Raw genomic sequence first — 72,089 nt, 5'->3', positions numbered from 1 at the left:
ATCATTCATAAATACATAAATACATGTAGGTCATTACAAGGGCATCCAATAAGGTAAATTACATTCTCTTAATTGCATGTAGTGTGATTAATCAGTTGCCAGGGATACTGCAGCCCAAATCCACAGATTTCATATTGTTGGTAAGAGGACAAGCTTTGCATGATTCACAGGCATGGCGTCCTGTTATCAGGGGTAGGACCCAAAGGACAGATTATGTATTCAATTTTGCTTTCCAAGTAGCACATGTTCACACTGTGTTTGGTGGCACTTTTGAGTGAGTGCACAATATGTATATGACGAATATAGTCACATACTGGTGAGATGATATACAGATAAAGGGACGATTGTTACTTATTGAGGAATCTATATTAATATATTGATATTATTACTCTTGTAGGTACTTACCTGGAGTGTGTCTACAAGGGGCAGGTTTCACCACATGCTAATCAATCCCCACCATCAGTCATGGACGAGGAGCGAGTTTATTTAAGAGATCTGTATCCCGAGGAAGGCCACATTGACCCAGTTGGGCATTTGTCTAAGGCTGAAACATGTTGACACTAGCAGTCAGGGTAATGGGAATGTTGTTTCTCCTATATGCCCAAATAATATATAATCATACCAAGGAGGGCCCCCAATTAAATTACGGGGTTACCCTATTAGACAGTTTGAATTATTCTTTCTGAAATAGGGATCCCTCTAAAACCTTTAAGAATATGCGCTCCACCAGGGTGTGTTAGCTGCCCTATGATGAAGCATTCCAGTATTCAGTGATTGAGGGCAATTTTATAAACCTATATGGTTTTCGAGAAAGGCCTTTCGTCGCCTTAGTCTGTTTTTAGTATTGTCCTTCTCGTGGTGTGAGTTGTGAGTTTAACAAATGAAGAGCTTCCTGGGCCAAGTTCTTTTGCAGAAGCTTCCAAGCCTGTCAAAGCATCTTTGTTTTAAATTTTTATTTTTTATTCCAGAGGGTGTGAAGAAGGTCTCCTTAACAATTGTCACCTGTAAACTCTGTGTAAAAGAGTTTTCAAGAAGGGCTAGGCATAGATACAGCTTTGGAACCACTGGGATGTGGCGCCATATAAAATCAATGCATCCTGCATGCCTAGCACATGCACAGAGCTGCACAAGAGACATCTGCTACAACTGGTACCTCAGTAGCACAAGAAGGCCAATCAGCACCTACTGTTATGCATAGTCAGAAGGCTCAGTTCAACTCAGCATATGCCAACAAAGTGCTTTATTGCCAGTTGTGAGACAGTGTATCATTTGTCTCTGGGTTTTACGATAGTGCCCATGACAAAATAGCACAATAGCACAAATGAGTATTTACCAGATAAGTAAATATATTTATATTTAAAGGATTTATAGTTATCTGGGTAATATTTACATTTTCTTTTTGAAAAGGCATGGGGTGTAAAAGCAGGTGCCTTTAAAACATATATATATATATATATATATATATTACCTACTGGCGGTCGCCAGTAGGTATATATAGTTAGGATTTTTTTCCTATGGGATTTTTGAAAATTCTATGTTGAATAACTTTGGCGTTTGAGGACGGAATTGGCTGAAATTTTCTGGAAAATGGAACATTTTGTTTCTGAGCAGCCCCTGAAAATTTGGGGGGGTTTCGTCAAGCGGGGGCCGAGAAAAAAGGGGGGTCCCAAAACGTGTTTTTAACATTGAGTTTTCCATAGGGCGGTTGGACTCACTTTTAGCTCGAACGGCTGAATGGATTTCCACGAAACTTGGCAAAATTGTAGGGACTGGTAGCCCGATGTGCCTTTGCTATGTCTCAAGATATATGCTCCAGTGGTTTTTACGAAAATTAACTTTGAAAAATATATATTGGGCTACATTGGGCTATATATATGTTGGAGCCCAAATGTAGCCCAATGTAGCCCAATGAAGCCCAATGAAGCCCAATGTAGCCCAAAGATGGCCGCCAGAGACAAAAAAAAACAAATGTAGCCCAAATATCAGCCAGATGTAGCCCAACTATAGCCCAGTGACAGAATGTCCCAGAGTGTTTTAAAGAACAACTAGAACGCTAACAGTCTTACTTATGACAAAAGTATGGCACACCTGAAGTCATCTTGATTGGAATAAAGTGGTAACACTTAATACATTTAATTTGAAAAGGAACAAAATAAGGGGTTTCATTTTGCCATAGAAATGTTATATATATATATATATATATAATATATATATATATATATATATATATTCACAGAAAAAACCATAGGTTATAGACCATATATAGTTAGGAATTAGCATTTACAAAACCTTGAAAATTCACTGAAAAAACCATAGGTTATAGACCATATATAGTTAGGAATTAGCATTTAGAAAACCTTATTTTACTCACACAAAACCATTGAAATTCCATATATAGTTAGTTGCACTAACTATATATCGCGCACCCGCAATCCACTGCTGATGATGTCACATATTACATCATTCATGACATGGTCAGTGACATCACTGATGACATCACTGATGACATCTCAAATGACATCACTGATGACATCACTGATGACGTCTCATTTGGCATCATTCTTGTGCTAATACGATAAACCTCTTCAGACTCTAATATAACCTTAGATACACTCAGTGTATACAGACACTCACACACTGCCACTCATCCATGGAGTTACTCACACACCCAGTCAGTCATGCAAAGAAACAATCTCACCTCCATTTCTTCAACTATACAGTTATACACACCTTACTTATTGAAACATATACTAACACATATTTACTCTCTTATACAATCCCTGATACAAGTTCACAATGATCGATACAACCACTCACTCAGTGGCTCTCATGCACAGTTATTTATATATGCCAACTCTCACATGTACTGTGTTTTACATATGTACTTACTATGACATGTAGCATTGAGATATCCATTCACTCATCAATACACTCATGCACACAGTCAACTGCCCATGTAGCTGTTTCCACATGCACTCTTGAACTCATACACCTAGTGAATAAACTACTCACACATCTATGCACAGAGTCACACACCTTCCAGCCACCCCCACACAAACTCAATCTCCCATAGAAATACTTGGGCAACCAATTAATAACACATATAGCCTCTCGTATAGCTAATGATCAACACATGCAGCAGTTTACATCACAACAGACATAATGATGCACAAATTAAGACAGTTTAGTCACTAACCCATGCATTCAGTGAGACACATTTAATCACTCACTCATACAGTCAGTCACGCACCTACTAAATCCTTCATTCAGACACTTATACATCCACTCATTCTTCAATATCTAAGACATATTTTAACTTTACAGAAACATACAGTCACTGGATGTTGTCATCAGTGATGTCATTTGAGATGTCATCAGTGATGTCATCAGTGATGTCACTGACCATGTCATGAATGATGTAATATGTGACATCATCAGCAGTGGATTGCGGGTGCGCGATATATAGTTAGTGCAACTAACTATATATGGAATTTCAATGGTTTTGTGTGAGTAAAATAAGGTTTTCTAAATGCTAATTCCTAACTATATATGGTCTATAACCTATGGTTTTTTCAGTGAATATATATATATATATATATATCGTATCCCAACGCTTCCCCACTTCGGAAGAATTATCACGGACACCTCGCATTTATTGCAGGTAATTTATTCAAATATTCGACTGCACCGCAACGCGTTTCACCTTTCGGCTTGATCACGCTAAAGAAGCATTACAGTTTACACATTTAAATATACGTCAGTGATAACATAAACAAAGGACTTAACCACAGTGAATGTAAAAAACAAATCTATGGAGGTTCCGCCATTTTGACCTAGTCAATATCGTCTTTCAGTGCACATAAGAAAGTACCAAGTTGCTCATTCCTGATATGCTTTTTGCAAAAAAGATTATTTCATTAAATTCGGCATTGTAATTCGAAAACAGCCTTAAAGTTACCCAAGTCGGACAAATATTACGTAATCAGAGGGGTGCCGCCCAAGTGGGCTATCCATCTCTAAAGCAGTGCATATACAAATTTATACAAATCAACAAAGGGGTTGTATGCACCAGTGGGCTGAATCCATACCACATTCTAATGCCTAAATGAAAGAAAAGGCAGGAAAGTCTCGCCCCAGTGGGCATGAGCACTCAGAGTTATTCCATGTTAAGAAGGTACAAATATTTACAAATCAAGGAAGGTCCAATTAGCGTAATTCACCATCACCAATAATGTGCCATCACCTAAAAATGAGAATAGAATGAAATAATCAAACATACACTAGAAATTCATAAAATTCATAAAATTCAAACGGCAGCAAAAATAAAACACATCATCTATATTTACACAGGTACATCGCAACCACATTTCCACGATCCTTAGTTGTGCTAATATGGCTACCTCAAGATATCTAGGTTCCCAATTTTTAATGCAAGTGAATTGACAACTCTTCGCTCGAGTTAAGACCCAGCGGGATGATGGTTTCCATGTCAATAATATATTTAGACTCAAGCTTCCGAAGTGCCAGCTTGCGATTGCCTCCACGAATATTATTAGGGACTTCACTTGGGCGTCACCCCTCTGATTACGTAATATTTGTCCGACTTGGGTAACTTTAAGGCTGTTTTCGAATTACAATGCCGAATTTAATGAAATAATCTTTTTTGCAAAAAGCATATCAGGAATGAGCAACTTGGTACTTTCTTATGTGCACTGAAAGACGATATTGACTAGGTCAAAATGGCGGAACCTCCATAGATTTGTTTTTTACATTCACTGTGGTTAAGTCCTTTGTTTATGTTATCACTGACGTATATTTAAATGTGTAAACTGTAATGCTTCTTTAGCGTGATCAAGCCGAAAGGTGAAACGCGTTGCGGTGCAGTCGAATATTTGAATAAATTACCTGCAATACATGCGAGGTGTCCGTGATAATTCTTCCGCAGTGGGGAAGCGTTGGGATACGATATTTACAGGGCAGCCGGTGCCCTGATCACGGACCGCCCTGTAAGACGGCTTCCTTCAGAACCGGAGTTTGCGTGCTCATATATATATATATATATATATACGGCCTGCGTCGTGGAGAGCAGCACCATCTTGCAAAGTTAAGAGGCTGAGGATTGAAACTGGGTTCAAACCGCTTTCAGCACAACTTGCCACATGTAAAGAACTTGTGCCAGCATTTGGGAGCCTACTAGAGGAAATACTGACTTTTTAATGTTTAAGCGTGCACAAACCCACTGTGGGTAAAATACTAACTCTCTTTTAAAGGACTACTAGTCCCAGCTTGCTCTATGCACGAAGCACAGCCCACTGAGGGCAAGGAGACAATAAAATCATATGCTTGATGTTTAAAAGGGAGCATTCGTGTATTTGCTTTGTCGTCACAGCAGCCCATGATTAAGAGGTAAAGAACCTTGAAACGCTTCGAGCCATTATTTCAATCCAGGAATGCTGACACGAGCTGAAGTTTTTAAACCCGAAGGGAGGCAGTTGCTGCATGCGTTCTCAAAGCTCAAGGGCATCGTTGGAATCAGTTAATGTCACGGCGGCCTGCGTCGTGGAGAGCAGCACCATCTTGCAAAGTTAAGAGGCTGAGGATTTAAACTGGGTTCAAACCGCTTTCAGCACAACTTGCCACATGTAAGGAACTTGTGCCAGCATTTGGGAGCCTACTATAGGAAATACTGACTTTTTAATGTTTAAGCGTGCACGAACCCACTGTGGGTAAAATAGTAACTCTCTTTTAGAGGACTACTAGTCCCAGCATGCTCTATGCACGAAGCACAGCCCACTGAGGGCATGGAGCCAATAAAATCATATGCTTGATGTTTAAAAGGGAGCATTCGTGTATTTGCTTTGTCGTCACAGCAGCCCATGATTAAGAGGTAAAGAACCTTGAAACGTGTCGGGCCATTATTTCAATCCAGGAATGCTGACACGAGCTGATGTTTTTAAACCCGAAGGGAGGCAGTTGCTGCGTGCGTTCTCAAAGCTCAAAGGCATCGTTGGAATCAATATATATATATATATATATATATATATATATATATATATATATATATATATATATATATATATATATATAAATCAAACAAATGGTGCCCCATTGAAGATGCCGCACACGGGGAAGCTTTCTCCATCTTTATTAAGGACCACAGGTAAGAGTACAGTGCACCTCACACTCCCAATGAGCCTGACGCGTTTCGAATGTGGCCATTCTAGTTCACAGGCATTATCGGTCCACAAGCAACAGCAGCGTTGTTTTAAATGTCTGCACGAAGTATAGGTCCCGCCCCAATGGGCGTCAACAGCAAGTGCTTCTGGTATTTGCAGTTTGTAAAATAACGATCTTTCACCAGTGTGCGCTGTTGGTTGTAGCAGATAAAAAGTATTACCCCAGTGGGTTTGAGATGGGGTGCAAGCGGAGACTCCCTGTCTTTACCATTCCTTAGTCGCGGTCTCCCCCGTTCCGAAATGCGTGACCTGGATGGGTCTTGCATGGATCCGCAGCAGCAGAGGGGCATCTTCGCGACCGGGCTGGCAGCCACTCATAACATCAAATAAAAGGTGCCCCATTGAAGATGCCGCACATGGGGAAGCTTTCTCCATCTTTATTAAGGACGACAGGTAAGAGTACGGTGCACCTCACACTCCCAATGAGCCTGACACGTTTCGAATGTGGCCATTCCTGTTCACAGGCAATATCGGTCCACAAGCAACAGCAGTATTGTTTTAAATGTCCGCATGAAGTATAAGTCCCGCCCCAATGGGCGTCAACAGCAAGTGCTTCTGGTATTTGCAGTTTGTAAAACAACGATCTTTCACCAGTGTGCGCTGTTGGTTGTAGCAGATAAAAAGTATTACCCCAGTGGGTTTGAGATGGGGTGCAAACAGAGACTCCCTGTCTTTACCAGTCCTTAGTTGCGGTCTCCCCCGTTCCAAAATGCGTGACCTCGGTGGGTCTTGCATGGATCCGCAGCAGCAGAGGGGCATCTTCGCGACCGGGCTGGCCGCTACTCATAACATCAAACAAAAGGTGCCCCATTGAAGGTGCCGCACACGGGGAAGCTTTCTCCATCTTTATTAAGGACCACAGGTAAGAGTACGGTGGCCCTCACACTCCCAATGAGCCTGACGCATTTCGAATGTGGCCATTCTTGTTCACAGGCATTATCGGTCCAAAAGCAACAGCAGCGTTGTTTTAAATGTCCGCACGAAGTATAAGTCCCACCCCAATGGGCGTAAACAGCAAGTGCTTCTGGTATTTGATAAAGGTAAAGAAGTATGACGGCACCCACTGGGGGAGAAATCATGCAGAACTACAAGTTCCTGTATGCTGGTGCAGCACACGCCCACAGGGCGGGACTTTGTTTATTATCAGGTGTTCTGCATGTTAAAAGCTGCTGCTTCTTTTCTCAGCCCGTGATCAAGGACACAATGATGTTTGAAACGCGTTGGGCTTTACGAGTGAGTTTGCAACGTGGAGACTATTACCTGGAAGTCCTCAATTAAAGGGATTAAACTCCACATGAGTGGCGTCTTTATTGAGGGCGACCTTTTTTGTGTGGAGATTTTAGCGGCTTGCTCAGCCGCGGAGATGCCCCGCTGCTGCCTGCACAGATCCTGCACTTTGAAATGCTCAGCGCTGATGGAATGTGGAGTCCGTATCGATGGACAATTTTACGGACCATGTCGCAGTTTGTCCATGTTCCTCTCTACCCACTGGGGATTTTAATGGAAATATTAAAAGAAGTATGACGGCACCCACTGGGGGAGAAATCATGCAGAACTACAAGTTCCAGTATGCTGGTGCAGCACACGCCCACAGGGCGGGACTTTGTTTATTATCAGGTGTTCTGCATGTTAAAAGCTGCTGCTTCTTTCCTCAGCCCGTGATCAAGGACACAACGATGTTTGAAATGCGTTGGGCTTTAGGAGTGAGTTTGCAACGTGGAGACTGTTACCTGGAAGTCCTCGATTAAAGGGATTAAATTCCACATGAGTGGGGTCTTCATTGAGGGCAACCTTTTGTGTGTGGATATATATATATTACCTACTGGCGGTCGCCAGTAGGTATATATAGTTAGGACCTAGTTTCCATAGGAAATCCGCAACATTCTATTGAGAAGAACTTTGGTGCCGGTTGATGAATCTTTGCGAATTTCTCAAAGAAGATGGCCCGCTCCGCTCCTTCCCTGAAAGTTTTGGGGGGATTCGTGAAGTGGGGGCTGAGAAAAAAGGGGGGTCCCAAAACGTGTTTTCCCCATGTTAATTTCCATAGGACGATTAGACACGGCTACAGCCCGAACGGCTGAACGGAATTACAAGAAATTTGGCAAAATGGTAGAGTCTGATTCGCAGATCACGCTTTTGATTAAATGGTGTAAATCCCTCCAGTAGTTGTTGAGAAAATCAAATGTGAAAAAATTTATATATCTGGGCGGAGCCTAACCACACATCTCATCGTGAGATCTGATTGGCTGTCAGCACTTCATCCAAGAAGTGTTGGCAGCCATCTTGGGACCAATATACATGATAGCACCTCATTAAAAAGCATTGCAGTTAATAGAAGGTTTTAGGACTTTAGTTACATTATAAATCATTTGTTGATGGTACCATACTCATTTTAGGAATTGTGGTGTGTTCTAAGGTGATTTTACCATGTGAAAAAGCCTTCTGCTGGGATATCATGAATCATGTTTGAAAGAAAACTTTTATCTCATGCTTTTCCCACAGTGGTTTGGAAGGGGATCTATAAGCTAAACTGAAAGCATATTTTCTGTAAATTCACATTATCTTTCTCAGTCATGTGAGAATGAAGTCTGACATTCTCAGTAAAACATGTTCAGGAAAGAGACTGTCAGTTGATTCCTTTGTGTTTCACTGCAGAACAACTAGAGCGTTAACAGTCCTACTTTTTACAAAGGTATGGCACACCTGATGCCATCTTGATTGGAATAAAGTGGTAACTCTTAAAACATTTAATTTAAAAAGGAACAAAATGAGGGGGTATATTTTGCAACAGAAAGTATGATTAGTGCTGCAGAAAGAAAAATTAGGGCACTTTTTGAGTGACTTCTCAAATCCTATTCTATTTCATTAAAACATTCAGACATGCAGTCTCCCAAGATGGCCACCAGAGACAAAAGAGCCCAAATGTAGCCCAAATATCACCCAGATGTAGCCCAAGTATAGCCCAATGACAGAATGTCCCAGAGTGTTCTAAAGAACAACTAGAGCGCTAACAGTCTTACTTATGACAAAAGTATGGCACACCAGAAGCCATCTTGATTGGAATGAAGTGGTAAGTCTGAAAACATTTAATTTAAAAAGGAACAAAATGAGGGGGTTCATTTTGCCATAGAAAGTATGATTAGTGATTCAGAAAGAAAAATTAGGGCACATTTTGAGTGACTTCTCAAATCCTCTTCTATTTCATTAAAAAAATTCTGACATGCAGACTGAAACATGCACTTTGAATACCAGAAGCCGACTTCCCTGGTGAGTAAAGCAGTAGCTTTACTACAGTGATCTAATGAGCAACTAGAGTGCTAACATTCAGAATTTATGGCAAATGTGTGACACATCTGAATGCCTTCTTGATGGAACCAAAGTAAACAAGCATTGAAAATGCAATAGATCTCGCCCTCGTTTAAGTTAAAGCCATTCAGTTTGTAATGAGGTGGCTTTTTAGCTTTGCTTTTATTAGTGTTTTTAAAACTTTCATGTAAATAACATGCATTTGTATGCATATATGTATAAGTATGCATGCATTTATATTTGTATTTATATAGATATGCAGATTATATATGTTTATATATGTATGTATATATATATTCACTGAAAAAACCATAGGTTATAGACCATATATAGTTAGGAATTAGCATTTAAAAAACCTTATTTTACTCACACAAAACCATTGAAATTCCATATATAGTTAGTTGCACTAACTATATATCGCGCACCCGTAATCCACTGCTGATGATGTCACATATTACATCATTCATGACATGGTCAGTGACATCACTGATGACATCACTGATGACAACATCCAGTGATTATGTGTTTCTGTAAAGTTTAAATATGTTTTACATATTGAAGAATGAGTGGATGTATAAGTGTCTCAATGAAGGTTTTAGTAGGTGCGTGATTGACTGTATGAGTGAGTGATTAAATGCGTCTTACTAAATGCACGGGTTAGTGACTAAACTGTCTGAAAGTGTGCATCAGCATGTCTGTTGTTGTGCAAGCTGCTGCATGTGTTGATCAGTAGCTATATAAGTAGCTATATGGGTTATTGATTGGTTGCACAAGTATTTGTATGGGAGACTGAGTGTGTGTATGACTGGCTGGGAGGTGTGTGACTCTGTGCAGATCAATGTGTACTTGTATCAGTGATTCTATAAGAGAGTAAGTATGTGTTAGTATATGTTTTAAAATGTAAGGTACTCTATGTTTAACTGTGTAGATTAGAAAATGGAACTGTGATTGATTCTTTACAGGACTGACTAGGTGTGTGAGTAACTCCATGGATGAGTGGCAGAGTGTGAGTGTCTGTATAGGTGTATGAGTGCATATGATAGTGTTGTAAAGATGAGTGATTGTATGTATGAATGATTGTATGGGTGAATGAGTGAATGTGTGTGTAGACGTAGGAATCAGTGAGTGGGTATGTAGTAACTAGTATTGGTGTGTCAATGGTTTCAAAAATTATACTCTGTATTTAACACTGGGTGTAACAGAGGTTATATTAAAGTGTGAGGAGATGCATTGTATTGTCACATTAATGATATCATCATTGATGTGACCATTGATGTCAAATGAGATATCATCAGTGATGTCATTTGAGATGTCATCAGTGATGTCATCAGTGATGTCACTGACCATGTCATGAATGATGTAATATGTGACATCATCAGCAGTGGATTACGGGTGCGCGATATATAGTTAGTGCAACTAACTATATATGGAATTTCAATGGTTTTGTGTGAGTAAAATAAGGTTTTTTAAATGCTAATTCCTAACTATATATGGTCTATAACCTATGGTTTTTTCAGTGAATTTTCAAGGTTTTGTAAATGCTAATTCCTAACTATATATGGTCTATAACCTATGGTTTTTTCTGTGAATTTCATTGGTTTTTTAACAGCTAATATCTGTAGCTGTAAAATGTATTCTTCTTTAAATCCAAAAATATATTTTATATGTTTATGAATAATTTTTTTTTTAAAATATTTTTTTTCTTCGTTCCCGCTTCGCGAATCGGGAAGCTTCCCGTTAGCTGACCTTGATGCCGCGAAATAGACCGCGAGCCGGTAAACGTTTCTTTACCGCAACTGCCGCGTTAGAAAACAACATCGTGACGCCTCCCGTCCGCATGACGTTTCGCGTTGTCGCGTGATACGTCATATGACGTGCTACGTTAGCGAACTCGTACGCTTACCGAGTCGCAAAGCACAGGTTTCTGGAAGCAAACCGGGAGGCCCTGCAAAGCGCGTAACGTAAACACAGCAGGTCATGTGACTTGGTAATAACACTTTTCATTGGTTCATTTCACTTTCGGTTTCCTAATGATGTAAGACTAGGTCATATGATCTAAAATGAACACTTTTCATTGGTTGAGAACTATTTTTTTTCCCAAATGGTGAAAATCCCTCCTTCTTTCCTCACTCTGACTTTCATCATTGTGAGAGAAAGACCCTTTGTTACCAGTGAGCAATGGCTTCTTTACTAGCTTCAGCTGGTGCTTCCCCACCACCTCCACCACATCCAAGGAAGAGTGGACCACCTGCTAAAGTTATAATTCAGCAAGAAGAGGAAGAAGAGGAACAGGACGACCTAGATAATCTCCCTATTATGGCCAGAAGATCTGTTGTACCGGAAGTAACGGGACCAGAGGGCAGGGAGATGGTGCCAAATATACAAACGAGATTTCGTGAAGTAAAACAAGTCTGCGTACATTGCAGTGGAATCATTTGCTACGCAGAAAGTAGCATCACTCTGATCAACAGAGCTATTAACAATCATGCTCATGTTTGTCCGAAACTCCCCAAACAATAAATTCTTTTTTTTGTTTTCTTCCTCCTGTTGAGCCCTTTACAATGAATCGTTTTCGTTGCCCCCTCCGAAAAAAAAACAAAAAAAATATAAAACTGTTCAGAAAAATTCAAAAAAAGTAAAAAAATGTTCAGAAAAATAATAAAAAAAATATAAAACAACAAAAACAATTTAAAAAAAAGTTCTTTTCAGAACTACGTCCCCGTTATAAAAAAATTGGTACAAAATTTGCAACTGTGCCAACCTCTATTTCTCTTAGTTCGCTTCCCAGTTCGCTCCCCGGTACGCGAACCGGAAGCGAACCAAAAAATTTTTTTTATAAAAAAGAACAGTAAGTATAAGGGAAGGAAACAGACAGTTATGTTAAAAGAAAGACAGCTATAGGGGAGTAAACTAGAGATACTATTACCCGTAATCCACTGCTGATGATGTCACATATTACATCATTCATGACATGCTCAGTGACATCATCAGCAGAGGATTGCGGGTAACAGTATCCCTAGTTTATTCCCTATAGCTGTGTTTCTTTTAACATAACTGTCTGTTTCCTTCCCTTATACTTACTGTTCTTTTAAAAAAAAATTTTTTAGATCTGTCAGAAACAGTGAAAGTAATGAAATATAAAAGACTACGTAGAATATGAGCACTGTATGCAACAACTTTGACACTGACAGAAGCCTCACCTTCTCCATGCCTCCTACACAGGTCTACATGTACATCATAAATGCAAACAGAACAGAATTAATTATACATGTTAAATGGTTTATTTTTGCTGTTCTCAGAATGTATCAAATTTCACTAAAACAGTGACTTGAAGGTATTCATCATATAACAGCGGGGAAAAAAAAACACAATCAAAATGATTGTGTTTAAAAAACCCATACATTACAAATCAGAATTCAGAACTCCTTAAAGTTAACTTACTTTCCATGACTGCCAAGGATGTCCTATGAACAGCTTACACTCTGTTGTGCTGTTATTACTTTCAACCCGCCACTTTCTGAAAGAAAACCTCCATCGTTTTCAAAAACATGTTACATACAATAAATGACTTCTCGCTCTCTACCACACGATTCCACAAGGCCAAATCGTGTCAGAGCCATGTATAACTCTTGGATTTCTTGTAAGCCAATCCCGTCTTTTCGCATTTCCGCAACTTTCAGAATTAAAATGTTGAAGATCATTTACACAATCCTGGACTAGTAATATCTTCCCCTTCTTGCTCAATCATGTTCTACATTTCCTATCACACTGATACTGCTTACTATCAAGCAGACTTACACTACCTTTATGACTAGTACAATTATTTAATTCTCTACATCACTTTTAATCACAAAGCAATGTAAAACAGTAGACAGCATTGCAGACTTACATTCCCTCTACTCCATGTTTTGATTCGCTGCTTCAATTAGCTTATAAAAAGAAATAGTTTTTCTGAACTCATTCAAAGTGCACGTATTTCTCAATAACGTCCAGTGTTATGGTAAAAAGTTATGTCTCTGTACTACACTTATCCTCAAGGCCAAATAGTGTAGGAGCCATGAGAACTTCTTGAAATTCCTCAGAGCACATCCCGAGATTCTTTCCCTAAAATTTTGGTTTTAAAAACACCAGGTAAGAGTTTTTAAGGTCATATGGCAATTTTTTTTTGAAAATTAAAACAGAATCATTGCAGAATGACCAGCCATTTCTACACTTTAAATAAGCTGTATAATGTCCTGATGTTATTGAAGGACCATCATGATATATAATTGCTACAGTTACAAAAGTCCTTCCTGATATTGACAACTGTGAAGCCACAAAATTTTTAATTAAAGTTGTCAATTTTGTTCCATCAGGCCTACATCGTTGGAACATTAAAATGACATACTGGCCATATGTTCGTATAAATAAAGTGGACATCATTTCAGATTTACATTGGCTACACTCCATGTTGTGATCAGCGGCTTTTACTAGCTTATTAAAAGAGACTGATTTACTGTCTGGCAAAGTTAAATATATAAATCTTTCTGAGTCTACACTAGTAGTAGCTGATACCCTACAGTTCTCGCAGTCATGCTGCCATTGATAAGAAAGCCCAAACAGGTGATCTACATCTACACCTTCATCATGCAATACATCAAGCATATACATTAAAAACTCCTGACAATCTTGCTGACTATTTTGAGAGAATTGTGTTTGGCCTGAACATCTGTCTAACAGATTTCGAATTTCAGACACACTTTCTATGTTTGTTCTATCAGTGCTACATTTCTCTAACACAGAATTTAACAAACTGCAAAATCTTTGATCCGAATTGACCACAATCTGTTCTTTTAAAGTTTCTAGAGAAAAGACAACATTAACCACTACATTAGCATAGCAGTTGACACCAGAACTGTTTTCAAATTGAAAACCAACAACATCTTCAACAGAATCCTTTTTGTTTCTGCTTATAATTTCAGGTTCATCAACTTTTCGTCTTTTTGCTACAACCTCCCCAGTATTGGTCACATTTCTTCGTTTCCGGCCTACCACACGTTTCTCAAACAAAGGATACTGAGGCAAATGTGGCGCATACTCTCTTCTCAACCTATTGTATTCCTTAACACAATCTAGATCCGCACAAATGTTTGTGACATCACACTCAATCAAGTACAATCCCGATAAAGTCCTAACTCGTGACAATGCCACATATGCCATACCCTCCTTGAACACAGAACTGCCAATATTCACCAATGCACAGTCTACACTTAAACCTTGCGATTTATGGATTGTCACCGCATATGCCAAGCAAACAGGAAACTGCTTACGACGAACATATAAGTCTTTTACAAGCAAAAATCTAGCAGAACAACGAGCAATTAGCTGTACTTCCTCAATGCCATCAAATTTAATTTTTAAAAATTCAATTCCATCTCTATTTCTGTATTTCACAAAATCAACAACATTACCCATTGATCCATTTACCAGACCTCTTTCAACATGTAAATTCCTTCTTAAAATTATACGGCAGTTCAAGCACACATTCAGAGTCTTTTCAAAACCCGCAGTTTTAGATATACTCTTCTCTAATGAATCCAATTTTGTTTTCAGATTCTCAGACAAAATAATTGTTGATCCCATATGCTCTACTCTGTCAATAGCTTCCAATTTCACAATCTCTTGCTTTTCTAAATGCAACATTTTGTTGTTGAATTTGGCACATTCTGCAAGAGTTGGCATCAAACATATTCCAGATTTTTTCTCAGTAACTTTCTGAAAAATATTCTCAGGCACAACATCTTCGTCTGGATATAAATTTGTCAGTAATCGTGCATGTAAAGCTTCTTTCCCATGCTCGGTCACTTTTCCAATTCTAACATCTTGTAGAATAGTCTTGTAAACTTCATCCTTTGCCTGACGCATATTTTCATGCAGTTCAGCATAATTGAAGTTTAACCATATATTGACGTTGCCAATACTCCCTAAGCACTTCCTGGTATCTTCATGCGTGAGCATTTTGAACACAGGTTGCCCTTTCACTGGTGTCAGCTGCAGAAGATCTCCAAAAACAATGATGTGTTTGCCACCAAATAACACATCATACTCTGTTTTGAGAACTTCTTGCATTCTCAAATGCACAAAGGCAAGCATAACATTGGAAACCATGCTTACTTCGTCAATGATAAGAAGTTTCATTTTCCTCAAGACTCTTGAAACTTCAAAACAAGCATCTCCAGATAGCTTGTGATATTCTAATTTGTTGTCATGCTCCACTGGCAGCATCAGTAAACGATGTAAAGTAATCCCTTTAATGTTATGTGCTGCCAGTCCAGTTGGAGCGGTGACAACACAAGACAGCGATGACTCTGTCCTTTCCTGCAAATAACATGAAATTGCTTTAATAAGGAAACTTTTTCCAGTTCCCGCTTCTCCACTCACGTACAGTCGGACAGGCTTCAACGACGTACATGAGCACTCTTTCTTATCATGACTTAATCCATGATCAATTTGCATGGTAAGTTCGTCATATATTTTCCTCTGCTCAACGTTGAGTTGTCTTTCCAACTCTTCTAAGTTAACCGCATCCTCCTGAGCATGTGCCATGGCTCTTTCCACTTCATTCATAGCAGTGGCAGCTTCATTTTCGATAAGAGGTCCTCCTAGTGGATCCTGACTCAATGAAGCAGAACTCTGACTGTCCTGAGAACTGTCTCTGGCAATCTCGGCTGCAATCGTTGCTTCCTGCTCAATTTCCACATTCAACATTTCTACATATTTGGGAAAAGCAGGACATTCTATGGTCTCCTTGGCAGCATTGAAAGAGTCTTCGTAACAGAGGAAATCTCCAAGCAGTTCCTCTTCTGCACGCCAAGGCTTAAAAAGTTGCAAAAGTGCTAAATAGAAAAACTCCTTTTTTTCACGAGATTCGCCACTCAATTTTCGATGGTTTATCAAGTGGCATTTTCTTTGCTTGACCAGACATCCCTCACTTCCTATTACAGCATACACTCCTTTCTCAGTATCTTCTTTGATGTTCCTCTTGAATATGTAATTTTGCAGAACCTCATACAGACAAACATTCTCGAGGTGACTGCTTCGATTTGGATAATATGTATCCAACATGTTGCTCTTCAAAATGTCGGTACTGTTTGGCTCCTTTTCCGCCAAATACTCAATTTCCCGCACAGGTTTCAGAACTCGATTACGCGTTGCAGCAAGACCAACACTCGCCCAAACGATACTCCTGGACTTGGCATAGAGACTTGCTGAAGACAACCGGTCAGAACATTCGTAAGCTCCGATTTCTCGATGCGACAACATCTTCAGACTGAAACTGTACAACTTCTTGCTGAGGCTCTTTTCATGGGAAATGTCCTCCCACATATCCTTCAATTCTGTCTTCTCTTTTTTGGTGATGTAAGATGTCACATACCTAGCCACAGCCATACAGTTATCAGCCACAAACTGTATATCCATGTTAGCATTCCACATGGACAAAATCACCGGGTTGTAGTCGTTGATGTACTTAGACTCTTCGTTCCTCTTCAAATTGTATGTGTTTTTAGGTGATTTCTTCATCACATTATGTCGCAGCGAAGACATCAAACTGTTCACTCTTCCTTTAGAAATCACCGATCGTGGAAAGCCAAAACGACATTTGGTGTAGAACTTGTCTTTGTTCCGGAATTTACGACGACAGTACTTTCCACATCGATGGCTTTGGAAATGTAGAACTTTTTCTCTTAGGCTTTTTTTCTCCTTTGCGTTTGGAACAGCACACGTAGAATACTGTTCTATGAAACTCATCACTGAGTCGTCTGCATCCGTTCCAAATTTAGGTGCATCCTTGATCCACAGCAACATATGTATATGAGGAGCACCTCTTGCTTGGTACTCCTTCCTCCAGAAGAAATCCAACACCTCTCCAAGAGGTGGATTCTTCTTATTCATGATGAAAGACATCATACCTTCAAATCTATGATTGAAGTACCTACATACATTGACTGGATCCAAAGAGCACAGTTCTCCGGGTGTCTTGAATTCGATGTTTTCTACGTTAGCATTTGCCTCTCGTAGAAATTCAAGTAAGTCTTCCCAGCCATACTCAGCACAGCTCAAAGTGAGGAACCATGTGGGAGTTCCTAAGTTCCTCAGCATACATTTTAAATCACCATGACGACGGTACCAGTACTCATTAGTACCACGCTGACACGCCATGAGATTAATCAGGTGAGAATCCAAAATACTGTCTTGGACATTGACTTTATCCATAAAGTCACTTGCCGAGATGTTTTGCATGTGTATACCACTTTTCAAGATGTGGTTCACTGCATATGACAGTCCAGACAGATCGCTTTCAAACAGGAGATGAAACAAATAAGGAATGCATTGTCGAAACCTAGGATCTCCTGCATACAATCGCAAAGTCCGGTATTCAGAAGCAGGAATTTGATGAGGTCGCTCATCATATCTTCCTCCCTGACCTGTTGGAAAAAGCTGTGGGAAACACCGAGCTTCCAAACTTTCCTCCCAAACACTAATGGGACTCCCTTTCGCTTGTTTCATTTGAAACAACTCAATAGCATTCCCCATGACTTCCTTGGAATGCAAAGGATGAACACTATAATGTTCATATATTTCTTCACTAGTACAGGGTTCTACTTTCTCAATTTGACCAGCACACAAATCGCTATCCTCTTCCTCACTTACTTCCTCTTCTGCAACATATACATTTTTATAGTATTTATTATATTTTTTCAAATACAATGTTGCCCTTTTGACTTTCCTAACATCTACTAAATCTTGCCATATTTTCTTATTCTTTGTCGGAACCCCATTAACTAAGATAACCAGAGGTTCCTCTTCCACTTTTTCTACTCCAATTGTGTTAATGTTTTTCTTCAAATCTAGAGGCAAATAAACAACTCTTCCCTTTAATCCTCTCTGTAAATCTGATGGAGGCAATTTCCCTGTCTTTGGCTCCATTCTTACAATAGCCTGAAAGGGATGGATACTTTGAATCAAAATAGATTCATAAGTATTTAAATCCTTCAATTCAGAAGGAATTTCAACCAATTCCAGATTATTATGAACTGCTCTAGCAGGCATCTGGTTTTGATTTAATTTGTTACAACAATAAGTACACACACGTTGATCCAATCCCAAATCAAAACAATTTTCTACCATCAAGTATGTTGTAAAATCCTTCCATTCACTATTATTTTCCCTTTCACTTTTTCCATATAAATCCACTAACTTAGTCTGATTCTTATAATAAGTGCGTCGACAACACACACAAGTGAAATTTGGCCTCTCACTTGATTTCACCTCAAACGTCGCAATTTCCCTCTGGAAATTATCTGTACTGGAAACCTGTACACTATCTTCCACATTACTCTCTTCTTCTTGGTCAATTTCAACATTCTCCTCTTTACTTCCAAAGTAACAAAACTCAATTTCTTCACATATATTCTTCACATCTATTTCAGAACCATGCAAAAGAGCAGCGCATAATTGTTTTAGCATAATTGCTGGACTCTTAGCATAATACAACATTCTAACTAATTTCCTCACTTTATTATGATGCACTGCTAGCATCCTGAAATGATGAAAAACACTCTGGCATACTCTCCTGGAAAGACAAGCCAGTGAATGACCATGCAAACCTATCACTTCTCTCACTCTGCAAGGATCTAATTCTTGCAACAACTTCATTTTCTGCTTCAAACTTTTCTTACTAAATGACCGTATAAAATCACAAAGCAAATTGATGGAATCCTGTCGTACACTGCAAATACTACTACACTTCCAGGTGTACACAGGACCCTTAGGACGTCTCCCTAAAACCTCATTACCTAACACCTCTTCTATCTCTGTTCTCACAAGTTTTTCTTTTTCAACTGGACAACCATCTTTCACTTCATAAGCTCAACCACTGGTGTCAACTGCATGCACCAAATCATTATCCTGGAAATAACTCTCCTCATTAAAAAATGCCTCAGAGCTTGAACTATGCATCCATTCTCCAGAAAAAACTTCACAAAAATTACTACGATTAACTATTCTCTTCCATCTACTATTTCTTTTGAAATCATAAATTACCTTGTTTAGCTTCCTAATTCTATTGATTGTCAAAATAAATAACTTACGTTTAAATTCAAATGCCTGATCAATAACTTTCTCAACTATTTTTTTTCTCTTATAAAAAACCACTTTCTGCTGACCTTTCTTAATATTTTTTAACAAATTCCCAATTATCCTGTTGCGGAACATTCGTTTACGAATATCCCTAAACTGTTGTTTCCTTCTACTTTCATGCATAGAGTTATCTCTTACTCTAGCAGTAACATTTCTCATTGGCCTTTCCTTACCATTTGAATTCGGTCTCCTTTTCTGGAGTGAAACATTTTCTGTAGTAATATTTTTTTTACTACACATATTTCTTATGACTGTTTTTCGACTCTTACCCGGTGCTTTCTTGGTGACTTGACAAATCTTTTTGTTAGAGGACTGCTGCAATATTCCATGCTCCTGCTGTCTTTGACGTTTTCCAGCCTTTCTTACTCTTTCTTTGCTAGGCATCCTAAAATCTTGAAATAATGTGCAGTTGAATCTGTGGTAAAATATAATAAAAAATGTTATTAACCACTATTACCCAACAGTAAATTAATAACAGTCATCAAAAACTTAACACACTACTTAAGTATATAATATACTGAAGCCTATCTCCAATTTTTCACTGAACAGGACTCATCTCTTCTTAACCTTGGATAAACCTCACCTACTCTGTGTCCCCTGCACATAATTAAATGTAAAGGGACAGATTTATATTAACTAGCACATCCCCAGGGATGCACCAGTTAACGTGCACCGCTGCTCTGCCACCCACGGTGTGCCGCATTTACAATCAGATAGGACAAAGCTACATCAAAACCCTGCGCCTGCTTGAAGCAGGCATAGATCTTGACGCAGGTAGGCTGAAAGCTAAAGCAACAACTAAGTGTCGTGTGCAGAAGTTACAAAAAAGGAAAAATGGCGTTTAAACCAGTAATGAGACCATGCTAACGTAATACAGAGTAAAAATATCCAGGATCTACATCAGTTTGGGGTTCACGAACCTGGCAGGTACAAGGCACTGAGGCTTTCCACCGTGCATGTCTCATCCCAAAACATATGTTGTTTGTGAATGAAACAATTTCCCAGACCAAATGCTTTGGATTGGCTACTTCTAAAAAATTAAACACCCCTACTATCCCGGAGTTAGAGGAATACGATGGTTGGAGTAATTTTACTCGTTGTCTATTAAAGATTTACAGGCCCTACTCCGTAATTCTTCCTTTAACATTTCCAGTATAAATCCAAAAGGTTGACTGCTTTGGCAACGTGCCTTATCCACGGTTTAATAACGCTGCCTTTTGCTTTATATAAGTTTTCAAATTGTATGAAATATATACCAATAGGTCGTTATTAACCTTTAGGTAGTGGTTTTCTTCATCAAGTCTGGTCGCTTCCATACACATACAGATTTTCAAAGATGATCAAGAACTTTATCTGAATGGAGAGGAATGCACTGAGACGCCAGATCATTCACTAATGTGTAGGCACAGACAGTTACACGGTTCATGCAACAAACACCGACCAAATATGGCTTGCGTGTTGCAAGGCACGCCAGTTCCTGCTATCATCCCCACGTTCAAGTTCTTGGAAAATGGTAGTTATTTGATGCTCAATAATGAAGATTGTTCTGGGTTAATTAAAAGTATTCATTTTATCGTAACAGTAAATGAACGGGTTATTTGCTGCAGAAATGTTCTATTTCCTCCCACACATGAACATAGGGAGTTTTCAATCTGGCCACAAATACCAACCTTGGGAGCACATTTCAACAGCATGGCAAGAATAAGAGCTCTTTTGTCTCAGAGAGAGGTGGCCTTGAGTTCGGCCCGTGAAACTTTCGTGCTTCACATAGCGAACACCCGTACAGAGGTGCAGACCCTTTTAAATACAGATTCGACTTTGCATTTCAGCAAGATTACCCATTCATTTCCATGCAGCAGGAGGCCCATAGGAATGAAGGTGCAATTTGCGATTAGCAATTACCTCATCGCAAATTACGAATTTTTCCGACGGTGCAGGGGTATCTCAAGAACACCCTGCTGCACCCCTGAAAAAAAAATTTGGGGTCATATGGCGCACATAAATTTTGAAAACATTCCTTTACCTCAAAAACGATTTTCAACTCATAATTTGAAAACACTGCACATGGGGAAATGACTTAAAATGTCCTTAAGACACATAAAAGCATTTTTTGATTGCCTTTGCAGCATGTTTCAGTCACCTTTAACATGCCTATGTAACGGAAACATTCAAAATCTAAATTTGCCATGCACAGGTGGGAGCATATTTACAAGCAATTTGCTCCACAGACAAACTTCTTACATTGAAATGGGAAAGACTCTCAATTACCTTATAAAGAAGCAGACACCATTATATCCTTCTCATCAATATTAAAACCATTGCTTTTTCTCAAAAACGATTTACAAGTCATAATTTGAAAACACTCCACAGCTCCTATGCACATAAAAGCCCTGTCAGTACTAATACTTCACATTTTCTCCAATTACAATTTCTCAAACAAACAAAATCTATTTGTGAAACACTTGAGACAAAGCAACATTTGAAAAACACAACTTTCTTCATAATTTTCTCCTTAAAGCACACTATTTTCTATCTAAATTAAAGAAATTTTTTCTCACCTTAGCAAGTACTTTCAGTTTCAAAACAGTCTCAGAAACACACCAATTTGTCTTCAGCAGAGCAAAAGGTATGCACTCCAGAGTCTGCAGCTATCAAAAGCACAGAAATGCTGTAATTCCTCACACAGATCTCTCATGTCACCCAATCAAAACTCTTCCCTCACTTTTTTTCAAAGCAAAACCCTTCCCCCCTCTGCCCCCTCTCTGCTTTTTCTGCATAGCAACCACCTCTTGCAAGACCTCTCACACAACAATGTTGCAATTGAACTCTGAACTCTCAGTGCACCTGCATATCCAAAGCATTCTTTCATTTAATGATTTTTTCTTCGCCACTCAAAATACATCTTTCAACGAACTCATCCATGCACACTAACTTTCTGTTTTCAGCAATCAAAATCCACCAATCACTCTTACTGCTTCATTAACACAGAAACTCCTCAGTTTTTTTCATTTTACACTCTCATTTTTTCAACTGCCATTTCATTGCCACACTTCATCTGACTGCAGGAGAACCTTCTCTCGCCATGTTTTCTGTCTGGATTGTTGGACATAGCTACATCTATTGGGCTCAAAGGTACGCTGAAAACAGGAATTTACCTAACCTCAATTTACAAGATGTGGAAATTAAGTGGTTTGGCCACAGAGGATTAAAATGTCACCAATTGATACCATTGGTGAAAACCTTTATGCATTTGCCAAAACCTGACCTGTTAATTGTGCACTGTGGAGGTAATGATTTGGGCACTTTGACTGGGGTAGGTCTGGAAATGCTTTTAAAGGACACCTTTGAGCAATTGATGGCACTTTTTCCTCAGACTGCCTTGGTATATTCAAATATATGCCAAAGACAGAAATGGAGGTGGTCGAACCAATTTTGTCCACAAATTGAGAAATCGAGGAAGCATGTAAACAAATCTGTTTCAGCTTACATGAGAGACCATGGAATGGGCTCCCTGTACAACAATAACTTGCGTTACTACATGCAAGATATCTACAGAGGAGATGGAGTTCACTTCTCAGATGAGGGCAACAGAGTTTTCACTCTGAATTTAAGAATGTGCATTGGTACCTACTTATAAGTACCTAAATGTACCATAAACCCAAAAGCTCTTCTCAGAGCTACCCTACATCTGATCACTCACAATTATTATTGTACTCTAACTTTTTTCACTAATTTTCAAGAAAGTACGCTCCCCAGAACGCTTCCCGGTTCGCGAACCGAGCGCACTCCACGCAAAAAAACTAAAAAAACGGTATATATTTTTTTGCCCTGCGAGAACCTTTCAAAGCCTCCACATCAAACCTAGGGGGTCAGGGACGATCTACTATGCCCCCTTATGGTCATTTGCCCCTTCGCTTTGGCCTCCTCTTGTCTCTCGATCCTACCGAGAGACAAGATGGCGGCCGCTACGGACTGTTTGGAATGTTTACAGACGCCGAAAAACCAATCAGCTTCGCAAACCTCCGTAACGCGAAAAGTACGCGAAGCGGAGCGCTGTTACAGATATATATCTTTTTTTGAACGTTAATTTCTCAAAATCCACTGGAGCACATATATTGAGACCTAGCAAAGGCACATCGGGCTACCAGTCCCTACAATTTTGCCAAGTTTCGTGCAAATCCATTCAGCCGTTCGATTATTATTATTATTTTTTTTTTTGCCCCGCGGGGCCCTTTTAAAACCTCCACATCAAACCTAGGGGGTCAGCGAGGATCTACTATTCCCCCTTATGGTCATTTGCCCCTTCGCTTTCGCCTCCTCTTGTCTCTCGATCCTACCGAGAGACAAGATGGCGGCCGCTACGGACTGTTTGGAATGTTGACAGACGCCGGAGAACCAATCAGCTTCGCTTCACAAAGCTCCGTTGCGCGAAAAGTCCGCGAACCAGACCGCTGCCTGGTCCGCGCTTACAGATATATATCTTTTTTTAAACGTTAATTTCTCAAAATCCACTGGAGCACATATATTGAGACCTACAAAAGGCACATCGGGCTACCAGTCCCTACAATTTTGCCAAGTTTCGTGCAAATCCATTCAGCCGTTCGGGCTAAAAGTGAGGCCAACCGCCCTATGGAAATTAACATGGGAAAAACGCGTTTTGGGACCCCCCTTTTTTCTCGGCCCCCCCTTGACGAACCCCCCCCAAATTTTCAAAGGCTGCTCAGAAACAAAATGTGCCATTTTCCTGAAAATTTCAGCCAATTCCGTCCACAAACGGCAAAGTTATTAGACATAGAATTTTCAAAAAACCCATAGAGAAAAAATCCTAACTATATATACCTACTGGCGACCGCCAGTAGGTAATATACACATACATAAATGCATATGCATATATATGCATATATATATATGTGTATATGTGTGCGTGTAGAGAGAGGTAGAGAGGTAAAGGTGTAGAGGTAGTGAAGTAGAGGTAGAGAGGTAGAGACTAGTAGAGAGAGAAGTAGAGAGAGGTAGAGAGGTAGAGAGTAGACAGTGAGTAATAGAGAGTAGAGAGTGAGTAGTAGAGAGTAGCAGAGAGCAGTAGAGAGAGTAGCAGAGAGTGAGTAGTAGAGTGTAGTTGAGTGAATAGTGGAGTGAATAGTAGAGAGTAGTAGAGAGTGAGTAGTAGAGAGTGAGTAGTAGAGAGTAGTAGAGAGTAAGTTGTAGAGTGAGTAGTAGAGAGCAGTAGAGAGTGAGTAGTAGAGATTAGTAAAGAGTTAGTAGAGATTAGTAGAGAGTGAGTAGTAGAGAGTGAGTAGTAGAGAGTGAGTAGCAGAGAGAGAGAATAGTAGAGAGTAGTAGAGAGTGAGTAGTAGAGTGAGTAGTGGAGAGTATTAGAGAGAGAGAGTAGAGAGTGAGTAGTAGAGAGTAGTAGAGAGTGAGTAGTAGAGTGAGTAGTAGAGAGTGAGTAGTAGAGAGTAGTAGAGAGAGAGTAGTAGAGAGTGAGTAGTAGAGAGTAGTAGAGAGTGAGAAGTAGAAGTAGAAGTAGAGAGTGAGTAGTAGAGAGTAGTAGAGAGTGAGTAGTAAAGAGTGAGCAGTAGAGAAAGAGTAGTAGAGAGTGAGTAGTAGAGAGTAGAGAGTAGTAGATAGTGAGTAGTAGGGAGTGAGTAGTAGAGAGAGAGTATTAGAGAGTAGTGGAGTAGTAGAGAGTAAGTAGTAGACAGTAATGGAGAATATTCCAAAGTTTGGCACAGCACCACTTGCACAATAAGTCCAATCAAATCATATCACTTGAGAGTGAGTAATAGAGTAGAGAGTGAGTAGTAGAGAGTAGTAGAGAGCAGTAGGGAGAGTAGCAGAGAGTGAGTAGTAGAGAGTAGTAGAGTGAATAGTAGAGTGAGTAGTAGAGAGTGAGTAGTAGAGAGTGAGTAGTAGAGAGTAGTAGAGAGTAAGTAGTAGAGTGAGTAGTAGAGAGCAGTAGAGAGTAGTAAAGAGTGAGTAGTAGAGAGTAGTAGAGAGTGAGTAGCAGAGAGAGAGAATAGTAGAGAGTATTAGAGAGTGAGTAGTAGAGTGAGTAGTAGAGAGTAGTAGAGAGAGAGTAGTAGAGAGAGAGTAGTAGAGAGTAGTAGAGAGTGAGTAGTAGAGAGTGAGTAGTAGAGAGTAGTAGAGAGAGAGTAGTAGAGAGTGAGTAGTAGAGAGTAGTAGAGAGTGAGAAGTAGAGAGTGAGTAGTAGAGAGTAGTAGATAGTGAGTGGTAAAGAGTGAGTAGTAGAGAGAGAGTAGTAGAGAGTGAGTAGTAGAGAGTAGTAGAGAGTGAGTAGTAGAGAGTAGTAGATAGTGAGTAGTAGGGAGTGAGTAGTGGAGAGAGAGTAGTAGAGAGTAGTAGAGTAGTAGAGAATGAGTAGTAGAGAGTAAGTATTAGAGAGTAGTGGAGTAGTAGAGAGTAAGTAGTAGAGAGTAGTGAAGAATATTCCACAGTTTGGCACAGCACCACTTGCACAATAAGTCCAATCAAATCATATCACTTAGAGTCCTTATTGAAGCGCTGAATCTTGGTGTATATTCAAATGATTTTATTTTCCTTAAGTTTATGTACCACAGCCAGTTGACGCTTTTCGTTCTGTACAGCAGAACTTCTTCAAGGCGTTCTTATTTCCTTCAAGTTATATCGGTATCCTGTTGTCATATAACTAGATATTTCTTCCAAATGTTAGACGAGACGTAAGTACGTTCTTATTCAAAGTGACTAGGTATCAATTTTACCCACACAATTCGGGCAGACTTGAGTAATTTATAGCATCCTCAAAGTCAGTCTTTCAAAAATTCCAAAGTATAGGACATGATAATCCAAATACAAATGTTTCTCAAGAAAAGTCATTTTCAATCATTCGGAATATCGGCGTTTGGGCAGATATGACCCAGGGACCCCCAGTATGCAAGGGGAATTAGTCACCCTCTGCAAACGTGCCAGTGGCCTGCGTTGCAGAGAGGTGTAAAAGGGGGCATAGCCTCATTACACCTTGTGCAATGCAGCCCCCTGGCGCATACTGGAGGTTCCAGGTGGGCTAGTTGGCCCCCAGGGACCCCCAGTATGCAAGGGGAATTAGTTCCCCCTCTTCAAACATGCACGGGGGCTGCGTTGCAGAGAGGTGTAAAAAAGGGTGTGGCCTCATTACAGATCTCTGCAATGCAGCCCCCTGGCGCATACTGGAGGCTCCTGGTGGGCTAGTTTGCCCCCAGGGACCCCCAGTATGCAAGGGGAATTAGTTCCCCCTCTGCAAACGTGCCAGGGGGCTGCGTTGCAGAGAGGTGTAACAAGGGGCATAGCCTCATTACACCTCTGCAATGCAGCCCCCTGGCGCATACTGGAGGTTCCAGGTGGGCTAGTTGGCCCCCAGGGGCCCCAGTATGCAAGGGGAATTAGTTCCCCCTCTTCAAACATGCACGGGGGCTGCGTTGCAGAGAGGTGTAAAAAGGGGCATGACTTCATTACACCTCTCTGCAATGCAGTCCCCTGGCGCATACTGGAGATTCCTGGTGGGCTTTCAGGTCTTATATAGTTAGGAATTAGCATTAAAAAAAACTTTAAAATTCACTGAAAAAAACATAGGTTTCAGGCCTTATATAGTTAGGAATTAGCATTTAAAAAACCTTGCAAATTCACTGAAAAAACCATAGGTTTCAGGCCTTATATAGTTAGGAATTAGCATTTAAAAAACCTTTGAATTTCACTGAAAAAACCATAGGTTTCAGGCCTTATATAGTTAGGAATTAGCATTTAAAAAACCTTTAAAATTCACTCAAAAAACTATATGTTTTAGGGGTGTTATAGTTAGCTGGACATTTCACTCATACAAAACCATTGAAATTGCTCCTATATAGTTAGTTGTACTAACTATATTTCGCGCACCTGCAATCCACTGCTGATGATGTCACATATTACATCATGCATGACATGGTCAGTGACATCACTGATGACATGTCAAATGACATCCCTGATGACATCACTGATGACATCATCCACGTGACAATCACATACACCTTTTAATACACTAGTAAAATCTTTCATCACTCTTTGTAAAATACAGAGTATCATATTTGAATCCATTGTTACTGCAATACAAGTATCTAAAAACCCACTCAGTGATTCATAGATGTATACACACATCTAATCACTTACCTGTAGATTCACTTATACATGCTGTCAATGAACAATAGAACACTATCAATTCAATTCAATTAAACTTTATTCGGATAAAAAAAGCATATCCATAAAAGTACAAAAATAACAAATATATTGTACATTATAAAACCAATTAAAATATTGCACCATATGTACAGCAGAACCAGTTTTATACATTTAAAGTAGGTATCTTGGGGGACTGCTGGTAAACATCACATATAGGATGGAAGCATGTTTTTAAGAAAGTGGAAACATTTTTTAACAGATATCTACAAGTGCAAATATAACAGAGTAGGGTAAAAATTACTGGGAACATAGGGTCAGATTTATGAGTTCTGGCGCATCTCTGCAAATCAGCAGGGATGCGCCAGAACTGATGCGTCACGCAATTCCCTCCTTGCGGCACCACAGATGCGCCGCATTTACAATGCGGCGCACCATGGTGCAAGGAAGGGCAGATGCGTGACGCATCTTGTGGTGTACGGGCGGCGCATTGCTGGAGTAGCGTCGCAAGTGCGATGCAACTCCTGCAATGTACAGAGGCCACCCATACATAACGTGGTGCGTCACTCCTTACGCCTGCTTCAAGCAGGCATAAGGATTTGACCCAGCAGCGTCGTAAAACTGACTCAGTGAAATCTTGTAGATTTCACTGCGTCAGTTTTACGGGGCTTTCCTATGAGGGAACGCCCACCCTGCGACAGAACGCCCACATGAAACCTGACGCAGGTTTCATGTGGCGCAGGGCTTTACAACGTGACGCATCTGCCTAGATGCGTCACGTTGTAAATAGCTCACAGGGATGCGCCACATTTCCGCGCCGTTGCGTGATGCAACGGCGGCGTAAACGTGGCGCAAGTCCGACATAAATCTGCCCCAAAGTGTACAGATACTAGTATTGTGAAGCCATGCTCACTAGAGTCTCTAAATTAGTTAGGTGGCAGTACAACAGTTCCTCTTTTTAGAATTAGCCGTAGTCTTTGCGATATTTAATACAAGCTTTTAAAAAACAGGCTATAGGTTTAACACTGAGTTCTGTGTCTAGACATTGTAAAGCTAGGAGCGCCGGACGACAGCGGCGCAATCCCATGTGTTTTATTAAAGGGGTAATCCACTATCTCCGCGGATGTCCATAGAGGCTACAGAAAAAGGTTGCATGCAGAAGTGATTGCTCAGACTGCTCATCACAGGGGCAGGGAGAAAGGTTGGCAAACCAGTAATTTTTCTTCGGGAATGTTAACAATCGATGAAAAATGCTGAAACGAAACCGTGTCAGTAAGTATTTCTCATAGTCTGTGATAGTAAATAATAGATAAGGCTGGATCCCATATGAAATCTGAACTGCTAAAAGATGAACATTTGAGGCCTTGGAGATCTCTTTAGTCAGTCAAAGCTCACGTGGATGTGATAAGCATAACATTTTTAAGTTTGGTCGTGATATTTCTACAATAGTTTCTGGATGTGAAAAGTAGGATTCTAAGTTTATATCTATCAAGAAGTTACAGACATAGGCCAACCATGCAATACTTTTCCAATTTGCTAAGGCTAGGCAGTCTGTAATCAGAGAGCGGGTCAATTTACATTCCTTTGTTTGCCATATACGGTGCCATAAAAGTATTGGTTGGATAGCAATGATGTCAGATAGATAATCCAAACCTAATTCCAGGTGGCAAGCGTAAGTCAGCGAGCTTTTAGGGACAGCCAGAAGGTATCTTATGTAGCAATTTTCCACCTTTAGGATGGTATCGGTGGCAGCAAAACCCCATACCCCTGCTCCATATAATGCCACTGAACAGCATTTTGCTTGGTAAATCTGGAGCATCTCCCGAGGAGGGCGCTGTCCCAGATTCAGTGCAAATGTTACCAAAGCTGTAGTGGTTCTAAGAAATGACAATTTTCTTGCTTGAATAGCTGGTCGCCAGTTTGAATTATTATCGATCAAAATTCCCAGGTAGGGGTAGGAGTTTGTGCATTCTAGCTTAGTGTTATTAATGTAAATACCTTTTGATTGCCTTGCACTTTTTCCTACATGCATAACATAAGTTTTCTTTATATTAACCTTAAGGTCTAAGCTCGCCAAAAAAAGGCAATATCTATTAAGGAGGGTTTGCAACTGACAGGTAGTCCGCGCCATGATGACCGCGTCGTCCGCGTAAAGCAACGCGGGAATTAGACGACGGACAATCATGGGTAGGTCCTGGCTCCCTTCTAAGATTGACGCCTCCAGACCATTTGTGTAGAGATTAAAAAGGAAGGGAGCCAGAACACAACCCTGTCTGACTCCCTTCACCACAGCAAATGGTGTGGTAAGCTCCCCACCAGAACCATACCTTACTTTGGCTGATGCGTCTAAATATAGGTCTTGCATGAAGTGGACTAATGGGGGATCTACACCTATATTAAGAAGAGTTTTCCACAGCTTGCCGTGAGAGACACAGTCGAACGCTGCCGACAGGTCGACATAGGCAAGAAGCAGCTTTCCCTTCTTTCCCCCCACATATTTACCCATTAGTAGGGAAAGGTTTAACTCCTGTTCCACAGTCCCCAGGCCCTCGCGAAATCCGTACTGTAAATCTGATATTATTTGATTATTGGCTGCCCAGTTTTGAAGTCTTTGAAGGTCTAGGCGCCCTGCAACCTTTCCGGTTGCGTCCAGTAAGGAAATGGGTCTGTAGCAGGCAGGATTGTTACGATCCCCTTTTTAAAATATGGGGAGCAAAATTGAGGTTTTCCATGATTTAATTGGGCCTATTTTGGTTACTGCTTCAAAGACCCTGGTAAGGATTGGGGACCATAGGTCTAAGTTGTGTTTACAAATGTCCACAGGGACCCCATCGGGGCCTGGAGCTTTCCCGCATTTAGATGCCATCAGGGCAGTAACTACTTCCTCATGGTCAAAACTAAGGTTTGGTGTAGGGCTTAGGCGGTTGGGTAAGTTGCTTCTCCCTCGTGAGTCAGCATGCTCCAGTATGGGGCCATCTGTATGCCCAAAGATCTTAGAAAAATAGCAGACCCAAGCAGTTTCATCCACTGCCACTTAAATTCGGGGGTTTGAGGTTGGATCAGTTAAAAAAGGGGTTTTGACAGATTGCCAGAATGTAGTAGTATCCTTCAAGACACAGCTCTGATGCAATTTATCCCATAGGCCTTTTTTAATGTCTAGTTTACACTTTTTTAATGCCTGGTTATAATCCCTTCTAAGTTTTATAATTTCTTCTTTATCTCTGACAACCCTGCGCAGTGCTTTCTTCAGGAGAGAATAGGCACTCCTGGTTGCGGGATTAAACCAGCCCTTTTTAGGTTTCTTGTTACCCTTGGTTTTACGTAGGAGTTCATCTTTAATTGTGTTGGTAATAACAAGAAAACTAGCTAGGATTTGCTTTGGTGCGGAATCAGGATTAAGGCATATTTCCACTTGTGGGAGTGTGCGTCTAAGCACTTTAGCTGTAGTTTCAGCGGGATCGGTATTTTCCCATTTTATAGTATAGCCGTTCAATTTATCCACCCTCAATGCCTCTTGAGTTAATAGGGTGGGTAGATTGCACTGTTTGCGTGAATCAGGTACTATGATAATCGTAGTGTTAGGAAAATGGTCACTACTGGGATTATTTCCAGTACTAAAGCTAGACATTTGCTCTTTCATATTTTGTGAGACTAGAATGAAATCGATTAGGCTAGAGAGACCTCTGCCATTAAATGTTGGGGAAAAAGCTACTGGTGGAGCTACAAGCTCATTTGCGAATCCGAGGTCCAAGTTAAGTAGGATCTCCATTAGACGATTCCCTGTACTGGTGTGTGGAAAGTGGGTTAAGTTAGACCCAACCTCATCCACAATTCCGCATTTTTTAGTGCCACTATCCTTACATAGGCTTAGGTTAAAGTCCCCTCCCCAGATCAAATTAAAGGATTTGCTCATATGGGTTTCCTGTTCTTTTAATAGGAAGAGGAACATTTCTTCCACGACAGGGAGTACTTCTTGGGGCGTTAGGTTATTGTAGAAGTTAACTATATAATACATGGATTTTTTATTAGGTGTTATTTTGATAACTTAGAAGTTAAGGGCATGGATTAGTTCCTTTATACCCGCACTTGGGAAGTCGTTAGAAATATATATTGCTAGGTCACCTTTTGCTCTGCCAGAAGCAGAGGGTTGGGCAAAAGAGTAATATGTTTTATAACCTTGAAGGTGGAGAGAGGTGGTCAACCAAGTTTCTTGAAAGCAAAGAATATTATGTTGTCGTATACCAGAGAGCCAAGAGGGTAAATCTATCTTTGTGCGCAGTCCTGCCACATTCCAAAATATCATTTTTAAATGGGTATCAGTTTGTTTTGAACCACCTATGTCCCTATTATCTATAGGACCTCTCATTACCCTATTATCCATAGGAACACCTACAGTTTTTTTCTATGATTCCACTCTGCGGAGGTGCGTGATCGTCCGCTTTACTAGAAAGCGGGTCTGGTTGTACTAAAGAATTATCCCCCGATGTCAGTTGGGGGGGCTCAGATACCATGTTAGTGGAAATGGGTTTAGTTTTAGTGTTCTCATGGATAGTAATAGGATTGGTAAGTTGATCATGCGTGCTTCCTAAATGGCAATCTGATAATGGCAGTCATTCATTATCATCTAGGCCAGAGAGGGGATCGAATGGATTGTGTAAAGGAATTTTCAATCGCCCATTGGGATTTATATGATGGTGCCTGCTAACATGTGGGAAAAAGGGCCTGTTGGAGCGTTGGAGTGGGAAGAATGAGGGAAGATTAGTAATGCAGGGTCTCGATGTTGAGTTTTGGGTATTATAACTGGGGGTTTGTGAGGAGTTGAATCTATTCGAGGTTGATGAAAAATTTAGGGGGGTCAGCAGAGCTTTAGGATAGAAATAGCTCAAATTGCGGGATGAGATGCCGCCTTCACCTCTCCCCGGGAACCAATCACTGATATGAGTAACAACTCTATGGTCCCTAAAGTTAATTATCACAACATACCCCTCGATGCCTTTTGGTCGGGAACCCACCCAATTAGATCGTCTAACAGACACTATGTCTCCGTTTATGTGTGATGGGAGGGGTCTGTTAGTACGCAGCCAATATATGACTTTGTTTTTAAGGTTGGCATGGGGTTCTATCCTACCTTCCACCATAACTGGGACTCCGGTCAGAATAATTACATAGTTTGATGCTTCAGGGGGTAAATCTATGTAGTGTCTACTATTGTATTGGGTCGTGTGTAATAAGGGTGCCTTAATTGGTACTGTATTTTTGGTAATAGAGATCTTTGAAGATCCTATTTGAGTTTTCTCTCTAGGTGGCTGTCGGGTCAGCTCCGATCTACCAGGAGCAGTCTGGGCGAGCCCTGATTTTGGCGGAGGGCACTCCCCTTGGGGCTTAGTTGGTCTCAGTGTGGGACACTTAGATGCAGTTCGGTTTTCCTGGGAAGTAAGTTGCTTTAAAGCCTCTTCATTTAAATGGGAGACTTCCAATAAGTGAGTCATTTGATCACCCAACCTCTTAACTCTCTCTATAAGAGGTAGGAAGAGGGAATTTTAAGAGGTGTTCCATAGCCTCCATTAAACCTTCTGAAGACGAACCCTCTGACAATACGTTTTTTGTGGGACCAGATGATATATCCCTCATAACTTGCTTCTTAGTTAAATCTATTGATGATATACATATTTTTGCAGATTTACCTACATGTCTGTCCCCACCCTTCTTCCTTCTATTTTTTGGTGGTGGGCCTTGAGCTCGTGTTTGATTCTTACAACATTTATTCTCTTTTTGGACAATCTCTACTGTCGGCGAATGCGTCTCTGGTAGTTCTTCCATCTCTAATAGTGAGTTAGAAGAGGAAGGTGGGGCGTTTGTATTTGAATCGCCGTTTATATCAGTAGTGGGAGTTCTATCTTGCAGGATTAGAGGGATACTATTGTTACTAGATAACTCATGCTCCACATTTTCTGTTTGTTTGGTATTATGTGGTGAAGTGACTAATTGTGTAGGGCCCAAAGATGAGCACTTGTATTTAAGAAGTTCGACAGATAAACGTCGCTCGGCGCGTCGCTCAGCCAGCGCAATTTCTCTGTCTATTTCTGAAGTGGCCCTGGTAATATAGTTATCTAAAGTTCCTCTTTTTGTCCCCCCTGTTAATGAGTATTTTTCTTTAGACACGCGCGGAGTCATGATGTCAGTGGGTGTTACAACAGATCTAGTTGAACCACTATAGACCACTACGTTAGTATCAATCAGTTAAAGTAGACATACAGCGTTTGGAATAAGTAAAGTCAAATATGGAATTGTGAAGAACAATGGCGGCTTACTATAATGAGATCCAAGGAGTCCTGGCCAATCAAAAAGAGGGTAGGCCTGGCCCAGCCTCGTTTGGCCCCGGATGGCCACAGACGGCCCGCCCTTTGCCCGGGCTTAGCCCCGCGCTTCGTCCCGCTTCGTCCCGCGGTAGCGTTACGGGCGTACCTCAAATAAGAGGAGGAGGGGGCGGGAAGAGGCACCAGGTGCGCAAGGTTGCAACAGCGCAGAGACCTCTGGGCCTCGCAGTCCCACACCCCCGTGAACGCCCAGATGCAAATTTCATTAAGAGGAAAGCGACAGCAGCTCCAGGTCTCCCGGTGCAATGGCGGCTTGTGAATCAGCAGTCCCGGTCCCAGCACAGTCCCAGCACGAAAGAGGGCTTTAAAGATTAAGAACACCGGTCCTTAAAAAACAGAGTCCACGACTACGAGCGGCACACTATCAAAAATACTTATACACCTATATCGACATTACACACCAGCACACAACCTATTCACATATGAAGTTATCCTACTCACTTCTGCAAACAATGGATCATACTTACATACTTACTTAGCTACACACTTATACAAACACCACTTCATAGTAAGTCATACTTAGTGTATTATAAAATCATTATTACAAGTATACAGTTATCCATACAGTCACTCACACAATCATTGAGTCTTATGTATACTTATTTATATACAACAACTGACACATACACTGCCTTTTATTTTCCTAGTTTGTTGGACATGTACCATTGAGAAATATAATTGCTCATCACCACACCCATAAAGATATTCACTCACCCAAACAACTGTTAGAACATGTAGTTTTAACTTCATATATCTAGTGAATCAACTATTCACACATCTTTGGGCAGTCACACACCCCCCAACGAACCACACACATTCACTCTCCCATACAAATACTCAGTTAACTAATCAATAACTAATATAGACTTTCACATAGCTAGTAACCAACTGGAGAACCAGTTTACACAACAACTGACAAAGTGATACAGATATTCACAGTTTAGTCACTGTCCACTATATTTAGTGAGACACTATAAATTGTTAAAGTAAACAGTCAATTACACTGCTAATAAATCCTCCATCCAAATATTTATTTTTACATATCCACTTATTCTTCAATGCAAATTGCTATATATAATGCATATTTAAATAACGAAGCAAACCACATTTACTGGATGATGTCATCAGTGATGTCATCAGTGATGTCATTTGAGATATCATCAGTGATGTCACTGACCATGTCATGAATGATGTAATATGTGACATCATCAGCAGTGGATTGCGGGTGCGCGAAATATAGTTAGTACAACTAACTATATAGGAGCAATTTCAATAGTTTTGTATGAGTGAAATGTCCAGCTATCTATAACACCCCTAAAACTTATAGTTTTTTGAGTGAATTTTAAAGGTTTTTTAAATGCTAATTCCTAACTATATAAGGCCTGAAACCTATGGTTTTTTCAGTGAATTGCAAAGGTTTTTTAAGTGCGAATTCCTAACTATATAAGGCCTGAAACCTCTGGTTTTTTCAGTGAATTTGCAAGGTTTTTTAAATGCTAATTCCTAACTATATAAGGCCTGAAACCTATGTTTTTTTCAGTGAATTTCAAAGTTTTTTTTAATGCTAATTCCTAACTATATAAGACCTGAAAGCCCACCAGGAATCTCCAGTATGCGCCAAGGGACTGCATTGCAGAGAGGTGTAATGAAGCCATGCCCCTTTTTACACCTCTCTGCAATGCAGCCCCCGTGCATGTTTGAAGAGGGGGAACTAATTCCCCTTGCATACTGGGGGCCCCTGGGGGCCAACTAGCCCACCATGAACCTCCAGTATGCGCCAGGGGGCTGCATTGCAGAGGTGTAATGAGGCTATGCCCCTTGTTACACCTCTCTGCAACGCAGCCCCCTGGCGCGTTTGCAGAGGGGGAACTAATTCCCCTTGCATACTGGGGGTCCCTGGGGGCCAACTAGCCCACCAGGAGCCTCCAGTATGCGCCAGGGGGCTGCATTGCAGAGAGGTGTAATGAGGCCACAGCCTTTTTTACACCTCCCTGCAACGCAGCCCCCGTGCATGTTTGAAGAGGGGGAACTAATTCCTCTTGCATACTGGGGGTCCCTGGGGGCCAACTAGCCCACCTGGAACCTCCAGTATGTGCCAGGGGGCTGCATTGCACAGAGGTGTAATGAGGCTATGCCTCTTTTTACACCTCTCTGCAACGCAGGCCACTGGCGCGTTTGCAGAGGGGGGACTAATTCCCCTTGCATACTGGGGGTGCCTGGGTCATATCTGCCCAAACGCCGAAATTCCGAACGATTGAAAATGACTTTTCTTGAGAAACATTTGGATTTGGATTATCATGTCCAATACTTTGGAATTTTTGAAAGACTGACTTTGAGGATGCTATAAATTACTCAAGTCTGCCCGAATTGTGTGGGTAAAATTGATACCTAGTCACTTTGAATAAGAATGTACTTATGTCTCGTCTAACATTTGGAAGAAATATCTAGTTATATGACAACAGGATACCGATATAACTTGAAGGAAATAAGAACGCCTTGAAGAAGTTCTGCTGTACAGAACGAAAAGCGTCAACTGGCTGTGGTACATAAACTTAAGGAAAATAAAAGCATTTGAATATACACCAAGATTCAGCGCTTCAATAAGGACTCTAAGTGATATGATTTGATTGGACTTATTGTGCAAGTGGTGCTGTGCCAAACTGTGGAATATTCTTCACTACTCTCTACTACTTACTCTCTACTACTCCACTACTCTCTAATACTTACTCTCTACTACTCATTCTCTACTACTCTACTACTCTCTACTACTCTCTCTCCACTACTCACTCCCTACTACTCACTATCTACTACTCTCTACTACTCACTCTCTACTACTCTCTACTACTCACTCTCTACTACTCTCTCTCTACTACTCACTCTTTACCACTCACTATCTACTACTCTCTACTACTCACTCTCTACTTCTCACTCTCTACTACTCTCTACTACTCACTCTCTACTACTCTCTCTCTACTACTCTCTACTACTCACTCTCTACTACTCACTCTCTACTACTCTCTACTACTCTCTCTCTACTACTCTCTCTCTACTACTCTCTACTACTCACTCTACTACTCACTCTCTAATACTCTCTACTATTCTCTCTCTCTGCTACTCACTCTCTACTACTCTCTACTACTCACTCTGTACTACTCTCTACTACTCACTCTCTACTGCTCTCTACTACTCACTCTACTACTTACTCTCTACTACTCTCTACTACTCACTCTCTACTACTCACTCTCTACTACTCACTCTACTATTCACTCTACTACTCTCTACTAGTCACTCTCTGCTACTCTCCCTACTGCTCTCTACTACTCTCTACTACTCACTCTCTACTCTATTACTCACTCTCTTCTCTCTACCTCTCTACCTCTGTCTACTTCTGTCTCTACTAGTCTCTACCTCTCTACCTCTACCTCTCTACCTCTACCTCTCTACCTCTACACCTCTACCTCTCTACCTCTCTCTACACGCACACATATACACATACATATATGCATATATATATGCATATGCATTTATGTATGTGTATATATATATATACATACATATATAAACATATAATCTGCATATCTATATAAAAACAAATATAAATGCATGCATACATATACATATATGCATACATATGCATGTTATTTACATGAAAGTTTTAAAAACACTAATAAAAGCAAAGCTAAAAAGCCACCTCATTACAAACAGAATCGCTTTAACTTAAACGAGGGCGAGATCTATTGCATTTTCAATGCTTGTTTACTTTGGTTCCTTCAAGAAGGCATTCAGATGTGTCACACATTTGCCATAAATTCTGAATGTTAGCACTCTAGTTGCTCATTAGATCACTGTAGTAAAGCTACTGCTCACCAGGGAAGTCTGCTGCTAATCATACTTTCTATGGCAAAATGAACCCCCTCATTTTGTTCCTTTTTAAATTAAATGTTTTCAGACTTACCACTTCATTCCAATCAAGATGGCTTCTGGTGTGCCATACTTTTGTCATAAGTAAGACTGTTAGAGCTCTAGTTGTTCTTTAGAACACTCTGGGACATTCTGTCATTGGGCTATACTTGGGCTACATCTGGGTGATATTTGGGCTACATTTGGGCTCTTTTGTCTCTGTTGGCCATCTTGGGAGACTGCATGTCAGAATTTTTTTATGAAATAGAAGAGGATTTGGGAAGTCACTCAAAATGTGCCCTAATTTTTCTTTCTGCAGCACTAATCATACTTTCTATGGCAAAATATATCCCCTCATTTTGTTCCTTTTTAAATTAAATGTTTTAAGAGTTACCACTTTATTCCAATCAAGATGGCTTCAGGTGTGCCATACCTTTGTAATAAGTAGGACTGTTAGCGCTCTAGTTGTTCTTTATAACACTCTAGGAGGCTGCAGTAGTACACAAAGGAATCAACTGACAGTCTCTGTCCTTGTTGGATGTACATGTTTTACTGAGAATGTCAGACTTCATTCTCACATGACTGAGAAAGATAATGTGAATTTACAGGAAATATGCTTTCAGTTTAGCTTATAGATCCCCTTCCAAACAACTGTGGGAAAAGCATGAGATAATAGTTTTCCTTCAAACATGATTCATGATATCCCAGCAGAAGGCTTTTTCACATAGGAAAATCACCTTAAAACACACCACAATTCCTAAAATGAGTATGGTACCATCAATCTAAACAACATTCTTACAGACCCTCCTCAAGAGTTAGAACTACCCCTATATTAAATAAGTTTTTTCTGGGGAGTAGTCCATACTCTTTTTATTTGAGCACTGTAATTTCTGACTACGTAGCATTTTACGTTTTCACAAAGAAGGACCCGATGAAGACAACTGGCAACCAACATATCTAGTTGGTGCCTGAGGGTTCTTTTTCCTTTCTGAGCTATGCTTTTTTCTCCCACTTTGTTTCTTTAACTCAGTGTTTGTGCATTTGGTACTCTGTTGTTGTTTAGATAGATTAGTCCCAAGGGGTATAAGAGTGACCGTTTGACCCTTTCTCTCTTGTTGTTGTGTGGTAAATAAATAAATAATACCCTATTTTTGAATGTATAAATGAATAACAGATAGCTCAATAAATAAGAGTCAAGATTCGAGGTAGTAGGAGTTTCGCAGGTTTATTACAGCATAAAGGACAGGAACAGGACAACCTGCATAGGAATAGGATGACAGGGCCCAGCAGCTGCTGGGGCTGGATCTGGGATGAGCGCGCTAGCATTTAATAACAATACACAAGCATATATAGTAAAACAGTTGCATTACAGTACATATGATAGGCGGAGCAGTGGGTGGAGCAAAGGGTGTGACGCGTAGCAGTCGCGAAAGATAAGGGTGAAAAGAGGTGTAACAGGGCGTATACATAGACATGTGATGCAAACGTAACAGAATATGTCATGAATGGGGCGGAAACCATGGAGGGGGCTACCTGAGGAGCCGGGACCTCTAACCTGATGGTGCGCGCAAACTAGCAATGACGTATCACTAGGAGAAGCTGGGGGCTATGAACTCTGTGCTAGGAGCAGAGACTGAAGTCTGGAGAGTCAGGGCGACATGTACCTAAGCAGTATCTAGTATCTGATGTTTAGAGAACATGTTGATATAAACTAGAAGTCAGGAGGGGAAAAGCTAACTTGATTCTAAGACTGGACCATGCATTATTCTACATGTAGTACGTGATGAAGAATATTAAATGACCATTAATACAGTATTTCTCTAACGTGGAGACGTGAAGGCTAGACAATGACGGAAACTATTGATGCGATTCAGTAGCTTAGGAATGCAGAGAAGGAGGACTGAACTGATAACTGGAACTATAACATACTTTTGGCAGACTCAGAGGCAGAGCCAGGCTGAACCGGGCACTGTGAGGCAGGAAGTAAGTGAAGGGTCGAGGATACAGGTGGGGGCTGTATCGCTCCTCGGCGAGGTTTTCAGGAGACAGGAGCTGAATCTGGTGTCCAGGCCCTTTTGAGGCCTAGAAACGGGGACTTTACAATGAAATAACGTGCACACTGAGAAACGTGGCAACGTAACTTTACATAGGCCTGATATTCGTAGTATTCACGAGGACTAGAAACTGGCATATTAGAGATGGACACAACTATAATTGCGTCATTAATCGAACATGGGGAATGCATATGCATATTTAATCATGCACACATAACATATGATGGATGACACGTAGGGACACAGAACATGGCAAAATTTACTTTTCCACATTCCCTCCTTGTCACTACGTTTCCATCAGGAAACATCAATATTCATGATACCATCTATCATTTCATACAGTATCATTTGCTCGTCTCGAATTATCCTGGAACGGGATTTAGAACGGGGCTTGGGACTAGGAATACAAGAGGTAGCACAAATGCCGCAAATCGCAGGGCCACATTGTATACAGAGGCAGCAGCTGAATATGATCGCTACTGCAATACCTAGGAAGGACAATATTTTCCATCCCCATGCGGAAATTATATTCCAGAACCAACCGGACCATGTCCAGGTGCCTGGATCTTGGTGTATCAGATGGGCAATTTTATGGAGTCTGGTTATAGCTGAATAAACAGACGGCGCGTTATTTGGAATGAAAATGCAGCAACTAGATCCGATGACTCTACAGGCCCCGCCCCTATCGGCCAGTATGACGTCAAGGACGAGACGATTCTGTAAAACGACAAATCTCATAGCAGATTGCTCTTCGGTTAAGTTACCTAGAGCAGAGGCAGTCTCATTTACTACAGCTTCGAGGGTTCTGGTTAACCTGCGGATTAGCTTACTATTCTGGATAGGTCCTATAAAGAAAAAGAAACCTCTGTTGAAATCTGTATATTGTTCTAGAGCAGTTTCAGTATAATCGACAATTGGGGACTCCCTTCTATGTCTAATGTGTACTAGATGTGTATTTCTGTGGTAATCAGGTGGGGCTAGAAAAACTGGTGGCAGTAGGAAGGCAATGTAACAGGTTCCCTCCCAATCGAGGGGCAGACGAACATATGCAGTTTGACCACAAATAAAATAAGAATGACGTGAAGCATTGAAGATAGATTTCCCACTGTCACTATACTTGACAACAGTAGTACAATCACTATGTCCTACATGTACGGAACCATAATTTCGGACACATAATTCACCTTTGACTGGCAGTACTGAAATAGCAGGTAAGTCTGGAGTAGTATCAGACTGAACATTCAAGACCATGAAATTCGAAGAATAATTACCTAAATTATACACTTCATTTTCTAGATCTAACCCTGTTCTGTGGGGAAGACCTTGCTTGTCTGGAAAGCATGTACTGTTAAGAAAAGACATATCTGTTGAGGATGACGTTAACGTGGACCATGCTCCACACGAACCAATATGTGAAAATGGATAAGGAAAAAGTGGCAGAACTCCCTTCGGTATCTGGAAAGGGGGGAGTCGACCACACACCCAACAATTAGTGGCATTGCTGGACTGGTGTGAGTAATGTAACATGCGGATGAATGAGTTATTTCGCATAGCGAGGCGGTAAGAGAGTTCATGAGGAGGCAGATCACTAAACGTGTGCTCTACTGTAGCATTAGCAGACATATTTACATGAAGAACTGGGAAATACAAGAAAAATGCATAACTGGTGCAGGAAATCATAATGCTGAGAAATAATATGAAACATAGAAAAACGATACATCGAATTGAGTTTTGACTAACTCTCTCACTATGGGGGTCTATTTTATACATGTCAGAAACAGTCTAACCGTTTCACCTAGGGGAGGACTTAGACAATCAAACTGACTGACTTATTTTACTAGACCTTAACTTGAGTTTATACTCCTGTTGCGGAGTTTTCTCTAACAGGGGAGGGTTTGTAGCAATGTCTTTTGCGGGACAGTCCTTGAGAACAATGCTTTGGCAATCCTTCAAATCCTGGGAAATGTTCTTTAAGACGGGTTTCAGTCCATTAAATTGTTTTACATGAGAAAGGTGCACCCAGCCTTTGCGACCTTCCAACTTCACGGCTGTACGGGTGGTGAGGAGGACCTGTCGGGGCTCTTTCCAGCGAGGCTCCAGCGGACTTGATCTGTCAAAATTCCTCACCATCACCATGGATCCTGGAACGATTTCATGCGGTGCCACCTCGGTATTGTCTGGAAATGCGGCGGCAACCTGTGAACGACATGAGTTGAGGGCAGACATCAAGGAAGCTAGGTAATCTGTCAGCATATTACTTGAAACATCGGTAATACTTCGGGGTCTAGGAGTACCCCACATGTTAGGGGGGCGGCCGAAAACGACCTCATACGGGGACAGACCTGATCTGGAATGTGCGACCATGCGCATATAAAATAAAGCGACTGGCAGAGCTACTAGCCAGTCCACACCTTTTTCTTTGCATACTTTGGCGATACGGATTTTCAGAGTCTGGTTATGTCTCTCTACGAGACCGGCTGCTTCAGGATGGCGTACACAATGAAACTTCCACTGGTACCCTAACAACAGGGAAACATGCTTCATGAGTTCAGATGAGAATGGCTGACCGTTGTCAGAATATACGACTCTAGGGAGTCCATAACGGGGGAAGAACTCACGAACCAACTGCTTGGCAGTGGTCGCGGCTGTGTAATCTGGGACTGGATATGCTTCTGTCCACCTGGACAAAGCGCATACAACTACAAGGACATACTTGAAACCTCGACATCGCTCCATCTGAATATAATCCATCTGGAGGACTTCAAAAGGGTGGTCAGGGGGCTGGAATCCACCTTGTTCCACCGGGACACTTTTACCTGGATTAAACTGACAACATATCATACAGGTACGGACTTTCTGCTTGGCTGCAGCTCGTAAATGCTTGTTGAACCAAATGTTCTGGATACTGTCTAACATAGCTTTTTCTCCTAAATGTGCTGGACTATGTGCGGTATTAATAATGACTTGAACCATAGAGTCGGGGAGAAACCAGGTGGCTCTACCCTTCGTTAACCATCCTTGATCTGTCTGGACCCCTCCTTGTTCGGACCATTTCTTGATTTCTTCGGGAGTAGCATGTAACTGGATATCTATGACATCTTGTGTAGGGTCCTTAACTGTCATACATGTGGTCGGATCTGGAGTATGTGTCTGATTAACTGGAATGTCTGGAGTCTGTGCTGTAAACTTGGCTGTGCGATCTGCTAGATCATTACCTTGGGAAATAATGTCAGTAACTTTCGTATGTGCTTTGCACTTCATGATAGCGATAGATGTCGGTAAATGTATGGCATCTAACAGAGCTTGAATAAGGAGACCATGCTGAATCTTGGTTCCATGAGAAGTCATGAAACCTCTCTCCTGCCAGAGCACTCCGAAGTCGTGTACAACTCCAAACGCGTAGCGTGAATCTGTGTAAACATTAACTTTCAAGTTCTTGGCGTGTATGCAGGCTTGTGTCAGAGCAACTAGCTCTGCTGCTTGAGCGGACAGGGTGTCAATACGGTGTGTTTCAATAACTTCGGTGTCAGTAGTCACTGCATACGCGGCGACTAGTTCTCCTGTACTAGTTCTCATGCATGAACCATCCACATAAAGTGTCAGGTCGGGATCTGGTAACGGAGTATCTGTCAGATCTTGTCTTGGCTTTGTCGTAATGTTAACTACTTCCACACAGTCATGTGTGGCAGAATTCGAAGTAACTGATGGTAACAGTGTAGCAGGATTCAGGATGTTGCAGCGTCTGATTTCTATGTGTGGCTGGAACAGTGTCAATTCATAACCTGTTAAACGTGCAATTGTCAAGTGCTGAGTTTGTGTTCGGTTTAAAAGAACTTCCACGGAATGTGGAACTTGTACTGTCAAGGAGTGTCCTAAGACTATGGAATCACTTTGTCTGATAGCTAGTGCTGTGGCTGCAACTGACTTGAGGCACGCAGGCAGAGCCTGGGCTACAGGATCTAATGTGCTCGAAAAATAAGCACAGGGCTTGTATTGTCCTGCTTGATCTTGTGTGAGAACAGATAATGCTGTACCTTCACGTTCTGTGACAAAAAGTGTAAAAGGCTTACTGTAGTTCGGTGTCGCTAGAACTGGAGCTTGGCATAGGGCTTTCTTTAACTCATTGAAACTAAGTGTATGTTCAGATGTCCAAGGGAGGACAGTCGATACGGCTGCCTCCTGTGTCGTTAACTGTATCAGTGGCTTGGCTAGAAATGCATACTGAGGAATCCATTGTCGACAATAAGAAGTGAGGCCGATAAAAGCACGTACCTCCTTCTGGGTCTTGGGCTGAGGAAGACTCGCTATTAACTGGATACGGTCTGGTGTCAACTGCCTACCCCTCTTGGACAGTAAGTGTCCTAAGTAGACCACTTGCTGGACACAGAATTGAAGCTTAGAAGGGGACACCTTGTGCCCCATCTCGGCTAGGAAATACAAGACTGTAAGGTATGCTTGCTCGCAAGCACGTTCAGAACGGGCTGTGATCAGGAGATCATCGACATACTGGAGCAGGGCAGTGTCAGTTGGCATGTGAATGTTGTCTAGTTGTCTTTTAAGTGCTTGACTATAAATACTAGGACTTTCTGTGAAACCTTGAGGAGCGCGTGTGAACATATAGCTCCTTCCATTTAAACAAAATCCGAAAAGGAACTGGCTGTCTGGATGAATAGGGACACTGAAAAATGCGTTCTTGAGGTCTATGACAGTGAAGAACGTGGCTTCGGAATCAATGGCCGTTAATAGGGAAGAGATGTCTGGGACAACTGGGTACTGCGGAATAATACATTTATTAAGCTCTCGTAGGTCAATCACTAATCGATATACTGGGGGTGCATTTGGATCAGTACGTTTCATGACTGGAATGATCGGAGAATTACATACATTGGAGTCAGTTTCTACAACCACTCCTTGAGCCATGAGCTCGTCAATAATTTTGGATAAGGCTGCTACAGCCTCAGGTGGCAATCTGTACTGTCTGATTCGTGGTAACACTACACCTGGCTTGAGAGTCACACGATAGGGTGTGATTTGCATGTAACCTACATCAGTTGGACCTTGCGCCCATAAGTGCTGCGGAACATTAGACAGTCTTGAATCAAAATCTCGTAATACATAGTGACCCTTAAAGTCACGTAGGAACAATCGTATTCCCTCTGGGGAACAGCATATAACTGCACCTAACTCTTTCAGTGTTTTAATGCCTAATAGATTTTCTGGACATGACTTAGTAAGTAACAGATCAGTAGTGCGGGACAATGGACCTACTTCTAGAGTAACTGGCTTTGAAATTTCATTTACGATAGGTTTTCCTGAAAATCCAAGGGAAACATTTCTTGAGCCTGAGAGCGGAGCCCCTGGAACTTCGGCGTGACTAATTGTGGTCCTACTTGCCCCTGTATCGATCAAAAACTTTCTGTCTTTCCCTAATACTTGACTATGAACATAGGGACCTTCTTGATCTACAGGTATCTCGATGAGAGGCAAGCCTACCTCCCTCTCTAGGCTGTTTCATGAATACTGCTGGTACTCTGGATACTCAGACTGTGCATACTGGTACATCTGCTGTGTAACGTGCTGTGTTGCAGCGATAGGCTGCGGTGCTGTAACTGTCTGTTGTGCATTCTGTGGCGGAGGAATCTGTGAAACTTGTTCTTGTCTAGGCGGACGTGGTCTTTCTTTAGTCTTACCAGTAGCTATGTTGTGTTTCAGAACTGCACACTCGTTTATAAAATGACCTGGCTGTTTACAATAATTGCAGTTCCCTTTAACGGGAGCTGCAGGATGACTGGCTTGATTCGGACCCCTCTTCTGACTGTCTTGAGGAACAGATTGTGCAACTAGTACTTTCATTTTCGTGTCTTTCATACGTTTTCTTTCGTGTTCTTGTTCTTCTCTGATTCTATTCTGGTGGTATTGAAGCATCTGCAACATCTGGGACGGGGTATTAGCTTGCCAGGTACTTTCGACTTTTAAAACTCGATTTTTAATTTGTGGACTTGAATTCTCGACTAATTTAGTAACAAAAAGGTGAGGGTATGACTCACTACTTGTCTTGAGGCCACTGTTGATGCTAAAACATTTTTCAAATCTAGAATAAAAATCACTAATATCTTCGTCTTGTTTCTGTTTACAGGCTGAGATTGCATCCCAGTCTTCTTTTCTAGTTGTCAATAATCTGGGTAAAACTTGTATTAATAATTCCGGTAATTCTTTACATTTATCTCCAAGACCGGTACCTGGTACTCGTGCCTTATCTTCAGCTTCTAGAACTGCCCAATCGATCTTTTTCTCCCCCACCTCCCATTCTTTTTCCTTGAGCTTTTCATACACCCCTGCGGGCAGCAGAACCTTTAACATTTTAATTATATCTGGATACGTGTATTCTCCCATACGGAGCATGTCTTTTAATTCTCTATGGAACCCTGCTGGATCTTTGTCATGACAGGGAATTAATTTCTTCATCTCGAGGAGTTCCATCTTTGTAATCGGAGTGTAAACAAACACTCGTTCTAGTTCGCCACCCGTTCCTCTGACTGGGTGGACTTCTCGTAACGGATTCTGTCTCTCCATGTAAAATGGTTTACCTTCTGGGGGTGAGACATGAACAAAATGCGGATTCAAAAACGTTCTATATTTGTGGCGCTGTTCTAGAATGACACTAATTAAATCGGTACCTAAACCTTTCCATCTATACTGGAGTAACTCGTTCAGGACATCATGTAACGGGCCTGGATCAGAGTGCTGACCCTCATACAATGTAATGAGGTGCTGGATCATATACATACCCACCAGTCGTTGCTCGGCTGGGGGCAGTTTCAGAAACATTTGTGCCACTATTTCGTCTGGAAAAGTGGTAGAATCAGTAATCCATCGGACTGCTGATCGGACTAGTTCTTGTTCATGCATGGTACTCAACTCACTGTAACCGATTCGTGATTTCAGAATGTGATCGGTAGCTTGAAACACTTGTTCTAGTGAACCTTGTTCTGGTGCTGGAGAATGAAAAATAGACTTGTGTTCTAGGCGTAAATGGCGATCTGGAAATCTAGATTTTCCTACATACGCTATTCTGGCGGGATTCTCGTCCTCTACCTCTTCAGTATCAGAGTTACTTTCTTTCTCGCTTACTTGTGCTGCTTTACGTTGTTCGTGTATCTTTATTATTTCTCTACGGATTTTCTTGTACATACTCTCCATAGCACCGACGGTCTTGTGCTTACCCTCGGCTATATTATCACTCCACCTTGTCAGGGTTCTCATTTCAGCCGGATCTTTAGACGGGTAATCTTGTTCTCTTATTAGACAATTGATCAGAAACTTTAATATCATGAGCTGGATCTCGGCTTTCCTTTGAGACATGGCCTCGCTAATGCTTTCTGGATCATCCCCTGTACGGATGAAACGATATATTCTGTCTAGATCTTCTTTCATATTCGGTAAGGTGACTAGATACTCGGCCACCTTTCTTACGCGGAATGAATATAAAACCATATTATCCTCGCCTGGGACTGGATCATAGCCGCATTCGGCAAGGGATTTTCTTATTTCTGCTACAGTCTGATGTCTGGGCGTACGCTGTGACGCTTGTGCATGTAATTCGGCTGTCGTTAAACGCTTGCGTGGCGGCGGGGTTTGAGGAGTACCTCCCCCTGCGGCCCCTAAACTAGAGTCGTCTACTGAGGCTCTTCGTCCTGGCAGAGTGGGAAATGGAAATGTAGGCTGGACTTGTATGGCGGGCTGGACCGGGGGTACCGTAACAGGTACTCCGGTGTCTGGAGGAGCGGGAAGTGCCTGATTTACAGGGACTGGCGGAGCGCGAACAGGATTTGCATATTCTGGGACTGTGTCGTCCAAATAGGACGAAATAAAAATATCAGCTGCGGTCTGTTTGTGACGTAGCTTGGTCGGAACTAATGGTGGCGGGAAATTACTGGATGCCTCTGGGGTCGCTTTTGGCAAGCCCTCGGCAAAGAGAGGATACATACCCCTAATAAGGGCATGCCTCTGTCTGTCTGACTGTTCGGCTTTGACTTGTTCACCTATCTCGATTAGTTCTTTTTCTTGTGCTCGTTCTAAGGATTCTCTACTTAATTCTGACTTTCTGATTTCCTTTTCAGTTCTTTTATGAGCTTCTTTGCGCCATAACTCGATGGCATCTTTCTGTGACTGTCTGGCTTTCTTTTTCCATAATGCTTCTTCTACTCGCATGATGCATTCGGCATCCCATGTACCCGATACGGGCCATCTATACTTTTCTTCTAACTGTTCGGTATACTCTACCCATAAATCTAGATACAATATGGCGCTTATGCCATGCTTCTGATACATAAAATGACCTGGACTGTCCCTAGGCGGAACTGGAACTGCTGCTTCCAGTAGACCCTTTCTGGTTTTTAACTGACGTAATTTCGAAAAGAGCGGCATGACTGAACTATAATCTAGACACAATACAAATACACAATAAACACGATACTTATTCCCCATTCATACCACGACATTAAAAATACATGAAGAACATTTAAAAATAACAGTTCGAACAGAATACTACCTGGAATACGGAACACAGAATACATGAATTTTCTCGAGAACAGAACTGACTAGAGCAGGAACTAGATGCACTGCTGAAACAGTACGAAACTTACCGGTCTCATAAAGAGACACGTCAGGACCCGCATCCACCGAAGTGGACACTTCGTTTGTGGGTCTGTGTACCACCAACCCACGGACCAGAGTCAATTAGATTGACCCTGTCTAGATACCACCCCAGTAACGGTACTCACCGGGCAGCAAGAACGGAAGGCCTCAGACTGGACGGGACTGCTTGGACGCCGGACGGGCGAACTTCGGACTTCAGTTACGGGTGGACCTCCGGATACCTCGGACCTTGGACTCTCGGCTTGGGCTCTGGTCGGGACTCGCCGCGTTCCTCCACCGTCTCGTTTGGATGCTGGACCGCCTCCTCCGTCTCCTCCGTGGGCCTGAGGGATACTTGAAGCAGAAATATCTGCCGGTGCGCAGAAGAGTTCCGTCACGACTGCAGAGGGTCAGGGGGTCGGCGTGGCTTCACCGACGCGTGGGGAAAGGGCAAGTCCCTATTCGGGCGCCATTATGTGGTAAATAAATAAATAATACCCTATTTTTGAATGTATAAATGAATAACAGATAGCTCAATAAATAAGAGTCAAGATTCGAGGTAGTAGGAGTTTCGCAGGTTTATTACAGCATAAAGGACAGGAACAGGACAACCTGCATAGGAATAGGATGACAGGGCCCAGCAGCTGCTGGGGCTGGATCTGGGATGAGCGCGCTAGCATTTAATAACAATACACAAGCATATATAGTAAAACAGTTGCATTACAGTACATATGATAGGCGGAGCAGTGGGTGGAGCAAAGGGTGTGACGCGTAGCAGTCGCGAAAGATAAGGGTGAAAAGAGGTGTAACAGGGCGTATACATAGACATGTGATGCAAACGTAACAGAATATGTCATGAATGGGGCGGAAACCATGGAGGGGGCTACCTGAGGAGCCGGGACCTCTAACCTGATGGTGCGCGCAAACTAGCAATGACGTATCACTAGGAGAAGCTGGGGGCTATGAACTCTGTGCTAGGAGCAGAGACTGAAGTCTGGAGAGTCAGGGCGACATGTACCTAAGCAGTATCTAGTATCTGATGTTTAGAGAACATGTTGATATAAACTAGAAGTCAGGAGGGGAAAAGCTAACTTGATTCTAAGACTGGACCATGCATTATTCTACATGTAGTACGTGATGAAGAATATTAAATGACCATTAATACAGTATTTCTCTAACGTGGAGACGTGAAGGCTAGACAATGACGGAAACTATTGATGCGATTCAGTAGCTTAGGAATGCAGAGAAGGAGGACTGAACTGATAACTGGAACTATAACATACTTTTGGCAGACTCAGAGGCAGAGCCAGGCTGAACCGGGCACTGTGAGGCAGGAAGTAAGTGAAGGGTCGAGGATACAGGTGGGGGCTGTATCGCTCCTCGGCGAGGTTTTCAGGAGACAGGAGCTGAATCTGGTGTCCAGGCCCTTTTGAGGCCTAGAAACGGGGACTTTACAATGAAATAACGTGCACACTGAGAAACGTGGCAACGTAACTTTACATAGGCCTGATATTCGTAGTATTCACGAGGACTAGAAACTGGCATATTAGAGATGGACACAACTATAATTGCGTCATTAATCGAACATGGGGAATGCATATGCATATTTAATCATGCACACATAACATATGATGGATGACACGTAGGGACACAGAACATGGCAAAATTTACTTTTCCACAGTTGGTGTATGGTACCATCAACAAATGATTTATAATGTAACTAAAGTCCTAAAACCCTCTATTAACTACAATGCTTTTTAATGAGGTGCTATCATGTATATTGGTCCCAAGATGGCTGCCAACACTTATTGGATGAAGTGCTGACAGCCAATCAGATCTCACGATGATATGTGTGGTTAGGCTCCGCCCAGATATATATATGTGTTTTTGAAGTTAATTTTCATAAAAACCACTGGAGCAATTTTCACCAAATATAGCAAAGGCACTTCTGCGTACCAGTCCCTACAATTTTGCCAAGTTTGGTGTAATTCCGTTCAGCGTTTCGGGCTGCAGCCTTGTCAGAAAGTCTTATGGAAATTAACATGGGGAAAACATGTTTTGGGACCCCCCTTTTTTCTCAGCCCCCACTTCTTGAATCTCCCCGAAACTTTCAGGGAAGGAGCGCAGCGGAGCTGGCCAAATTTTTGGAAATTAACACATAAATTCCTCAACCGGCGCCAAAGTTATTCCCAATAGAATGTTGCAGATTTCCTATGGTAGCTAGGTCCTAACTATATATACCTACTGGCTATCGCCAGTAGGTAATATACATATATATATGTATATTACCTACTGGCGGTCGCCAGTAGGTAGTTATAGTTAGGACCTAGCTACCATAGGAACCCGCAACATTCTATTCTATTCTATTGAGTGTAAAATTAATGACCCACAGGTATGCTATATGTTCTATTACCAACGTGACATCAGCTACCAAAATGGTGACTAGATATCACCACACCTTACGAACCAAATGTATTGCCAGTTATACCTCGACATTTCCCAAGAAGCCTTTTTGTAAAACCCTTAGAATGAAAACATTAACCAGTGTGTATTCAAAATGTGCCCCATGATCTTTTAAGAATTAAGTGTTAGTAAGAATATGAAACACAATGTAATTTGGATGGAATCACAGTATGTACCTAATTGTGACGTTTTTTTAAATAGAATTGTTTGTCCTGAAGAAGGTGAAATCATTCAAACACCGAAACGCCGCGTCGACTCCTACAACAACTGTGAAATTCTTCATATTGTTTTTTAAATATTGAGAAACTTTTTACAAAAATAGATTGTGTTTACTTGATTAACAAAATCTTTTTAAAATCATTGATGTTTGTGATTTTGGGTACTATCATTATATTGTATATCTACTGTTTTTTAATTTGATTTGTAATAAATTGTATACTTTTATACCACACACACTGTGAAGGTTTCTATTCTCCTTTTCCAAATTGTTTTTTGTTTATTAATTATATCTGTCACATTTATATATTTGTTGGCTACTGGGTTTGCGAGATAAATGGGCAATACACTGATAGGTTCTAAGTAAGGTAGTGATCTGGGGACTTGCTCTGTTCCTTCAACTTTAGATTTAGGGTAGCTCTGAAAAGAGCTGTTGTGTTATGTGGGTATTTTTTGTACCTACAAGTAGGTACCAATGCAGAGTCTCAAATTCAAGAGGAAGACTCTATTCCCCTCATCTGTAAAATGTACACCATCTCTCCTATAGATGCCTTGCATGTTGTAACACAAGTTGTTGTGGTAAATGGAACCCATACCATAGTCTCTGAGGAAAGCAGAAACAGATTTATTCACATGTTTCCTTGCTTTCTCAATCTGTGGACAAAAATGGTTGGACCAGTTCCATTTTTGCCTTTGGCATATATTAGAAAATACCAAGGCAGTTTTTGGAAAAAGTGACATCAATTCCCCAAAGATGTCCTTTAAAAGCATTTCCAGACCTACCCCAGTCAAAGTGCCCAGGCCATTTCCAGCACAGTGCACAATTATGAGGTCAGGGTGTGGTAGATGCATAAAGGATTTAATCAATGGTATCAATTGGTGACTTCTCAATCCTCTCTGTCGAATCCACACAATGTCCACATTTAGTAAATCAAGGTTGTAAATTCCTCTGTTACTTGCAAATTTCTCACTCCAGTAGACAAAGCTATGACCCACAAACCAGACTTTTGGCATATTGAAGGTAGATGTGCTTGTATTCAGATGAGTTGTGGAAACGAAATGGCAGTTTGAAAGTAGGAATTATAAAAAAAAGTGGTTGAGATTCAGTGCACTTGAAAAACAAGTAATGATTGGTGCTTTCTTAAAATTCACCACTGAAAATTAGGGTGCATGCTTTTTTTTTAAAGAAGTTATTTTAATGGTTGAGAAAAAGTCATTGAAAGAAACATTGCACATGATTAGCTAGTACATTGAGAGGTCAAACACCCTTGCTGGATTCTTTTGCAACATAGTATGATGAACTTTTCACCTGTGTGCTGGGTTAGGTGGGAGTTACCATGGTAACAGGGTGAATGAGCACTGGGGGGATGGGTGATTATTATGTGAGTTTCAAAGTGTTGAAATGTACAACCAATTAAAATGTGCAGTTTGGTTTTGAATTTGTGTCGGAAGAATTTTGATTGGTTATGTACAAGAATATGGGTCTGAAATTAGAGGGAATTTGTGCCATTATTCTGAGGCTGCAGTGACAGAAGCATTATTCAGAGATTCTGCTTAAGAAAATCTGGTGTGTGTGAATGACACTGTTCTAAATCTTCCAAAGCATTTTTAAAGGTGAGTAATGATTCTTTTAATAAAGATAGACTGCTGTATGCACTATGGGGAAGATTAAGAAGCATATTCTGCTTCTTTATTCCTGCATTGTGTGTCATGTTTTTGTATAATGCTGTTTAAATAATTGAATGGTGCATATTGGAAACATATTTTGGAAATGAGTTAGGTTTCTGCTTTGTTTTGTAGTGGTCATTTAAATGGGCTGTGCTCTGTGTTAAAAACGATTTACTATGGAAAATGTTGTCTGGTAAAAAGTCTGGCTTTTAAATTTTGGTCAAGGATTACATTGAGTGTCTGTGTGAAATAAGGAACTATGTTTTCACATTTTTCAATAATGTCACCTGTGTCTACTGACAGTTTGCCTCTCTTAGCTTAAAGGGTACTCTGTGCCTGTGTGTCATGGATCTGGGTGAATAATTTGCTTAGTTGATGTGTTTAAAAATATGGAAATACATGTTTTTTAAGTCAGTTAGGCTTTAGCATATGTACTAGTAGGGAATCTTAGGCAGCATGCCTGTTAGGCCCCTTACTTCACAAACAGGCTCTAAGCTGTGCAATCAAGATCCAGGGTGTGCCGTTGAAATGAAAAAGGAATGTTATGTCTTGCTTATATATATGTGGTCTGTTTTTTGCCAGTAGAGACAGTGAAATATTATGAGCAGAGACACACATATTGCATGCAGAGACAGGCATGGTAGATTACATGTAACATCCTGGTCATGTGCCTAAGATCACACTGTGAGTCAAGCATGATTTTAAATGGATCTGGGTGAATAATTTGGTTAGTTGATGAGTATTCTTAAAGTCAGTTAGGCTTTGGCATATGTACTAGTAGGGTATCTTAGGCAGCATGTCTGTTAGGCCGCTTACTTCACAAATAGGCTCTAAGCTGTGCAATCAAGATGCAGGGTGTGCCGTTGAAATGAAAAAGGAATCTTATGTCTTGCTTATATATATGTGGTCTGTTTTTTCCAGCATAGACAGTGAAATAGTATGAGCAGAGACACACATATTGCATGCAGAGACAGGCATGGTAGATTACATGTAACATCCTGGCCATGTGCCTAAGATTACACTGTGAGTCAAGCATGATTTTAAATGGATCTGGGTGAATAATTTGCTTAGTTGATGTGTATTCTTAAAGACAGTTAGGCTTTAGCATATGTACTAGTAGGGAATCTTAGGCAGCATGTCTGTTAGGCCTCTTACTTTACAAATAGACTCTAAGCTGTGCAATCAAGATCCAGGGTGTGCCGTTGAAATGAAAAAGGAATGTTATGTCTTGCTTATATATATGTGGTCTGTTTTTTGCCAGCATAGACAGTGAAATAGTATGAGCAGAGACACACATATTGCATGCAGAGACAGGCATGGTAGATTACATGTAACATCCTGGTCATGTGCCTAAGATCACACTGTGAGTCAAGCATGATTTTAAATGGATCTGGGTGAATAATTTGCTTAGTTGATGTGTATTCTTAAAGTCAGTTAGGCTTTAGCATATGTACTAGTAGGGAATCTTAGGCAGCATGTCTGTTAGGCCTCTTACTTCACAAATAGGCTCTAAGCTGTGCAATCAAGATCCAGGGTGTGCCGTTGAAATAAAAAGGAATGTTATGTCTTGCTTATAGATATGTGGTCTGTTTTGTGCCAGCAGAGACAGTAAAATAGTATGTGCAGAGACACACATATTGCATGCAGAGACAGGCATGGTAGATTACATGTAACATCCAGGTCATGTGCCTAAGATCACACTGTGAGTCAAGCATGATTTTAAATGGATCTGGGTAAATCATTTGCTTAGTTGATGTGTTTAATAATATGGAAATGCATGCTTTTTTTAAGTCAGTTAGGCTTTAGTAGCATATGTACTAGTAGGGAATCTTAGGCAGCATGTCTGTTAGGCCCCTTACTTCACAAATAGGCTCTAAGCTGTGCAATCAAGATCGAGGGGGTGCCGTTGAAATGAAAAAGGAATGTTATGTTTTGCTTATATATATGTGGTCTGTTTTTTGCCAGCACAGACAGTAAAATAGTATGAGCAGAGACACACATATTGCATGCAGAGACAGGCATGGTAGATTACATGTAACATCCTGGTCATGTGCCTAAGATCACACTGTGAGTCAAGCATGATTTTAAATGGATCTGGGTGAATAATTTGCTTAGTTGATGTGTTTAATAATATGGAAATACATGTTTTTTTTAAGTCAGTTAGGCTTTAGCATATGTACTAGTAGGGAATCTTAGGCAGCATGTCTGTTAGGCCTCTTACTTCACAAATAGGCTCTAAGCTGTGCAATCAAGATCGAGGGGGTGCCGTTGAAATGAAAAAGGAATGTTATGTTTTGCTTATATATATGTGGTCTGTTTTTTGCCAGCACAGACAGTGAAATAGTATGAGCAGAGACACACATATTGCATGCAGAGACAAGCATGGTAGATTACATGTAACATCCTGCTCATGTGCCTAAGATCACACTGTGAGTCAAGCATGATTTTAAATGGATCTGGGTGAATAATTTGCTTAGTTGATGTGTATTTTTAAAGTCAGTTAGGCTTTAGCTTATGTACTAGTAGGGAATCTTAGGCAGCATGTCTGTTAGGCCTCTTACTTCACAAATAGGCTCTAAGCTGTGCAATCAAGATCCAGGGTGTGCTGTTGAAATGAAAAAGGAATGTTAAGTCTTGCTTATATATATGTGGTCTGTTTTTTGCCAGCACAGACAGTGAAATAGTATGAGCAGAGACACACATATTGCATGCAGAGACTAGCATGGTAGATTACATGTAACATCCTGCTCATGTGCCTAAGATCACACTGTGAGTCAAGCATGATTTTAAATGGATCTGGGTGAATAATTTGCTTAGTTGATGTGTATTTTTAAAGTCAGTTAGGCTTTAGCTTATGTACTAGTAGGGAATCTTAGGCAGCATGTCTGTTAGGTCTCTTACTTCACAAATAGGCTCTAAGATGTGCAATCAAGATCCAGGTTGTGCCGTTGAAATGAAAAAGGAATGTTATGTCTTGCTTATATATATGTGGTCTGTTTTTTGCCAGTAGAGACAGTGAAATATTATGAGCAGAGACACACATATTGCATGCAGAGACAGGCATGGTAGATTACATGTAACATCCTGGTCATGTGCCTAAGATCACACTGTGAGTCAAGCATGATTTTAAATGGATCTGGGTGAATAATTTGGTTAGTTGATGAGTATTCTTAAAGTCAGTTAGGCTTTGGCATATGTACTAGTAGGGTATCTTAGGCAGCATGTCTGTTAGGCCTCTTACTTCACAAATAGGCTCTAAGCTGTGCAATCAAGATCCAGGGTGTGCCGTTGAAATGAAAAAGGAATCTTATGTCTTGCTTATATATATGTGGTCTGTTTTTTCCAGCATAGACAGTGAAATAGTATGAGCAGAGACACACATATTGCATGCAGAGACAGGCATGGTAGATTACATGTAACATCCTGGCCATGTGCCTAAGATTACACTGTGAGTCAAGCATGATTTTAAATGGATCTGGGTGAATAATTTGCTTAGTTGATGTGTATTCTTAAAGACAGTTAGGCTTTAGCATATGTACTAGTAGGGAATCTTAGGCAGCATGTCTGTTAGGCCTCTTACTTTACAAATAGACTCTAAGCTGTGCAATCAAGATCCAGGGTGTGCCGTTGAAATGAAAAAGGAATGTTATGTCTTGCTTATATATATGTGGTCTGTTTTTTGCCAGCATAGACAGTGAAATAGTATGAGCAGAGACACACATATTGCATGCAGAGACAGGCATGGTAGATTATATGTAACATCCTGGTCATGTGCCTAAGATCACACTGTGAGTCAAGCATGATTTTAAATGGATCTGGGTGAATAATTTGCTTAGTTGATGTGTATTCTTAAAGTCAGTTAGGCTTTAGCATATGTACTAGTAGGGAATCTTAGGCAGCATGTCTGTTAGGCCTCTTACTTCACAAATAGGCTCTAAGCTGTGCAATCAAGATCCAGGGTGTGCCGTTGAAATAAAAAGGAATGTTATGTCTTGCTTATAGATATGTGGTCTGTTTTGTGCCAGCAGAGACAGTAAAATAGTATGTGCAGAGACACACATATTGCATGCAGAGACAGGCATGGTAGATTACATGTAACATCCAGGTCATGTGCCTAAGATCACACTGTGAGTCAAGCATGATTTTAAATGGATCTGGGTAAATCATTTGCTTAGTTGATGTGTTTAATAATATGGAAATGCATGTTTTTTTTAAGTCAGTTAGGCTTTAGTAGCATATGTACTAGTAGGGAATCTTAGGCAGCATGTCTGTTAGGCCTCTTACTTCACAAATAGGCTCTAAGCTGTGCAATCAAGATCGAGGGGGTGCCGTTGAAATGAAAAAGGAATGTTATGTTTTGCTTATATATATGTGGTCTGTTTTTTGCCAGCACAGACAGTGAAATAGTTGAGCAGAGACACACATATTGCATGCAGAGACAGGCATAGTAGATTACATGTAACATCCTGGTCATGTGCCTAAGATCACACTGTGAGTCAAGCATGATTTTAAATGGATCTGGGGGAATAATTTGCTTAGTTGATGTGTTTAATAATATGGAAATACATGTTTTTTTTAAGTCAGTTAGGCTTTAGCATATGTACTAGTAGGGAATCTTAGGCAGCATGTCTGTTAGGCCTCTTACTTCACAAATAGGCTCTAAGCTGTGCAATCAAGATCCAGGGTGTGCTGTTGAAATGAAAAAGGAATGTTAAGTCTTGCTTATATATATGTGGTCTGTTTTTTGCCAGCACAGACAGTGAAATAGTATGAGCAGAGACACACATATTGCATGCAGAGACTAGCATGGTAGATTACATGTAACATCCTGCTCATGTGCCTAAGATCACACTGTGAGTCAAGCATGATTTTAAATGGATCTGGGTGAATAATTTGCTTAGTTGATGTGTATTTTTAAAGTCAGTTAGGCTTTAGCTTATGTACTAGTAGGGAATCTTAGGCAGCATGTCTGTTAGGTCTCTTACTTCACAAATAGGCTCTAAGATGTGCAATCAAGATCCAGGGTGTGCCGTTGAAATGAAAAAGGAATGTTATGTCTTGCTTATAGATATGTGGTCTGTTTTGTGCCAGCAGAGACAGTAAAATAGTATGTGCAGAGACACACATATTGCATGCAGAGACAGGCATGGTAGATTACATGTAACATCCTGCTCATGTGCCTAAGATCATACTGTGAGTCAAGCATGAGTTTAAATGGATCCGGGTGAATAATTTGCTTAGTTGATGTGTATTCTTAAAGACAGTTAGGCTTTAGCATATGTACTAGTAGGGAATCTTAGGCAGCATGTCTGTTAGGCCTCTTACTACACAAATAGGCTCTAAACTGTGCAATCAAGATCCAGGGTGTGCCGTTGAAATGAAAAAGGAATGTTATGTCTTGCTTATATATATATGTGGTCAGTGTTTTGCCAGTACAGACAGTGAAATAATATGAGCAGAGACAGACATGTTGCATGCAGAGACAGGCATGGTAGATTACATGTAACATCCTGGTCATGTGCCTAAGATCACACTGTGAGTTAAGCATGATTTTAAATGGATCTGGGTGAATAATTTGCTTAGTTGATGTGTATTCTTAAAGTCAGTTAGGCTTTGGCATATGTACTAGTAGGGAATCTTAGGCAGCATGTCTGTTAGGCCTCTTACTTCACAAATAGGCTATAAGCTGTGCAATCAAGATCCAGGGTGTGCCGTTGAAATGAAAAAGGAATGTTATGTCTTGCTTATGTATATGTGGTCTGTTTTTTGCCAGCATAGACAGTGAAATAGTATGTGCAGAGACACACATTATGCATGCAGAGACAGGCATGGTAGATTACATGTAACATCCTGGTCATGTGCCTAAGATCACACCGTGAGTCAAGCATGATTTTAAATGGATCTTTATTCTTGCATTTTGTGTCATGTTTTTGTGTAATGCTGTTTAAATAATTGAATGGTGCATATTAGCTCACTGGTTAGAGGCGGCAGGTCTGAGAGCAGAAGTCAGCCCGGGACCAGGGTTCAATTCCCGACGCGGCAGGGTTGTGGACCGTGGTCAGCGGACTTGATAATTCTCGCTTCAGTGCTTACTCTAATCAGGGGTTCCACTCGGCAACTCTGGGCATTAGCTTGCCTAATCTCCACAACGGCCCCACCAATTCCGGGGATGCCTGGCTCCACCTTGGGGACTCCCAGCAGGGACCATCCCACAGGGAAAGCCAGGACGGGTTCCCCAGAGTTATACAGCGCCGGGACGCCCCGTTGCTGGGGCAGCTGTGCGCTTTACAAGTATACTACATTTACATTTACATTTACATTTACATTTATTGGAAATGTATTTTGGAAATGAGTTAGGTTTCTGCTTTGTTTTGTAGTGGTCATTTAAATGGGCTGTGCTCTGTGTTAAAAACGATTTACTATGGAAAATGTTGTCTGGTAAAAAGTCTGGCTTTTAAATTTTGGTCAAGGATTACATTGAGTGTCTGTGTGAAATAAGGAACTATGTTTTCACATTTTTCAATATTGGCACCTGTGTCTGCTGACAGTTTGCCTCTCTTAGCCTAAAGGGTACTCTGTGCCTGTGTGTCATGGATCTGGGTGAATAATTTGCTTAGTTGATGCATTTAAAAATATGGAAATACATGCTTTTTTAAGTCAGTTAGGCTTTAGCATATTTACTAGTAGGGAATCTTAGCAGCATGTCTGTTGGGCCTCTTACTTCACAAATAGGCTCTAAGCTGTGCAATCAAGATCCAGGGTGTGCCGTTGAAATGAAAAAGGAATGTTATGTCTTGCTTATAGATATGTGGTCTGTTTTTTGCCAGCAGAGACAGTAAAATAGTATGTGCAGAGACACACATATTGCATGCAGAGACAGGCATGGTAGATTTCATGTAACCTCCTGGTCATGTGCCTAAGATCACACTGTGAGTCAAGCATGATTTTAAATGGATCTGGGTGAATAATTTGCTTAGTTGATGTGTATTCTTAAAGTCAGTTAGGCTTTAGCATATGTAGTAGTAGGGAATCTTAGGCAGCATGTCTGTTAGGCCTCTTACTTCACAAATAGGCTCTAAGCTGTGCAATCAAGATCCAGGGTGTGCCGTTGAAATGAAAAAGGACTGTTATGTCTTGCTTATATATATATGTGGTCAGTGTTTGGCCAGTACAGACAGTGAAATAATATGAGCAGAGACAGACATATTGAATGCAGAGACAGGCATGGTAGATTACATGTAACATCCTGGTCATGTGCCTAAGATCACACTGTGAGTCAAGCATGATTTTAAATGGATCTGGGTGAATAATTTGCTTAGTTGATGTGTATTCTTAAAGACAGTTAGGCTTTAGCATATGTACTAGTAGGGAATCTTTGGGAGCATGTCTGTTAGGCCTCTTACTTCACAAATAGGCTCTAAGCTGTGCAATCAAGATGCAGGGTGTGCCGTTGAAATGAAAAAGGACTGTTATGTCTTGCTTATATATATATGTGGTCAGTGTTTTGCCAGTACAGACAGTGAAATAATATGAGCAGAGACAGACATATTGCATGCAGACACAGTCATGGTAGATTACATGTAACATCCTGGTCATGTGCCTAAGATCACACTGTGAGTTAAGCATGATTTTAAATGGATATGGGTGAATAATTTGCTTAGTTGATGTGTATTCTTAAAGTCAGTTAGGCTTTAGCATATGTACTAGTAGGGAATCTTAGGCAGCATGTCTGTGTTAGGCCTCTTACTTCACAAATAGGCTCTAAGTTGTGCAATCAAGATCTGGGGTGTGCCGTTGAAATGAAAAAGGAATGTTATGTCTTGCTTATATATATGTGGTCTGTTTTTTGCCAGCATAGACAGTGAAATAGTATGAGCAGAGACACACATATTGCATGCAGAGACTGGCATGGTAAATTACATGTAACATCCTGGTCATGTGCCTAAGATCACACTGTGAGTCAAGCATGATTTTAAATGGATCTGGGTGAATATTTTGCTTAGTTGATGTGTATTCTTAAAGACAGTTAGGCTTTAGCATATGTACTAGTAGGGAATCTTAGGCAGCATGTCTGTTAGGCCTCTTACTTCACAAATAAGCTCTAAGCTGTGCAATCAAGATCCAGGGTGTGCCGTTGAAATGAAAAAGGAATGTTATGTCTTGCTTATATATATATGTGGTCAGTGTTTTGCCAGTACAGACAGTGAAATATTATGAGCAGAGACAGACATATTGCATGCAGAGACAGGCATGGTAGATTACATGTAACATGCTGGTCATGTGCCTAAGATCACACTGTGAGTTAAGCATGATTTTAAATGGATCTGGGTGAATAAATTGCTTAGTTGATGTGTATTCTTAAAGTCAGTTAGGCTTTAGCATATGTACTAGTAGGGATTCTTAGGCAGCATGTCTGTTAGGCCTCTTACTTCACAAATAGGCTATAAGCTGTGCAATCAAGATCCAGGGTGTGCCGTTGAAATGAAAAAGGAATGTTATGTCTTGCTTATGTATATGTGGTCTGTTTTTTGCCAGCATAGACAGTGAAATAGTATGAGCCGAGACACACATATTGCATGCAGAGACAGGCATGGTAGATTACATGTAACATCCTGGTCATGTGCCTAAGATCACACTGTGAGTTAAGCATGATTTTAAATGGATCTGGGTGAATAATTTGCTTAGTTGATGTGTATTCTTAAAGTCAGTTAGGCTTTAGCATATGTACTAGTAGGGAATCTTAGGCAGCATGTCTGTTAGGCCTCTTACTTCACAAATAGGCTATAAGCTGTGCAATCAAGATCCAGGGTGTGCCGTTGAAATGAAAAAGGAATGTTATGTCTGGCTTATGTATATGTGGTCTGTTTTTTGCCAGCATAGACAGTGAAATAGTATGAGCAGAGACACACATATTGCATGCAGAGACAGGCATGGTAGATTACATGTAACATCCTGGTCATGTGCCTAAGATCACACCGTGAGTCAAGCATGATTTTAAATGGATCTTTATTCTTGCATTTTGTGTCATGTTTTTGTGTAGTGCTGTTTAAATAATTGAATGGTGCATATTGGAAATGTATTTTGGAAATTAGTTAGGTTTCTGCTTTGCTTTGTATTGGTCATTTAAATGGGCTGTGCTCTGTGTTAAAAACGATTTACTATGGAAAATGTTGTCTGGTAAAAAGTCTGGCTTTTAAATTTTGGTCAAGGATTACATTGAGTGTCTGTGTGAAATAAGGAACTATGTTTTCACATTTTTCAATAATGTCACCTGTGTCTACTGACAGTTTGCCTCTCTTAGCCTAAAGGGTACTCTGTGCCTGTGTGTCATGGATCTGGGTGAATAATTTGCTTAGTTGATGCGTTTAAAAATATGGAAATACATGTTTTTTTAAGTCAGTTAGGCTTTAGCATATGTACTAGTAGGGAATCTTAGCAGCATGTCTGTTAGGCCTCTTACTTCACAAATAGGCTCTAAGCTGTGCAATCAAGATCCAGGGTGTGCAGTTGAAATGAAAAAGGAATGTTATGTCTTGCTTATAGATATGTGGTCTGTCTTTTGCCAGCAGAGACAGTAAAATAGTATGTGCAGAGACCCACATATTGCATGCAGAGACAGGCATGGTAGATTAGATGTAACCTCCTGGTCATGTGCCTAAGATCACACTGTGAGTCAAGCATGATTTTAAATGGATCTGGGTGAATAATTTGCTTAGTTGATGTGTATTCTTAAAGACAGTTAGGCTTTAGCATATGTACTAGTAGGGAATCTTAGGCAGCATGTCTGTTAGGCCTCTTACTTCACAAATAGGCTCTAAGCTGTGCAATCAAGATCCAGGGTGTACCGTTGAAATGAAAAAGGACTGTTATGTCTTGCTTATATATATATGTGGTCAGTGTTTTGCCAGTACTGACAGTGAAATAATATGAGCAGAGACAGACATATTGCATGCAGAGACAGGCATGGTAGATTACATGTAACATCCTGGTCATGTGCCTAAGATCACACTGTGAGTCAAGCATGATTTTAAATGGATCTGGGTGAATAATTTGCTTAGTTGATGTGTATTCTTAAAGACAGTTAGGCTTCAGCATATGTACTAGTAGGGAATCTTAGGCAGCATGTCTGTTAGGCCTCTTACTTCACAAATAGGCTCTAAGCTGTGCAATCAAGATCCAGGGTGTGCCGTTGAAATGAAAAAGGACTGTTATGTCTTGCTTATATATATATGTGGTCAGTGTTTTGCCAGTACAGACAGTGAAATAATATGAGCAGAGACAGACATATTGCATGCAGACACAGGCATGGTAGATCACATGTAATATCCTGGTCATGTGCCTAAGATCACACTGTGAGTTAAGCATGATTTTAAATGGATATGGGTGAATAATTTGCTTAGTTGATGTGTATTCTTAAAGTCAGTTAGGCTTTAGCATATGTACTAGTAGGGAATCTTAGGCAGCATGTCTGTTAGGCCTCTTACTTCACAAATAGGCTCTAAGTTGTGCAATCAAGATCTGGGGTGTGCCGTTGAAATGAAAAAGGAATGTTATGTCTTGCTTATAGATATGTGGTCTGTTTTTTGCCAGCAGAGACAGTAAAATAGTATGTGCAGAGACACACATATTGCATGCAGAGACAGGCATGGTAGATTACATGTAACATCCTGGTCATGTGCCTAAGATCACACTGTGAGTCAAGCATGATTTTAAATGGATCTTGGTGAATAATTTGCTTAGTTGATGTGTTTAATAATATGGAAATACATGTTTTTTTTAAGTCAGTTAGGCTTTAGCATATGTACTAGTAGGGAATATTAGGCAGCATGTCTGTTAGGCCTCTAACTTCACAAACAGGCTCTAAGCTGTGCAATCAAGATCCAGGGTGTGCTGTTGAAATGAAAAAGGAATGTTAAGTCTTGCTTATATATATGTGGTCTGTTTTTTGCCAGCACAGACAGTGAAATAGTATGAGCAGAGACACACATATTGCATGCAGAGACTGGCATGGTAGATTACATGTAACATCCTGCTCATGTGCCTAAGATCACACTGTGAGTCAAGCATGATTTTAAATGGATCTGGGTGAATAATTTGCTTAGTTGATGTGTATTTTTAAAGTCAGTTAGGCTTTAGCATATGTACTAGTAGGGAATCTTAGGCAGCATGTCTGTTAGGCCTCTTACTTCACAAATAGGCTCTAAGCTGTGCAATCAAGATCGAGGGGGTGCCGTTGAAATGAAAAAGGAATGTTATGTCTTGCTTATGTATATGTGGTCTGTTTTTTGCCAGCATAGACAGTGAAATAGTATGAGCAGAGACACACATATTGCATGCAGAGACAGGCATGGTAGATTACATGTAACATTCTCAGCATGTGCCTAAGATCACACCGTGAGTCAAGCAGGATTTTAAATGGATCTTTATTCTTGCATTGTGTGTCATGTTTTTGTGTAATGCTGTTTAAATAATTGAATGGTGCATATTGGAAATGTATTTTGGAAATGAGTTCGGTTTCTGCTTTGTTTTGTAGTGGTCATTTAAATGGGCTGTGCTCTGTGTTAAAAACGATTTACTATGGAAAATGTTGTCTGGTAAAAAGTCTGGCTTTTAAATTTTGGTCAAGGATTACATTGAGTGTCTGTGTGAAATAAGGAACTATGTTTTCACATTTTTCAATAATGTCACCTGTGTCTACTGACAGTTTGCCTCTCTTAGCCTAAAGTGTACTCTGTGCCTGTGTGTCATGGATCTGGGTGAATAATTTGCTTAGTTGATGTGTTTAATAATATGGAACTACAAGTTTTTTTAAGTCAGTTAGGCTTTAGCATATGTACTAGTAGGGAATCTTAGGCAGCATGTCTGTTAGGCCTCTTACTTCACAAACAGGCTCTAAGCTGTGCAATCAAGATCCAGGGTGTGCCGTTGAAATGAAAAAGGAATGTTAAGTCTTGCTTATATATATGTGGTCTGTTTTTTGCCAGCAGAGACAGTGAAATAGTGTGAGCAGAGACACACATATTGCATGCAGAGACTGGCATGGTAGATTACATGTAACATCCTGGTCAGGTGCCTAAGATCACACTGTGAGTTAAGCATGATTTTAAATGGATCTGGGTGAATAATTTGCTTAGTTGATGTGTATTCTTAAAGTCAGTTAGGCTTTAGCATATGTACTAGTAGGGAATCTTAGGCAGCATATCTGTTAGGCCTCTTACTTCACAAATAGGCTCTAAGCTGTGCAATCAAGATCCGGGGTGTGCCGTTGAAATGAAAAAGGAATGTTATGTCTTGCTTATATATATGTGGTCTGTTTTTTGCCAGCATAGACAGTGAAATAGTATGTGCAGAGACACACATATTGCATGCAGAGACAGGCATGGTAGATTACATGTAACATCCTGGTCATGTGCCTAGGATCACACTGTGAGTCAAGCATGATTTTAAATGGATTTGGGTGAATAATTTGCTAAGTTGATGTGTATTTTTAAAGTCAGTTAGGCTTTAGCATGTGTACTAGTAGGAAATCTTAGGCAGCATGTCTGTTAGGTCTCTTACTTCACAAATAGGCTCTAAGCTGTGCAATCAAGATCCAGGGTGTGTTGTTGAAATGAAAAAGGAATGTTATGTTTTGCTTATATGTATGTGGTCTGTTTTTTGCCAGCATGGACAGTGAAATAGTATGAGCAGAGACACACATATTGCATGCAGAGACTGGCTTTTTAGATTACATGTAACATCCTGGTCATGTGCCTAAGATCACACTGTGAGTCAAGCATGATTTTAAATGGATCTGGGTGAATAATTTGCTTAGTTGATGTGCATTCTTAAAGACAGTTAGGCTTTAGCATATGTACTAGTAGGGAATCTTAGGCAGCATGTCTGTTAGACCTCTTACTTCACAAATAAGCTCTAAGCTGTGCAATCAAGATCCAGGGTGTGCCGTTGAAATGAAAAAGGAATGTTATGTCTTGCTTATATATATATATGTGGTCAGTGTTTTGCCAGTACAGACAGTGAAATAATATGAGCAGAGACAGACATATTCCATGCAGATACAGGCATGGTAGATTACATGTAACATCCTGGTCATGTGCCTAAGATCACACTGTGAGTTAAGCATGATTTTAAATGGATCTGGGTGAATAATTTGCTTAGTTGATGTGTATTCTTAAAGTCAGTTAGGCTTTAGCATATGTACTAGTAGGGAATCTAAGGCAGCATGTCTGTTAGGCCTCTTACTTCACAAATAGGCTCTGAGCTGTGCAATCAAGATCCAGGGTGTGCCGTTGAAATGAAAAAGGAATGTTATGTCTTGCTTATATATATATGGTCTGTTTTGTGCCAGCATAGACAGTGAAATAGTATGAGGAGAGACACACATATTGCATGCAGAGACAGGCATGGTAGATTACATGTAACATCCTGGTCATGTGCCTAAGATCACACTGTGAGTCAAGCATGATTTTAAATGGATCTGGGTGAATAATTTGCTTAGTTGATGTGTTTAAAAATATGGAAATACATGTTTTTTTAAGTCAGTTAGGCTTTAGCATATGTACTAGTAGGGAATCTTAGGCAGCATGTCTGTTAGGCCTCCTACTTCACAAATAGGCTCTAAGCTGTGCAATCAAGATCCAGGGTGTGCCGTTGAAATGAAAAAGGAATGTTATGTCTTGCTTATATATATATGGCCTGTTTTGTGCCAGCATAGACAGTGAAATAGTATGAGCAGAGACACACATATTGCATGCAGAGACAGGCATGGTAGATTACATGTAACATCCTGCTCATGTGCCTAAGATCACACTGTGAGTCAAGCATGATTTTAAATGGATCTGGGTGAATAATTTGCTTAGTTGATGTGTATTTTTTAAGTCAGTTAGGCTTTAGCATATGTACTAGTAGGGAATCTTAGGCAGCATGTCTGTTAGGCCTCTTGCTTCACAAATAGGCTCTAAGCTGTGCAATCAAGATCCAGGGTGTGCCGTTGAAATGAAAAAGGAATGTTATGTCTTGCTTATATATATGTGGTCTGTTTTTTGCCAGTAGAGACAGTGAAATAGTGTGAGCAGAGACAGACATATTGCATGCAGAGACAGGCATGGTAGATTACATGTAACATCCTGGCCATGTGCCTAAGATCACACTGTGAGTCAAGCATGATTTTAAATGGATCTGGGTGAATAATTTGCTTAGTTGAGGTGTATTTTTAAAGTCAGTTAGGCTTTAGCATATGTACTAGTAGGAAATCTTAGGCAGCATGTCTGTTAGGTCTCTTACTTCACAAATAGGCTCTAAGCTGTGCAATAAAAATCCAGGGTGTGCCGTTGAAATGAAAAAGAAATGTTATGTCTTGCTTATATATATGTGATCTGTTTTTTGCCAGTAGAGACAGTGAAATAGTATGAGCAGAGACAGACATATTGCATGCAGAGACAGACATGGTAGATTACATGTAACCTCCTGGTCATGTGCCTAAGATCACACTGTGAGTCAAGCATGATTTTAAATGGATCTGGGTGAATAATTTGCTTAGTTGATGTGTATTCTTAAAGTCAGTTAGGCTTTAGCATATGTACTAGAAGGGAATCTTAGGCAGCATATCTGTTAGGCCTCTTACTTCACAAATAAGCTCTAAGCTGTGCAATCAAGATCCAGGGTGTGCCGTTGAAATGAAAAAGGACTGTTATGTCTTGCCTATATATATATATGTGGTCAGTGTTTTGCCAGTACAGACAGTGAAATAATATGAGCAGAGACAGACATATTGCATGCAGAGACAGGCATGGTAGATTACATGTAACATCCTGGTCATGTGCCTAAGATCACACTGTGAGTTAAGCATGATTTTAAATGGATCTGGGTTAATAATTTGCTTAGTTGATGTGTATTCTTAAAGTCAGTTAGGCTTTAGTAGCATATGTACTAGTAGGGAATCTTAGGCAGCATGTCTGTTAGGCCTCTTACTTCACAAATAGGCTCTAAGCTGTGCAATCAAGATCGAGGGGGTGCCGTTGAAATGAAAAAGGAATGTTATGTTTTGCTTATATATATGTGGTCTGTTTTTTGCCAGCACAGACAGTGAAATAGTATGAGCAGAGACACACATATTGCATGCAGAGACAGGAATGGTAGATTACATGTAACATCCTGGTCATGTGCCTAAGATCACACTGTGAGTCAAGCATGATTTTAAATGGATCTGGGTGAATAATTTGCTTAGTTGATGTGTTTAATAATATGGAAATACATGTTTTTTTTAAGTCAGTTAGGCTTTAGCATATGTACTAGTAGGGAATCTTAGGCAGCATGTCTGTTAGGCCTCTTACTTCACAAATAGGCTCTAAGCTGTGCAATCAAGATCGAGGGGGTGCCGTTGAAATGAAAAAGGAATGTTATGTTTTGCTTATATATATGTGGTCTGTTTTTTGCCAGCACAGACAGTGAAATAGTATGAGCAGAGACACACATATTGCATGCAGAGACAGGCATGGTAGATTACATGTAACATCCTGGTCATGTGCCTAAGATCACACTGTGAGTCAAGCATGATTTTAAATGGATCTGGGTGAATAATTTGCTTAGTTGATGTGTTTAATAATATGGAAATACATGTTTTTTTTAAGTCAGTTAGGCTTTAGCATATGTACTAGTAGGGAATCTTAGGCAGCATGTCTGTTAGGCCTCTTACTTCACAAATAGGCTCTAAGCTGTGCAATCAAGTTCCAGGGTGTGCTGTTGAAATGAAAAAGGAATGTTAAGTCTTGCTTATATATATGTGGTCTGTTTTTTGCCAGCACAGACTGTCGTGTATTTCTATAGGTTCTGAATCGATCCCCCTATTCCTGACCCTATTCTGGTTAAACTACCTAGCTAGTTAACTAACAGTCAGCCCATGAGGCAAGAAATCCCCCATGATGCAGATACCGTTATCTGACGCAGTCACACTACGGCACAGGAACGTGTTATCTGATTAGGTCATAACGCTTGAGATCTAATTAGACAAGCGACATTCCTCCAGCCCCTGATAAGGCATACGACGTTCTCATAACAAATCAAACCTATGACAACCTGGATAATCCGTGCGGCCATTGTTTTGATTTCTCAGAGAACTTTAGTAAAGAATGTGCTAACGAGCAAGTCGTATGACATCTTTATTGACGTACCTATGTCCATCCTTACGTCAATCCCGGCACCTTTAAGGTATAAATATTGCCGACCTTGCCCTATGCAAACACACGCGTGGTGACAAGACGGAGCAGCCATACTTGCCGAAGCCGAGAGCAGAAGCAGACCCCGCTGGCAGCAGCCCCGCCTTCCTGACGCGCTGAGAGACGCGCTGCTATCTCAAGCCGAGAGACCCAGCACCGGCGCTTCCGGGTAGCCCTCGCAGGCAGCCTGGAATATCGAGAGCAGAGAAAGAGATACCATTCCTCATTCATCCTAACTTCCAGGTACAGAACTGAATAACCCCTCACAGAGAATTCTTTAGTTATTCACTTGGCAAAAACAAACTTAACTTAAACTGTAACTTTCTATTCCCGCCCACGCATTAGACTTAGGTCAGGTACACGGGGTAGGCGTATTTAGAAACACCAGTTGAGTACGTTTAGTCAAATGTATATGTGTATGTAAATATATTTTAATCATTTTAAACATCATATGGCTCAGAAACCATATCAATGTTTTTACAGTATTATTTTATACTATTGCTTTTAATGTATGCACTTTACTTAACTATAAGTATTGCAATAATATCGATCCATTTCTCTTGTACGAGAAAAGAGACTGATCAATAAATAACATCTTTTATTGAACACGCCCGTCTCTTCCTTTTCTCTACATTCTGATGAGACTAAGAATGCACGTACTGACTGAGTAAAATAATTGCCTTGTGCTCACACGACTCTTGAGATTGACTCTTGATTAGGGGAGAGCAAAGTTGTCATGTTCTATGTTTGTCAGAAACTAAATCCCTTCTTGTCTAATCAGGGGAGTTAATCCTTCCTTGAACATTCGAGAAAGTTTCTAGCGAATTCTGAGCTTAGCTGGCAAACCCAAAAATTAAGTCTAGTATCGACAGTAGTAGACCTAGTTAACGTCTGGTCTAGGCCTTTACTACTGTAGGTACTATTCCAATGCGCAGAGCCTATTGGGAAAATAGGAGCTACACTACATGGCGCCCAACGCGTTTGGAAAGGGCGATAAAACTAACGTAAGACATTTAGAGTAACTCAGTCGTGCTTTCTCACTCAGACCCCTTTTTCCATTATACTCCAAAGACGTCTGGAGTGGGTGAAAGGTTATTATATCCTCCAAAACCTCGCAGGAGGGAACTCCTATGTATGGTTCTTGGTCTAGTCAACGTTGAAGGATAAAACAGTTCCAGAATATTGTGCATCTAATCTTTGTTCCATAAGAAACCTGATCTGCAAACAAACATAATACCATCCTGTCTGTAAAATGGGAGACAGTGATGGAGAAAGAGAGGCAATTAGATTAGCTACTGAAATAGCAGATGCTGATGCTACCATGCAAACAGCAGACCCGGATATAATACTCATCCAGGTCGCCAAAAGGAGATCTATAACCTTAAAACTTATAGAAAATGGACTGACACCTAGAGGTGGCACAGTCATATTCGTAATTGAGGCACACGAATATCGGCAGACAGAGGTATACTATACATGGATACATTTTCCAGCAGCAAATGCTGTAACAAAGTACTTCCACTATTACAAAGTAGAGGAACCTCCTGACATTTACACTCCTTTCGAGGAGGTGGAAGTACCACTCAAATTCCAAGAGCATTTGCTCTTATTTGATGGCGCCCTAATACATAACAATCACATTACAAGGCTCGGTCCTTTAGGAAGACCAGGAGCAACGTGGCCGGTCCTAGCCGGATACACACCACATCCAGACATCGAAAGAATGCCTGCAGCAGAGCTGTTAATACAGCTAAAACAACTATTAAAAATTCACAGACAATTAGTTCAGTATGTAATGCGGACTTCAACAGTTCAGCCAGCGATTAAACTACCACAGCTGACCCCTCACCAGGGGAACACAAATAAAATTACACCACAGAACATCCAATCCTGCCTAGGTAAAGTTCCAGCTAAACGGGAACAAATACCATTCTGGTTGGCACAGAAAATTACCCAAATAGAGGCGGTGTTTCCTGACACCACCCCGCTGGAAAAACACAGGATTCTGACTATATGTCTCCCAATGGGAATCGCACCACACATTGAGGACTGTGACACTTGGGGTACAGTCTTTGCTTCCATCTATACAAAAACGCACGGTGTTCCATCCATTTCGGTAATACCAGATGTGCTAAAACAAATTCAAGATGAATACGGTCCAGAACCTGCTTTAACTCTTGGTATGAAATTACTGAAAGACTTCAAGCAGGTCTCGGCTATATTATTAGCCAACATAAAAGGTGAAGCAGCAAACGTGGCGATCCGCCAGAGGTTAAAAGAGACAGATATAGCAGACCAACCAGCTGAAATTGCCAGAATCATAGAAAAATCCTATGAAGAACTAGGCAGAGATAGTCTAGGTGGAATACCAGTAAAACCGCAACTGACTACAAGTCCAGAAAAAATATTTTTTAATAATAATAATTCACCAAAAAAGAACTGGGATGGGAACAAACAATCCAATCCTAAAGAAAAGAAATTCCAGTCCAGAGGAAGGTCTCCTCGGCGAAGAGAGAAATCTCCAAACCCGAGACAAAGGTCACCCCAGAGTGACCCCTCTGGGAATAGATATAACCTTAGAAATAGGGATAATATTAAAAAACCTGATAGATATCAAGACATTGATACACGTCCCTCTCAATCTTTTCAGAATTCCTCGCAGAAATCGGAAAG

The sequence above is a fragment of the Lissotriton helveticus genome, chromosome 5_1 (assembly GCF_964261635.1).
Source record: "Lissotriton helveticus chromosome 5_1, aLisHel1.1, whole genome shotgun sequence".
In the NCBI taxonomy this organism is placed as follows: Eukaryota; Metazoa; Chordata; class Amphibia; order Caudata; family Salamandridae; genus Lissotriton; species Lissotriton helveticus.
Note: the sequence above shows the minus strand (reverse complement) of the source record.